The sequence below is a fragment of the Pezoporus flaviventris genome, unplaced genomic scaffold, assembly GCF_033815535.1.
Source record: "Pezoporus flaviventris isolate CSIRO_AGI_PZ_B2104156 unplaced genomic scaffold, CSIRO_AGI_Pfla_v1 ptg000030l, whole genome shotgun sequence".
NCBI classification, from domain to species: Eukaryota; Metazoa; Chordata; class Aves; order Psittaciformes; family Psittacidae; genus Pezoporus; species Pezoporus flaviventris.
This window is the reverse complement of record NW_026892578.1, coordinates 5518329-5590417: the sequence shown is the minus strand read 5'-3', so window position 1 is coordinate 5590417 and position 72089 is coordinate 5518329. Positions and strand designations below refer to the sequence as shown.

Genomic DNA, 72089 nt, shown 5'->3' with positions numbered 1-72089 from the left:
TATTTACTCTCCTGCCTCCCAATGGGATGTTAACAATAAAAAATAGCGAGGGCTTCTACATTTGTTTTTACTTTACATAAACGAATTAAGCAGTCTCTACTAGACTCGTTTAGACCCACAATAATGTAAACTGAAGCAACACAAAAGAGACCCCATATCCATGTTTACAGAGTTGAAATCCTACAGTTTTTGAAGGGAGAAGTTTAGAGAAGGTGCCTAGCTCATCTTTACTCTTGACTGTGAGCAAACCTGGATAGGCCTCTCTGTTCATAAGGGAAACGTGTGACACTAACAGCTTGGTTGTTTGCTTTTGTATTTTTTTCAAGTGAGTTCAAAGGGACTCACTTGATTGTATCCCTTCCCCCTCCCCCACCCTTCATCTTTCATAACCATTGTTTAATGAATTTTTATTAGAAAAGTATGGCTGCACTTATGAAAAAAGAAAATCTGTCTTTGAAACCAGGAGGAGAGTGTGTTTTCCCTGGCATTAGCCTGTTAGTTTTTAATATCAGGTTTGCACTGGAGTTGACTCCTGGTGCATTTTGGAACCATAAGCCAACAAAGTGAAGCTAATGGGAAAGGAAATAATACAGGAGAAGAGAGCCCCTTTTGAAGTGTGGGCAGGAAATCTGCACAACTCCCTCTCCTCCTCCTCCTTCTCCCTCTTTCTTCCCCTTCCCCCCCCATGCCATACAGTGTCCCCCTCTCCTCATAAAGAGTGACTTTTGCTCATTTCTTTGCTTACAGCATGGGATCAAGGGAAAACACCAGCTTAATTTCAGCTTCTCAATTAGCAATTCTGGGAAAACCATTCCCTTTTTTAAAAAAGACAAACAAATCAGTAAACATAAGGAATTAATAAACTGAGGATTCAACTCTGCAGTTTTGGACAAGGTAAAAGATGCTGCCTTCCACCAAGCTTTCCACTGCAATATGCCTCCCATAAAGCTTTTGAGAACCAGCAGCATGCACAGTACTTCTCAGCTCAGTGAAGATACTGGAGCATGTCATAGTATGTCTTAGAGACCTACTTGCACCCCATCGTGTCAAAATCATGTCTGTGATGAAAAGCATTGCCAGATTACAGTCATAGGTTTGCTCCCAGGTGTTTACTGTAGCTCATTCTCTGCTGGCACTCCTCATGAAGCTCAGTTTGAAGTCTGGAGTAATGCTGGTTGTCCCTTCTTTTCTCTTAGCTATAGCTTCAGTGTTCCCTGGAGAAACAAATGGTCAGTAGAAAGGCCTCTAATTGAGGATTTGGAGGTTTGCCTACTTTGCCTGCTCAGTTGCCTGATTTGTGACACTTGGGTAATCTATCTCATATTCTCAACTGTTCAATAGAAATTGGGCTTTAAAATACCTTTGTGATTTTGTTTGTAACACTGCATTAGAAAGCCATAATCACACTTTCCTATCATACAGTAGTACGTAGGGGTAAAACATGGTGGAAAAATGCAGATACTGCAGCACTGGGAATTATCAAAGTATCAAGAGACTTTAAAAAGAGATGTAACAGAAAGTGGAACAGATTGCATATTTAAAAAGTAGAATACAAGAATTACTGAATTTCTTGAGTCCACTATCCTTCAGCTCAAAAGCTATTACAGTGTAAAATGATATCACAAGAACCCGGAAATGGCTAAGAAGGGAACAGAAAATGCTAGAAATAGAACATATGTCAATAATCAGAATTAATATTCTGCCACAGTGTTACAAAATAGCATACTAGAACCTGTTTTCATCATACTAGGACCTTTTTTCATGAATCAACAAATCATCAGTCCATCACCTTGTTCTAACACAAACCAGTATGTCTTTGAGAATATTATCTAGGACTGAGTCACTTGTAAGTTTTCTTGGATGTCACAGCAAAAGCATGGTTGAGACACCACACAGTCAGTTATTCCATTTGAGATGATTATATGCAGGAAATACACTATAAACACAATGTATTTGTGTGTCACAGTATGCTTGAAGCAACTCTCCTGCAATTCCCAGAGGTATCTGGACTTCTAGCTGTTATAAGCACAGAAGAAACTAATGTGATCGGAAAACAGAGGGTAACTTCATTCAAATTGTAAATGTCTTTCTCAAAACCAGTTCTTTCATAGCACTAACATTATGGACTTGTTTATTAAGCTAGGTAAACACCTTTCTTTCCAGGATGAGAGTGAGCATGAGGAGATAACCCCCTGCTATTTCTTATTTGCTGGTTTAGCTCATGACAAGGGAAGGTCAATAGAACAGTGCATGGCAGACTTGCTGAAATATTCCTCTATCCCTTGTGAGAAGCTTGGCAAATTATTAATACCGTGATCTAGTTGTGCACTTCTCACCAATGACTGCACATGCCTACACTCTACAGCAATAACAGAAAAGTAAGTAACAGCCCATCCAGAAAGTGGGCTGGATATACAAAATGCCACACACTTCAACTTGCCATGTGCTTTTACAATCCTTCACAGAAAATGTTGGAGGCAGGTCTGTGTAGACACTGAGTGCTACCACAGGAGATGGAGACCTTTGGCAGGGAGGACGTTCAGTCCCAGACACAGGAAGGGAGCTGTCCCTGCTTTTCTTGACCACATTTATGAAGGTAAGCTGTGCTTTCACACCTTCTGTAGGAGCTTGTGTGAATAGTGCAGTTATTGCTGGGTCCAAGGCTGCAACAGTATTATGTTCTTGTTAAGACTGGTATCATAACCCTACAGAATATAAAGCCTGTCTGAATATGTTACGAAACATTAAAGACCATGTGCCACCATTCAAGGAAGCACAGGGGCTTGGTTCTGAAGGACCTGCTAGGAAGGAAATGGGAATGTGTACCCATGAGGACAGAGGAACAGTGCTCAGTGGCAGGAGGCATTTACCCTCATGAAGGGTGTTGAGAGGACAATTGCACTCACTACATAGATATGGCTCTCACAGGCTCAGGGAAACAAGCTGGATCAGCTTTATTTCCTGGCCATGTCACAGCCTCCCCGTGTTACAGAGCAACCTGAATTTAGGTTATATGATTTTTCTCTGTTTACTTTCTCTTTAGTAGAAGGGAAGTAATAATTCTTCCACCTCCTGATGCACAGCCACTCATGATTCTGTGGCAGGTGGAGACCTGAAAGTTCCTCAGCTAACGCTCTTCAAGTGGTTGATGTAAAGTTAAATATAGGACCAAGATGGGGTCAACCTGCCTCAGAAGGCTGCTTCTCCACCTTTCAAAGAAGGCTGATGAAAGAAATGGATCAAGAAAATTATATCAAATCAGAGTGGGCCTGACAGTTACCTCAGTTGAAACAAGGCCAATCTCTCAGAATAACAGTCCAAAAAACAGTTTATTAAAAAGCAGTGAGATAAACCCCACTTGCAGGAGCAAGGGGAATTGTTCCACATTTTTGGCTCCAGGAGGCTGGAGGAACCCTCACCTGATGTCATTTTAAAGTGCTCTGCAAATATACTAAATAAGAAAGGGGTTTCTGCACAAAATGAAAACTTATACAATCCCTTAAAAAAGCCAAACCTTAAACATGTGAAAGTTTATGAAAAATTAGATGATGTGAAAAGCACTTTAAATCAAAGCAGCAGGTAAAGCTGGAAATAAAGTTATCTTCAGTTAAAATCTGTATGTACCATATTGACGGTAATGCTTCATTTCCTGTAGACTGTAAGTAAATCAAAGCCTACTTTGGGTTTCCATATCTATCTAAGATCTCTTCTCCAAGAATGTATTATTTTGGCATTTCCCACATTGGAATTACCTCTGGTCCAAATTTGGGTAATAGAGTATGATAACATATTAACAAGTAATAAACATGAAATTTTTATCCATTTTAAAATGTATTAGCGAGAAAGAAAACAAACACATAAAAAAGCCAGCATTTCAAAAGTAATCAGCAATAGAACAGAGAAAACAAAATACTTAGGTCACAAGAGAAGACTGAAAGGAAAGGAAAGTACAGCTAATTGGTGGCACTTTTGCAGAGAAAGAATGTAAGAAAAACTGCACACCTATACAGGAAAAGTAAAACAGATGTGTGAAGTGTCTGACTGAGCTATTGTTTTAATTTTGTAATCTAAAATAGCTGACTTGATTTCATTTTAACAAGGGATTAGTTTAGCAGGCAGTTTGGATTAGCAGCAACATATATAAATAAACATGCTACTCTTAAAACTTAAATACTCGGCTTACAAGATGCAAGACAACAAGAATCAGGAAAATGCTAGTCTTGAACAAACTATCTTGATTATAGAGCCAAAACACATGCCTGTTGCACAGAGATGCGGAATTAGCAAGAGCCCTCACACTGAATAATGTAATACAAGAAATATTTGTGATTATGATTTCACTGAGAAGCAACTCAAGCCCTGCTCTATGCCCTAATTGCAGAGGATTTAAAAGTATTTTACACCTATGCTCTGTTAAGAAAAAGAAGGGTAAGTTCATACTCATTCATGTGAGAAGGGACTTGACACAAGTTAGAAATCATGGGTCTGGTATTTTGTAAAAAATAAGATGCATGTTGCTTTGGCCATACAATGAAAAAAACCTCTGTCTAACTGAAGAAAGCTCTTTTCTAACACGCTTTTCACACAACAGCAGAGATCAGGGTCAACAGATCTGGGGGAGGTGTCTGGGCTGGTAACCAGAAAGAGGATGAGACTGGGAGAGAACTAGTCTTCCTCCCCTGTAGGCAGACAGTTCTCTTTCAGTAAGCAGTCTCAGAGCCTGCACTAACTTTTAAATCATAAACATTCACAGACATTTGGGGTTTTATATAGGATCTTGTATAGTCCCTTCCAGCACCGCCAAGCCAGATGTGATTCTAATGTCATGGTGTTTTCTGTAGCAGTTATTTTGCTACCATCTGTTAGAGGTCAATACTAATAAAAGTCCTATATTTTTTAGTCCCCTTAAGTCAATAAAGGTTTAAGCCTGCTACTGATTTCAGTGCACTTTGTCTTGTCATCAGGGTGAAGACCTGAGCTTGAATATACAGAATCACAGAGACCACTCTCCTACAGGAGATGGGCAGGTTGCTCCCATGAGTAGCAACTACTTCAACTGTTACAGGATTGTTCAGTTCAGTCCTAAATTCCTGCATCTATAAGGATGACAACAGTCTTCCTTGGAAAAGAGTATAGCAAGGAGGAAAGGGACGTGCTGTTCTCCACATACGTAATGAAGAGGCTGAACCCAGCAAGCTCTAATTACAGCCGTAGAAGTTTAAGCTAGATGTTGAAATCTGTTCTAATCCCAAAGATGCAGAAACGTTGTGAAGACTTCATAAGTGGAGGTCTGTAAAATGAGTTAGACATACATCTGTAGGCAATGGCTTAGGAAGGCAGAGCCTGGGCTATATCTGAGGTTCCTTTTGGTTTTCATGGAGTAACAGTCATCTAATCAAGTACTGACAAACACATTGGCTACTCACCTTCAGCTGTATGTCAGGCAGAGCCTAATGTGCATTAAATCCAGAGTTTACAAGAGCTCCAGTTCAAACCGAGAATCCTTAGCAAGGAGTTACTTCTGTCTGGAAACATGGCCACAAAGGAGAATTTCTGAAAGAAGTATCTTGCAGGTGCAGGAAAGCAGACTACTGAAGAAGCCAGAGAATGACAGACGAGGGATGTGTATCTTCTAGTGAGATAACTTGCAGGTAAATATACAAGGTAGCAAAGAAGAAAACAAACATAATGATAAAACAGGAGCAACACTTTGGGTGTGCATCTCTGGTGAAGAAGATAAAAAACAGTGACACCAAAAAGACAGTAAAAAAACATAGAAAGACAGACTAGTGGTAGGTAGGAACATACAAAGGTCATTTTTGAAAAGTCAGATGGGAGTAATGCCTCTGACACACTTTTTCATCTGCATCCATCACCAGTCATGAGAGCTGTGTCCTTCCCCAACACAGAGCACTGGTGCATGGAGCCCCATAATATTCTCATGGGGCTGGTGCAGAGAGAATATAAAGCAGGGCAACAAGGTCTGGCCTCAGAAGTTTGGAAGAAGAAGAAAGTTATCTCTACATCAGCCAAAACCAGAGCACCATCTCATTTTATGCTGAATAAAAGGCAGCATTTGAATCCTCTTGCCTCAAGGAGAACTGACCTAGTGGAGAGAACAAAGTACAGAGAAATGTGTTAAGAGCAGAGTTATTTCACGGCAAACATAAGCTCAGGCAATGGTTGAGCCTCCCAGATGCTCACAGGAGGTTGAGATGTTAATTAATTTGGGAGCATCCTGCTCAGTACAGGAACTGATAAAAAAGGCAATGCTCCATAAGAGGATGGTGTATGTCCCAGAAGAGGGGAAACCAGCTGGTGCTGCACCATATAGAAGACCCTCTCCCCTCTTTTGGGAATGCAGAAAGGTTCACCAGAGAAGCACCTGCTTCTGACAAGAGAGATCATTGTCCACACACCAGTTCAGCCTCCAAAGGAAAGAGCCTACAGAGTGATTACAAGGAAGAGCTGAAAGTGGATTGAGTTTTGAAGCCAGGATGCAGCCCATGGGAAGGACTTATGCTGGAGAAGTTCATGGATGATTGACTCTGTGGGAAGGACCCCATGCTGGAGCTGGGAGAGAGTAATCCCCTGAGGAGGAAGGAGCAGCAGAGACAATGTGTGATGAACACACTACAACCCCCATTCCCTGTCCCTCTGTGTCTCTTACGGGGAGGGGAAGGGGGAGATGTTTTAAGATTTGGTTTTATTTCTCATTACACAACTCTGATTTGACTGGCAATAAATTAAATTAATTTCCCCAAGTCAGGTCTGGTTTGCCCATGATGGTGGCTGCTGAGTGATCTCTTCCTGTCCTTATCTCAACCTACAAGTCTTTCATTATATTTTCTCTCCCTGTGCAACTGAGGAGGACAATGATAGAGTGACTTTGGTGGGCATCTGGTGGCCAGCCAGGGTCAGTCCACCACAGACAACCATATTTTGTTATTTGGATAAAATAACAGGAAGTTACTCTTTGTAGAATGAAATATCTATGAACCTAGGATAATAATGCAATGCAGAAAAATGTGGGCATGAGATGCTAATAAGACGTGAGATGATACTGAAAACTGTTGAACTGCTAAAGTATTAGTGGTCAATTACTAATGATTAACCACAGTCCTTAAACAGTCCCAGCCTTGGCAATTACATGACAAAGACCCTTCTTTCCTCAGAGCTATGATGGGGAGGTGCTGGTCAGGTCAACTGGCTCTCCTTGCAGCTACTTAGCTCTCCGCAATCACCACCAAAGTGAGAAAAACCCATCTGTGACATTGCATTCACTCAAACTCAGGTATCTCAATGGAATGCCTTGAGTCCATGTGGGTTGAAAGTGTCATAAGAACATTTTTTCAGAGCTCTCAGGTTACTCATTTGTCATGTGTAAGGTTATCCTTGGACAAAGACAGTGTTTTGGTCCCAGTGTTTTCCAAAATCACTGTTTCATTAGAAACATGGGGAAGAACATTAGTTCATGGAAGGTTGCACTTTTGAATCTTTTTTTCCTGTAGTGACAAACCAGTTTTCACCCCAAGAAGGGGGCAAGGTCTGCCTGTTTGTTAGAGCAAGGAGGAGCAGAAGACCTGTCAGTAACTTATGTCTGCCTGTGTGGTTCTTTGAGATATGTAGTTTACCCAGCCCAAGAGGACAAAGGAGGAGCACACAGGCTGGAGAAGGTGAGGGATCAAAGTGAGAACCTGGCAAATGAACACTTGGGGAATCAAAACCTGAAGCAGATCCTGCGTGATTAAGACCTTTGCTTCCGTAAGAGGACTTTGTGAGCACATCCAGAACAAGCTTCCTTCGAATCCTTGGTCCACCCCAAAATCTCACCAACTAGGCACTTATGCAAGCATGGCTGCCCTTCCACTCACATACCATGTGTGTTGGAAGGGCATCCTTCAGGGGATAGGAAGATAGGCCTTTTCACAGTCTAGGAACCTTCACAATCACATTCACATGTATTTCCCAGTGTGATGAGAGTGCTGCTGAGGGTATGGCCTGTGACTCATTCCTGACCTTTTTTTCTGTGGCACAGTCTTAAGTGGCGCAATGTAAAAGTGTCAAATAAAAGAACAGAGCAGGGAGTGAGGCAATATTTGCATGTTCTGCCTGTCCATCTCCAGCCTTGCCAGCACCTGCATAGCAGAGGAAAAGCAAGTTTTGACTACTCCAGTACGTTTTGCCTGACTAAAGACTGAGAGATATGTCCTAACGCTTAATTAAAATGCAATATCAATTTGATTTGAACCACCACGTTTGATACCAAACTCAGCAACTTTATGTTGTAAACTTGAGTGGAGATAAAAAATTAATGTGTTAAATAATTTAGGCATCAGAGTCTCATGACCATAATACAAACATATTGATGTTGGCAAGAAAACATTTATTATTAATTTTACATAAGAGTTACAAAGTTCCAGGTGCATTTCCTAATTCATGCCAAACTTCGTAGATGTTCATGGTAATTAGAATTTATTTATGTGCATCAATTTACATTTATGCTGAGAAAAACAATAATTATACAGAAGAAGGAGGATTTTTCTAAGTTTTCTATATATATTTGGCTTTAACACGCACTCCTGATAGAGTTTTCTGTGCTGCTGCAGTAAATGAGTAGGCGTTTGCAAGAATTTAAAGGGTATTAGCTAACGATTTTTGGAATTGTCATAGCAATGCCCCAGATTTCCTATAAAATCCTGAATGGATACTGACTAAAATGTTATTTTCTTCTGTGTTTGTCTTTCTTACCTAGAATGATGACCCCCATCTGCAGAATATATATAAGTGTGTATAGATATATATACTTACTGTAAGTACTCATTCACGTGTGTGATGTAGATATACATACATTCAAGAGGTTATATATGCATGTAGGATGAACAGAAATGTGTCAAACATCAAATCTGCAAGAAAGAATTTGCATATTTTTGTTGCTATTAATAATCACTTGGCGAAGGGTTGTTCTTGCGGTTTCTTCACAGTATGCAACTTTGAGCTGATTCTCATTTTCTGAATACTGCAACTTTAAATGAAGAAATCCTTTTGCCTACTCTCATTTAAATTCAAATACAGATATTACAAGTAAGTCACTGTGTTTGCTCTCTTCATGACCTGGGCCCAAATTTCCAAACAAAGATTTTTGTGCCAAAATTTTAGACCCCTAAATTTGGAGAGAAAAACATCATCATTATATTTGTTTTTCCTATTCAGCATTTTCCTGTTCTGAAATAACAGCCATGGAGGCAGAACAGACTGGCCAGTGCTGAGCTCTAGCTCTGGCAGCTGCACAACACTGAGCAAAAGGGCTCAGAGAAGAGAGTAAGGCAGTTCTTAGGTGGCATCAAGCTGCTGGGACTGGCTCCAGCAACAGGAGCAGGCTGAGACTGCAAGGAGCCACAGCTGGACCTCCTTGAGCTTGGGTACTGCCTGAATAGTGCTGCCTTGCCACCATCACTGAGGCTGCTGTAAACTCCAGTGGGAACCTCGGATGGAAGGGGTGGAAGAGAGAGAGGTTTAACTGGAGCTGATCTCCTCAGCCCTGACCACAGCACAGCTCAGACAGCCCAGGAGAGCCTTCTATCCATATAATGCAGCTTGCGTATAATAAAACATAACTCACACATTTTTAGATTATCAGCTGCAGTATTAAAACAGGCACCTTGCTAAGAAAATAAATACAAAAAAAACATAACTAGAGAGAGGAGATGGCACAATCATAGATCAACTGAAAGCAAAATCAGAACTATTCCTTCTTTTTCTTCTTCTTTTTTTTTAAATTAATGTAATTAAAGACTTCCTCAGCATGGACACAAATGGAGATTTTAATGTGAACTTAAAAAAAAAAAAAAATGGAAAGATTTAATATACCTCCAAAAAAGAAAAAGAAAAAAAGTCAGTTAAAAGATTTCCTGGGAAAAAAAAAAAAAAGATCCACAAATGGCTGGTGAAACTCCATAAAGCAGCTGGAACTTGTTAATAGTCACACTCTCTTGTGACCTGAGATGTAGGAGCCTAACCATGATTTTTTTACAGATATCCTTTAAAACCAGTGCTGGCTGATATCAGGGTGGCCTGCTGGACAAAAGCTTTCTGAAGACACAGTGGCACCTCAAGGATATCTACTCTCCTGACATTTAGGCTTCAGGAAAAAAACCCTTTTTCTTAAAGAGAAAAGAAAAAAAAGAAACACTTAATCAGTAGCAGCAACTCAGGATTAAAAACCAACAGCATTTTTTTCCCTCTGCTCTGCACATATGGTTCCTTTGAGAGACCAGAGTTAATGAATAATAATAGTAATTTCTTCCCTAGCCATTGCTAACTTTGATACCATGCGAAAAAGATTAAATGCAAGAGAGCAGTTTTCTGCAGAGACGTGCCCAACAAACCTTCTGGATCTAAACAGCCAGAATTTTGCTGGGAATTGATAAACAGTCTAAACACCTCTGTCTTAATCACAGCCCCGAGGCAGACCCCCAGCAGAAAATACACTCAGGGTTATGCTTCCAGGCACTGAAATCGAAATCTACATTCAGATTTTGGTCACATCTTACCAGGAAAAACTGAATGTTGCATTAAACCAAGGGTTCCTCTAAATGCTGTTAACACTCATAATTCAGAGCGGTGCAGAAATAGAGGCCATGCTTCCCTGCAGGATTTTGCCCCAGTGCGTGAAGGATGGAGACCTTATTGTTGACCATCCAGTGACCTGTGTAGTTTTCTTTTACAGCTCTCCACTTCCTTCCTTGCTCAGGAAGAATATAGCACGTTCCATTCCAAACAAGCTGACCAGCATGCGAGTGCAACATGAGCTGGCTTCAGACAGGGTCCTAGCATCTTTCTTGTCATAGCTTCACACAATTACCAGGACTTACTGTATGCGTTGGAAAACATCACCAGCCCCATGAAACCTCCTGGACTAAAGCACATCCACCTTCGGGTGCAGGTAGGGTGGGTGCAAAACTGTTTGCAGTGGCCAGTACACCAGCCCCTATGGTGATGCCAGCGCAAGGCTTGCAGACACTGTTCCTAGGCTGGAGAATCTTTGTTGAGAAGCATCATAGGGTGGCCTTTGGCAAATTTTCACTAAAGCAAATTCAGGAGTGGGACCTCATTTTCAAAAAACCCCAAAACATATCAAAATTTGGGAGTGAAAAAAATTAAAGATTTGCTGCCTGAGCCATTACCTACTTGCTGGAGGTAAGGTCAGATTCTCATCATCCGCCTTCAATGCGCAGCAGGATCAACACACTGTGGTAGCCAGGACACTAGAATAACCAAGTCTTTTTGTCCCCTTAACTGTGGTAGGGAAAGCTGTTTTATTTCCCTGTGCTCCCTTATTAAAGAGATCTAGTAGGAGGGGTAGTCGCTTTAACCATTTCTCCTCCCACACTTTTTTCTGTCTTCCTCTGGATTTGTACAAGGCCCAGTAAGTATTAGAGCCTAAGCACAGCTGTAATAATAGAGCCCTTGGGAAAGGTGGCACTTCCATGGCTGCAGGTGTTGAAATACTCACCCTGAGATCTCTGTCTCATTAGCTGTGCTCGCTAACCTCCTTATTTTTGGAAAGGTTATTACAACACTGTGCCTGTGTGAAAAAGTCAGGCTCTGATTTGGATGCAGATCAGCCTCCCAGAAGCACCACCACACTTGGCATAGCCCAGCTGTCAGTCTTAGCAAAAAGGCCAAGAACTGGAAAGGGATGAAGACCGACTCTACTGGGTCCGGCAAAAGGTCATTCAAGGTCAAATCAGGGTTGTAATATGGGGAAGCTCACTCTGCTGGAGTTCATCCCATGCCCATTCTTCAAGGAAAACTACAGCCTTCTGGGCCATCACTTTCCTTCACAACCACTAAATTCAGACAAACATTTTTTAAAAAAACAATCTCAGAAAAAGTTATACTAACAAACTCTAAATAGGCAAAGGTGTTAAATTATGTGTGGCCTCATTCTTGTGCTCTCCTGACAAACAAAATGTGGCCAAACAAGAATTACAAGCTATGAAGCTGTTAAACTTTCCTTGGACTCTTTATTCCATATTCCTTATGAAGGAGCTGATAGACTGGATATGTCTGCACACTGTATGCTACAAGACATGAGGAAAAGGGAGAAGAGTGATTCTCTTCTCTCTACATGCACACACACACAAACATACGTGTACACACATTGCCATTGAAATGAATGCTCCCATTCATAGGAAACACAAGTTCTGCTGGTTTATTAGGCTTGGAACCAAGTCACACCATCTTAACCTGCCAGAGTTAAGTTGTGCATACCAGAAAAATGTCTCACCTGCAGTACCTGTCAGCCTATTTCATATTAACGTAAGCCTTATGATTTCTACTCTCCATGAACCAAATCCTGAAGGCCTTTCACAGCCCTGAAAATGGGCAGGAGGAGATTTTCTGCCTCATATTGCAGTCACTAGAACTCACCACCTCCTTAGGAGGCAGGCAGTGTTTCCCGCAGGAATGACTGCTGGCGGGAGGAGGGACATTCCTTGAGGTTCCCCTTTCAGAGATTTCTCAGAATCCCTCTCTCTGGGTGGGTTGGCATCTCCTCTGCCAGCAGGAGCAAATGGCCTATCTCCCACAGGGTCTTTAGCCAATCAATCATAGGTGGAGGGCAAGTTGCCTCTTGGCTGCCTTCTGGCCCTCAGTAGCTCTTCCCTCTGTGGTCTTCAGTGCTACTCAGCAGCAGAGGTGCTGGGAATAATCCTCTGTCTGCATCCAGGTGTCTGTGCACTGCAACAAGAGCCTCACAGTGCCCTACCAAGCTGCTCAGCCTTTGAAGGCACAGCCCCAAGTACCGCATGTTCCATTCCAAGGCAGAATTTAACGACAGCTATAATTAAAACAGTTATTAATGCAAACACATGAAGTCACAATAATAACTAAACTGTCCAACAGTGTATGAGGTGGTGTCTTGCTTCCTCTGGAAGACCAGACGTGCTCCTGTCAGAAGACAGGACAGCTGCTTCTTGTGGCTAGTACATAACCTGGAGACCTATTGTCTAAACACTTTGGGTTTGTTTCCTGTCTCACACACTGATTTTCACCCATCTAGTGAATAGAAGCTCACTGGGAATAGCACAGTAGGTTGATCCTGGCTGGACACCAGGTGTCCACCAAAGCTGCTCTATCACTGCCCTACTCAACTGCACAGGGGAGAGAAAATATAACAAAAGGCTCATGGGTTGAGATAAGGACAGGGAGAGATCACTCATCAGTCACTGCCGTGGGCAAAACAGACTGGGCTTGGGGAAATTATTTCAATTTATTACCAATCAAATCAGGGTAGAGTAATGAAAAATAAAACCAAATTTTAAAAACACTTTACCTCCACCCTTCCCTTCTTCCTGGTCTTAACCTTACTTACAAGTTCTCTGCCTCCTCCCCCTAAGAAACACAGAGGGATGGGGAATGGTGGTTGCGGTCAATTCATCACACGTTGTCTCTGCTGCTCCTTCCCCCTCAGGGGAGTACTCCTCCCATTCTCCCTCTGCTCCACCATGGGTCCCTTCCACAGGGTGCAGTCCCTCAGGAACAGACTGCTCCAGTGTGGGTCTCTTCCATGGGGTGCAGTTCCTCAGGAGCAGACTGCTCCAGCATGGGTCCCTGCAGGGTCACAAGTCCTGCCAGGAAACCTGCTCCAGCATGGGCTCCTCTCTGCACAGGGCCACAGGTCCTGCCAGAAGCCTGCTCCAGTGTGGGCTTTCTATAGGGTCACAGTTTCCTATATCTCCCAACAAAATTATCTCAGAGGAGTCAGAATAATAGTAAGTACGTAGTTCACAGAGTTCTGTTTTGAACTTTTTTTCTCTAATCAATGTAAATAATCTATGTATGCTTTGCTCCAACCGTGGGGTTTTTTTTCTGTACCATCAATACAATACTTTCCTACACCTTGATCTTTATTTCTGGCATACACAGCAAAACTTAAGCGACTCTTCGATATTACTGTTCATTTAAGGTCAAAATAACTCTACCCTTTCCCTTAGAATTTATTTCCTCAAAGAACCCCTATCAACTTCCATGGCTACTTTTCACATACTTTTTAATAACAACTTAGGAGTCATGATTCTTGAAACAGGATTTCATGCACTAGTAGCACTTCCCTTTACACTGATAATAGTGATGAGAAATTTTCTGGGGTTTGCCACTATCATTTTAATCTTAATTACTTTGTGTAGACCCTTATCCTAAGTAGTCAATTTGAAACTCATGGTCCTTAGCTCACCTCAGAACACAAAGTATATTTTTATTAGTGTAACATGCTAAAGCTGAACTTTGCCACCTCTGTCAAATGCTTTAAAGACTGTGTCTGCATCTCCAAATCTCTTCCAGGTTCAGATTCAATTTACAAATCCTCCATTTGTAGTTGAAAAAAAAGTAAGCTGTGAATCCTCTGGAGTGTTCACAAGGCCATTTTCAGTAACAGCAATAAGCGGTTTGCAGTCGATTTCAGCTAATAAAATAGTAATAGCTAAGGCCTCCCACAACTAAAACATGAAGTCTTTTATAACCAAGGCAAAGCCACCTTCTCTATCTGAGCTTATTAACTCTCATTTCCTGTTAGCATCTACTATGCATAAACTACTGGTCTATAAGCTGTGACCACTCTCCTGAAAGAAGATTGCATCAAAACCCTTCTTAGAAGCACCTTTGGACAATATAGTTTTGCACATACCATCCTCTCAAATTAATTCTTTTTACTTCTTAGACTTTTTTATTAAGGTCAGGCAATGTCATTGTATAGGAGCATTCTCTGTTTATTTATTCAGGCAGCAGTATAAGGTACGATTGTCCTAATGCAATCCATCATTCCAAGAAATCTACTATTTCTTTGTCAACTGCAGTGGTTTCACTGTTACCTATATGTCTTGTCAAATAAGCTTCTCTCTCAGGTGTGTTATTTATGTTACAGAAAATTTACATTTTGCTCGTGGCACACTAACCTGGCAGTTCTGATTGTGTTCCAGGGTGCTCAGAGATTCTAGACATTCTCTTCTGACATTTCAGTTTCTTTTACCATTTTCCCAGATTAAAATATCATCTATGGTGACCCAATTCCTTCCCTACTATCAAATTTTTTTTTGTATTTCATGATGATACAAATAGAGTGCTGTGCACAACCTAAATGGAAGTCTGAAGAAACAGGCTTTACTCAGTAAAATATGGAAAGCACACAAAGCGTGCTGTGTTTTCCCAAAGACATTCCCCTGAACCCTGCTGATACATCTAGCATATAAAAATATCTTGTATTAAACAGCTTCCCTGAAAATTATCCCCCAACAACTACTGTGACTGGATTTTGTGATTTGGGTTGGTTTTTTTTTTATTTCTTTATTCAATTCTTCAGGTCTAAGCACTCACAAAACATTCTGTCCCTCTTTTCTTCCCTAGAGATGGAAAAAGACTGTACCCACACATTCTTCTCCTACACGTTTTATGATTATTGGGGTTGTAAAATCACCCACCTCCTCTTTTAGCCTCTTCCTTAAGAGGAATGGAATTTGAATAACAAGAGGGACTGCAAGGATGCTGACTTTCTCCACTGAAGTGTGTTCTGCTCAGAAACAACTTGTTCCTTAGCTGGTGTCCTCTAACGCTTCCTCAGGTATATTGTCCTCCTGTCCTCTCCCGTGAGCACATCATCCTGGTGAGAACAAAGGCTCAACATATTATTTATTCCATAATGGATGGTCTTCTCCATAAAGTTAATACAGACTGTATCTGTCTACTTTATTTACCCTCATGTTACCTTTAGTTGCTATTAGCTTACCCCTGTAAGCCTCCCCTGACTCTCCATTATCTGCTTCTTGTCAGGAGGATAACATTATTTCAATCAACACACCATCATGTGCGCCAATATCCAATTTAAAATGAATAAATGTCTTACTTGCTTTCAGGGTGATAGTCCATTCATCTTCTGATGAATTGCTCTTATGAAGAATCCCCCAGAGCAAATGGTGCTGTCATTGATCTCCTGTATGCTGCTTCTTACAAACTATTTCACAGTGATGTAATCTATTGCATACCTTTTTCCAGTTTATGGCTTGCGTTATTTTCCACACCATCTGCAGGTCCAGATGCTGCTCTTGTAGGACTCCAATTATAACTTCCTCAAGCATCTTTCTTTGTACTATTTTGGGTTATCAGCTAAGTCCCCACTTTCTTTCTGGACTGAGAAACTGGTTATTTTAATAAACTCGAACTACTTTGTGAGGAGTAAATTCTTGATGTTCCAATTATTTGTTCCAGATCCCAGTCACAACCTCTTCTGTAAATAGGGTCTTGATCCATATAAATTGCAAAGTTTTCTCTTCAGCCACAGAGACTTTGACTGTTATGGATTTCACCTTGTTAATATACTTTCCTTAAAAAAAAAAAACTAAAAAAAAAAAAAATACCCTTCTATTTCAGTATTTCGGAGCAAAATACTCCTGAACATTTTCACAGTTAATTTTGACTGCCTAAGTAACTGGAAACCAAAGAAACCTGTCAGGACTTCAGTACCACCTATTTGCAGACAGAGCTATTATTTTCTGTTTTCCCTTTTGAAAGCAGATAAAGAGTATGGGGTCATTCACATCTTCTACTGTTATCTTCCTCACATCCAGAGTTTTCCCTGCAGAGAAACTTTTCATTGCTTCATTCTTCCACTCGAGACAATTTCTTCCTTCTTTTTTATTCCTAGCATGATCGGTTACCTCCTCTTGTACACAAATTAGTTAATTTGTGTACAAGAAATTGACCTAGTATTTTGCCCATTTCCCATCACTGTGTATCTATGCCAGCTCTGCGGCCCTTAACCAGACCGATCGTCCAGGATCCTTAACCTGTAAGGGCTGCAGACCCAATCCCACACCCCGTGGCTTGCTAGCACAATGGTTCACAAGTGCCATGCTGATAAGGATGACACCTTGAAGGAGTTTTTAAAGCAGCAGAGGTTGCTTTGCTGTCTGGAGGAATTATAGAGCCTGAAGCCATATTAACTGTTAAACAGATTTCTCTCTCAGATACTAAGGTTTCTGATAGTCACTGAATCTGTCTTCTGTCCAAAGCCCACAGAATAAATATCCTGAATGCAGAAGCACTCCTTGAAGGTCAGTTTTCCTACAGTGGAAGATACTTCTCTTGTTTCTAATCCCCAGAAGAACTAGGACTAGGGCAATTCCTCTCATCATTTTCTAGGTGTCTAAGCCACATAGCACAAGTTCAGTAAATCTAGCAGTTGTTGGAAGGACTGGACTTGTTAAACATGCAGGGCACAGATGGCCTGCACACATCCAGTAAATCTGTTGTTCTCAAGATGCACAGGTCTTAGCAGATCTGGTCCAAGATCAGTGGTACAGTAATAAATAAAAAAAGCAAAGAAACTCACACCTTCAGTATAAAAGAGAAGCAGGCAAATACCATAACAGATACATCAAGGTGGGAAAATATTTTCCTCTGCTTGTCCTTGGCTACATCTTTATTATACCCTCCATGGAAATCCCAGGCTTGCTGCTTCTAAGACTCTCTCATCCATGCTCAGTATGACAGATCTCTGAATATGATGAGCAAGGCTTAAACTACACTCTAGGCCCAAGCGCATTGTCAAATGTCTGAAAATCCATTATAAATAAAGGCAGTCTTTGAATTCCATGTGGTTAGAATTGCCAGAAGACAGAAGGGCATCATCTGGAAAACCTAACAAAACACAGCCTTAAGCAGAGCCAGAAGAAAGGGGGGGGTGGGGGGATAAATAAAAAATTACTGAAAGTTACATCTGCTTTTTTTTTTTTATGCTGAAAGGCAGAGAATGTGTTGTTCACCTCAGTGATATGCCAGGTGATAATAAAAGATCTTCTATATGAACGTCATGCATAGGCACATCTGAAAATTCATGAAAAACCTGAAGCTGCTGCAAGAGCTGACCCAGTGAGTAATGTTGCAAGCTGTTGTTTCTTTGTCTCCCGACCACATAAACAAAGTTGTCTCTGTAGATAAACATACATCATCAGGCCATGAGCTCCTGCCAGGAGGTAGGACGTAATATCAGATTTTGTTAAGGCATTTAGCAAGCCAAAGCTGAATCTGAGGTTAGACCAGGATAGTAACACCTTTATGGAAAGACCCAATGAATTAATATCATCGTAATAATTCCTTCCAGGTTCTCAGAAAACCATGTTTTGGCTAAAATCCTTACAGTGCAGCAACAACATGCTATAGGACAGTGCAAAAATTTATAGAAAAGTTTTCATCTTCTATTTTCACAATTCATGGCTTTTAAAATAACTGCTACTACAGTTTTGGTCTCCCCACTGTGTAAATTCAGTGGGATTTACACATAAATTCTGGTCTATACTCTGTTTATGGAATATTCAAATCTTTCAGGGAAATAAACTATCCTCTGACATAGCCAAACTTTCCTTCTCCAAATTCCATGTTCTCATAATCTCTGCAGAGCTACAGATTCCAAGAGAAGTGCTGCTATTACAGACCAATGTGAGGCCAACCTTCACTCAGACTCAGGGCTCTGGAAGCACTTTTCTTAATCCAAAACAAGAAGCCAGATTAAATTTTTCCTCCCAACCCTGAGCAAATCCATCACTTTAAACCCTCACAGCTTAAAAATATTAACGGATTTTTTCCCTTTTGATTTTGGCAAGATTCTCCTGAGTCAGTGAGAAAGCTTATTGCTTCAAGTTGGACCTGCGTAGGTCATTGTGTCCTTAACAAAACCAAAAGAGAGTGGTTTTACTGACATCATTCAAGGTACATAGTGGTTACAACAGCTGAAGATATAACTGTATATTTAGCACCATTTCAATCATAAAAACTTGCTCACAATCTTATTTCTTTTTTTTAACTCGAAAAGTTTACTGGCTGCTCACACGTGCGCAATTGCAAAATGACTGAACAAATCTTCCAAATGTCAGTTTTCTTTTCAAAATATATTTGTCATGAAACTGAGATGACACACAATTTTTACTGCCAATGGACTATTTTAAAGAAAATGTGACTGAGTGAAAACAGGATTACTGCAGAGATTTTCTAATCTACTAGAAGCAGCTCAAATACAAGAATAATTTGTGTTCCTTTCTTGATTATTAGGAAAGCTTCCAAAGAGTTTGGAGCTAAACTCTAGAGACACCAAAAATCAAGTTTATAGTTTTCCAAAAATGAAGTTTATAGTTTTGTCAATTGCTTTGACTCTGAAAATTTTCTCAGAGTTTGGCTTTAAAAGAATTTTTGAAAGACTAGACTTCGAACTATGTGGTATGGGAAGCCCTGTGAAAGGAAAGGGAGTCCTTAGATTACTACCATTCTTCTTACTAACTTTAGAGGAGAACGGAAGTTCAGCAATTTAGAAATAATGACACTGTTATCATTTAATCCTTCTGTTTCCATAATGCAATATCCTCAACAACATGATCTGGGGTCCATTCTTCTAAAAATACCTAAAAGTTACAAATTATTCCTGACTGTCAAAGTTGGTAATTGTAATATATAGAGAACACTGACTAGGGAAAAGTCCTGTGATCAAACTCACATAGAGAGATAAGTACCTGCACAGCTCATTGAACAACCCTCCCTCAGATGAGCCTGAATTCCTGGGGCTGGTTATGATCAATACCAAGTACTTTCCCTACCCTAGCTGGTGTTCTTAAAGAAAACTGGATACTGTGTCTCCCTATAGCTTTCACTCAAGAAAGTATTTAAAGAATTGAGGGTTCCTAAGAAATTTCTAATTAAATACACTAGATTAAGAGGTCTACAGCATTACCGCTTCATTTGGACACCCATCAACATTTTGTAATCCTAAACACATTACCTTGATCAGCAATGTGAAATGTGAATGAACTAGAGCATTGACAAGGTTGAGCACCAAGAGAGAGGGTAAAGCAGAGAGAGAAAGAGAAGGGATGGTGAGAAAAAAAGCTTGCTGAAAAGAGATTTGAAAGCAGAAATAGAATTACACTTCCTAATGTTGGCAAATAAGATAAATGAATATCAGCATTGCAAGTTTTATTATCTTTAAGGCTTGGAAAGAAGAATTTCTATCAGGAGGGAAAAGCTGTCCCGTTCTCAGATCAGGTTACCTTAAAATTCAAAATGTACGACATAACAAGGAAAGATAATCAGCCTTCCAGTACTGAAACAATACCTGAAAAAATAGTATTAGGTCTCTGTTCTGCTCTCAGTGTTGGGATTTTTTTTTCTGAACATCACAGTAGACGTGTTAGCTCCAGGAAGAGATTAGCAGTCTTAATGAGGCTAGGCCATAGACCATGCCATGTGCTGGAATGAGAGAGGCATATGGCAGACCTGAGGACCACAGGTGGACTTTTGCCTCCATTGGCTAAATTGTCTCTCCTTGAGTCACATCACATTCATAACCCAGTTAGTAAAGAGACAAAATCCAGCCCTAAAGCAGGATGCAAGGTAACAAGTTGTGTTAGTGAACATGTTGGTGTTCTGCAGCTGGCAATCTGACCTAGAAAAAGAGATTTCAGAAGCAGACAGTCTCCAATTCACAACTGCTTCAGAAAGTTCCAGCTAAGCCCCAGGTTTATGAAAGGGATACCCAGCTCACCAACCTTGCTAGACAATTCATTCAACTTTGCTCCCTCCTTATTCATGGCAAGTGAACAGGGAATGGTCCTCAAGCAACAGGATTCTCATAAGCATTAGCCATTTTTCTGATCATGGTAGTCTACCCTCACTCACCTACTTTCCTGGACCCCTGCGAGGCATGTACGGTTTTCCTTGAGGCATATACAGGGTTTACCAGAGCCTTAGCAGCCCAACAATTCTGGGAAGCATCAGCCGATTACTCTCGTGTAGTAAAAAAAAATATTACCAAGAGGTGCCACCCCAAGTGCTCCTGTACAGTGGATTCCATTATGATGGAAGACAAGATGCAGCCTGAGGTCTCATCTGCCAGTAGAAGAAGATACTCGGCTCATCTGATCAGAAGAGAAAAGCAGTATTGGTTTATGACATATGGAAAAAACTAAAGGCAGGAAAAGTATGATTTAATGAAAAGTGATTTCATGAGTGCCCACTACAGATGCACTCAGCTGCATCACATAAATCGTAAGGAAAGGCTCTGGATTTTTGTGCTTTATTTCGTTTTAGGTTTTTTTCTCAGCCTGCTGGATCTATCAGTGCAGGTTTTTGCTGCCTTAGAGATTTAAATTTATGCTTAATTTGGGGGGGGGGTCTTTCTTATAGGAATTGAATTCCTATAAATGTATAAAATAACTTTTCTTTCTAGTACCAGTGTCCTCTTGTGTCTATCAGGAGTATGACAGATGCTTCATTGCTGGCCTTATCAGCTTCAGGAGGTGGAATTTTCACCTTCAGAGGGTTACATCTATTTCTGATTTAAGGCATCTCTGTTACAGAAAACAGTGCAGTCCGACATTTATGCCATTTTGAGGAACCAAATCATATTTCAGCTGCATATATGCTGATCTGTTGACCTTGAGGTATTATTTCCAAAAGTCAGTGTTTTGTGTATGACCTTCAGACATATGCTTTTCACTGTAGGAGACTGATGCGAGGAGTATGACAATCAGCCATTGTTTTGTCAGTGTCCTACCATCACAGCTGTCCCCCTGTACAGCATGAGAGCATCATCAATCATACCCACAGTGGGCATACTGTAAGAGTTAGTCACAACCACTACCTCAGATAGTCACAGTTTTTGAAAACCCCACAAATTGCTTTACAGCTCATACATTTCCATATTGTCTGGCAGCATGCTTAGTGACCCAAAGAGATTAAGGATTTGATGTGGTCTCTCAGGATACTATTTTATCTCTCTCTCTATTGGTTTCCTCACATGTAAAATGTGTTGTATTTCCTACTGAAGGATATTGCTGTGATTAGTTTAAATGTTTGTGAAACATTTTGAAGTTGAAAGGTTTGGAGTAGTAGTTTCGGACTCAAGCTTAAGCAGATGTGAGAGCATGGAGAAGTTATGTTGTAGCTCCAAGCAGCAACTAAGTATCACTACAGCAGGAAGGAGAGGCACAGACATACAGTGAGAAAACAGGTCCCTGAACATAGGTTCAAGTAACAGCTAGAAATATATTTTTATGACATTTGGAATCACTTTGGTGCATTGACTGCAAATATTCATGCTTTTTAAAAGAGACTTTTTCCAAAAGCATTTATTAATATAAACATCCAAATAAGAACAAATTATTATCAGTATTAACAAGATAAGCTATTTGTTTTACTTATTAAAGTATCTATGCTGTTGGAAAACATCAGATACAAAATAAGAAGGAATACCACTCAATTTGTTAGATTAATCTTATACTATATGTCATAGTCAATGTGACCAAATTCCAGGAATTAGTCATGGCTCAGGAATTAGCGACTCTGGAGAGGAATTTTGTTCAAAATATAGATACCTAAACTTAGGTGTTAACAATGTAGATGCCTACAAAAGAATAAGGTGTCAGTCTACTCAATGGGAAGATCCATGGTTCAGTCAGCTGCCATTTCAGACACTCTAGTATACCCTTCAGGCTGCCAGTTTCCTTTCCAGAAGGCCCCTCATACATATTACATCAAAACAGCTGTCTTCACTTTGAGATCTCGGGCAACATAGAACATGTCCCCTTTGTAAATGAGTCAGTTCCTAAGCATCTGCTCTACACTCCACTGACTGAATTAACTAGACCTCCATCCCCTGTAGTAGGAGTTTTGGGCACTGAACTAGTTCTATCCCACTCCAAGCTGTATAACCAGTCCCTGGGGATGAAGTATGCTATTGTTTACATAAATCTGCATTCCCAAACTGTGGTCATTTGACCTTTGTTAAAAAACTAATGGAATATTCATACCATCACAGTTCTTGTGAGCTACAAGCCATCCCATTCACTTTAAAAGTTTTTTAATCAATTGCTCTGAAGAACCCTTTTGATGTCCTTAGAGGAACTGTGTGACATAGGGAAAGTGACACAGTAGGCAGTGCTGGGAACTGCTCAACAGTGTCTTCCTCTAGAAGAAGCATAGACCTTATTTTTGGACTCAGAATTTGCTTGTTAGGTGGCTAATGCTACCTGAAATGCATTGTAGCTGAGATGAGCAGAACTTCACCACCAGCACAAATGGGAAAGGAAGGGTGAGACAAGAAGTGATGAGGGAAATCAATGGGAATTACTAATGATTTCTATCCAAACTTGTGCTCACCAGAGGTAAGTGGTCATACTATTTAGGACAGCAGGAAAATCTGGAGGAAAACAGGTGGAAAAAAAAGACCACAGAGGCTTGCTGTGCAAGAAGGAGATGAGGTGATGATTTTTTTCTCCTCAGATAACTTTTTCTAGATTTATGAACACCAAGAAGAAATAAGACACTGAAGTACTATTCCAGCCTCAATGAAAGTATAATTCTTACAACAAGTGTAACCCACTCACTCCTCTAGGAAAAGGCCATATTTTGCAGCTGGCTCTCAGACAATGTCAAAGGATGTGAAAAATCACATGAAGCCAGACAGATTCTGACTGAGTACCTGCCTGAGAAAGCCCTAGAATGAGAGCTACTCAAGGAAGTGATATAGAATAAAAAGCATTTGTTAAATTTGCCTGAGATGTCATATTATGAATAATTACAATGTCCTGGGTTCAGCAGTAGCAGTCATTTTTCTCCTTCTTGGTAGCTGGTGCAGTGCTGTGTTTTGACTTTTGGCTCAGGAACAGAGCTGATAACAATGATATTTTGGTTTGGCCAAGGACTTTGTGAGCCTCATGCTCTGCCAGGGAGGAGGGGAAGCCGGGAGGAAGCAGAGACAGGACACCTGACCCAAACTGACCAAAGAGGTATTCCATACTACAGCATGTCATGCCGGGGATGTAACTGGGAGTTACTCGGAAGGGCTGGGAGACTGCGGGTTTGGAGGAAGTATCGGTCAGAGTTTGGTCGGGCTGGGGTGGCGAGCTATCGATTGGCTGGTGATGAGGTGATGTATTCTCTTCCCTTGTTATTTCCTTTATCATTGTTATCATTGGTGGTAGCAGCAGTGATTTGTGTTATACCTTAGTTACTAAACTGTTCTTTTCTCAACCCATGGGAGTTGCATTCTTTTTGATTCTCCTCTCTGTCCCTCCAGGAGTAGGGGGAGGGAAAGAAGGGGGAGAGTGAGTGAACGAGTTACCTGACTGGGTTTAAAACACGACATACAATAACAAAGAAAGATCATCTTTTTGCTTCAATCTCATCTGCTTGGGGGAGGATTTGTTAGCTCAAACACTAGACCTAGGATAGGTCCCACGCTATCACACATTTTAGTAGGATGTTAGAAATCTCCAAGAGCAACAGCATTGCATGGGAGCTGCTGATAGCTCCTCAAATGCATAGATTATTCTATTTTTGATGATATGCATATGTCAATCTCAGAGCAAAATTGAGCCCTTAGGGCAAAATTCTCCTCTCAGATCCACACATCAATGGGAGTTTCCTTCATGCAGGAAGAACAGACTATTGGAGTTGAGAGCTGCTGTGTAGGTCAGGATGGAAAATTTTGTCTGTAGTGTTTATTTTTGAAATAGTAAATTTAAAATATAAATGCAATTTTCTGTCATAACAAAACATTTGAACAAAATCTAAATCTGCCCTACCAGCATCACAGACAGACATACCATGTTCACAAATATAAACAAATATTTAGCTCAGGGGTTTTGCAGTGAAAGAGGAGGCAAAATTATGTCTTCAGAAAAACAGAATATATTAAATTCTTCCTCTACAATGGTGAATCCCTTCAGATGAAAACACTGTTTATTATAGCAGACTCACTAGGGACAAGGTGCTTGAAGAATCAGTTTTGTGCAATCCTTCATGAGGTGAGAAATCACATTCCTAGTGCCTTCAGGCCTTTACAGACTGTCTGGGCACACATGTAAAGAAGAATATCCTCATTCCACCACACTCATCATAAAGCATGTCCAGCATATAAAATGGAATTCCATTTTACAGAGAGGATGACAAACAGGAAGGATGATGAATCTAGAGAAGCCACTCAGGAGCTCTAGTACAACTTTCACAGACCTGCACAAGCCAATTTTGTATACAAATTTGAGGTTAAACCTAATAAAATGTACATGTACAAAGAAAGTAGCCAGTCAAGGATTTAGCTTTGGAATTGCTGCCAAAGTCTCTATTTGACCCAGATCTGTGCTCACTTTACTTTTCTTTGCATGCTTCTTTAATGACAAAATTAACCCCTTCATGGTGAAATGGTACAGAACCTATACCTCCTTTTAATCTGCAGTTCTCCCTAATTGCTAATTTGAAAATTAGCAGTTACTGAAATAATGTTTTGTCGTGGTTTAAACCCAGTCAGGCAACTCGTTCACTCACTCCCCCCCTTCTTTCCCTCCCCCTACTCCTGGAGGGACAGAGAGGAGAATCAAAAAGAATGCAACTCCCATGGGTTGAGAAAAGAACAGTTTAGTAACTAAGGTATAACACAAATCACTACTGCTACCACCAATGATAATAATGATAAAGGAAATAACAAGGGAAGAGAATACATCACCTCACCACCAGCCAACCGATAACTCGCCACCCCAGCCCGACCAAACTCTGACCGATACTTCCTCCAATCCCGCAGTCTCCCAGCCCTTCTGGGTAACTCCCAGTTACATCCCCGGCATGACGTGCTGTGGTATGGAATACCTCTTTGGTCAGTTTGGGTCAGGTGTCCTGTCTCTGCTTCCTCCCGGCTTCCCCTCCTCCCTGGCAGAGCATGAGGCTCACAAAGTCCTTGGCCAAACCAAAACATCATTGTTATCAGCTCTGCTCCTGAGCCAAAAGTCAAAACACAGCACTGCACCAGCTACCAAGGAGAAAAATGAATGCTACTGCTGAACCCAGGACATGTTTAAAAGAGTAAATTGATGTGTATATCCTATACTGATCCTCTGGATAGGTATGAATTTCACCTGAAGATTCCAGGCTGCTGATGTCAGGTTTTAATGCTGGTGGTCCGATTTAGCATTTTCTTTCTCTTTTGCTTCTGCTATTTAGCTTCTTTCAACATCTTCTTTCTCGAAAACTTCTGTAGTCATCAGTCATTATTGAGATCATTAGCACGCAGCCTGGGCTCTTTATAACTACTATAGGCAAAGACATAAAGTGCTCTCTCATGTTTCTTACTGCAGTTTCAGAAGCAGCTGATATTGCAAGAGGATGAAGGGATTTACAGTTTCAGATAGATATGGTACAAGCAAAGCAGCAGCCAAGGACAATACTTAAGATTTTGGAAAGATGGCACTATTTTGAATTATTAACAAGAAACAATCTAAATTAGAAACTCCACTAATGTGCCTGTAGGAACCACATATCCCTAACACAAATGCTTATGAATTAGGTAAGCATTTAAGTACTAGTTAAATAAATATTCAGCTATAAACCATTCTGCCTGTGGACATGTAGTTAGAGATATTTGTTATCCTGCTAGAGACACTATGAATATAAAATGGTAACAAGGACAGCTATAAAAAGTTTGAATCCTATTTCCACTTGAGAAACTTCAAACTTTGTTTTTGTTAGTGGCTCTCTAGGAAATATTTCTCAGGCAGCTTTTTAACTATAACCTGAGAAAAGTATTTAATTGCATGAAAAATCACTGTTGAGTATCAAAATTAACTTAATGCTCATTAGTTCGACTATGGCAGTATTTCTTAACTTGACTTGTAAAATTTGTGCAATTAATTATTGAAAAGCCATTATTGAAATAACTTCTTTTCTAACATGGCTGCTTATGTGTCCAAAGATGAAATACAGCATGTATCTGTTGCCATAGCTACAGTTAGTTTCTGAGATAAACTTATTTATTCCTATGCTCACATGCAAAAGGCAAATGCCACCATTTCCAGTCATATGTATTATAGGTACAACAGCCCACTTAAATAACAATCTTATTAATGATAAAAACCTAACTTACCTCAAAACGCGGACATTTCAGTGACACAAGAGATGGTAGTTCGCAAAGTTTATAAACACAATATGGCATGTACATATACAATCTTTAAACAATTGACCTTTCTGGGACTCCTGTCAGTGTATAAAACAAGAGGAGGAGGAGTTTCACTAACAAGATGTAGGGGACAAGGAAAGCTTCAAGTAAAAGGCAAGTTCCCCAAAGTGTGTTTGTTATACCTGTTAGGCTGTAGTCCTGTGATCTCTGGAGGCTTGAAAAAGAACCTTCCAGGGCTGGGTGGAATTTTATATTATGAACTGGGAAGTCTCTTTTAACCTTGTCCGCCTGCAGCACAGAGAGTTTGTGTCATTTTCAAATGTCTCAGATATGATTTCCAAAAGTAACATTCAGTTCAAGGAACTTAGGAGACTGTCCCTGTGGGTCAGCCTTGCCATACCCATGCTAAGGTTGTCTCATGCAACAGTCCTGAAGAAAACAGGCTGTTGCAAAGAAAACATACTTCCGGCAGTAAGGGGGAAACTAAATTTCCAGAGGTTGCTTCTCTGTCAACCACTACATGCTCAAAGCAGGTGGGTAAAGGCCAAAATAAAATGACACCCAAGAAGAGAAGCCACAAATGCACATACAAGTGAGCAGAAAAAGCATCATACAAGTTTCATCCAAGTCCACTTCTGACTATGGTCAGGGAGAAAACAGAGGTATCAACAAATGCAACTCACACCAAAAACCAAAACACCAAATGCAACTCACACCAAAAAGAGGATGTAATCAGCAGTTATCTTGCACCTTCAACAGAATCACACTGAAGTATGCAAGCACTACTCAGCCTTCATGGTGTTGTAAAAAATGTGTGGATATTCTAAACATTTGCTTTCCTTTTTAAGAAGAACCTTTCCTCAAAGCATCAACCCAGAGCAAAAGCAGGCCATATCAATCCCCAAAAGCCTACATATACAGATGTGACTCACAGCATACTTTAAGGGACAAACAACTGGAATTATCTTGGACCACTTCAGAAAGCAGATCATGAAGGAAATATTTTTACAACAGCCTCCACTGTACACTAGAAGGTTTTCAGAGTAATTGTTCTTTACTGACCAATAGAAACATCAAGAGAGATGTGGTTTTATGTAGATAAGTCTGGAGCCACTCAAGGCTTTCAATACTGAAACCAACTTGTTCATTATCACCAGAAAACACACAAGCAGTCACTGTTAAGCACAGAATGGTGGCTACCAGCAAGATACTCCAACTTCTGAGTCAAGGTAAGACATAGCTCTATTTGCAATACATTATGATATTCTACAATAGTTTACAGATCCTTGCTAGCATTGCTTTTCCTTCATGTAAGCATAAAGATCTAAGATCAAGAAGATATGACTTGCTAGGTCCTATAAACTTCACAGGTTACAATCCACATGACAGGCTGAGACTAGATTGGTTTGTGACCTAGCTCTGTTGTGGTGCATGATAACAGTACGGCTGTTACTCTTTCAAAATTCAGTGTTGGTCTATCAGTGAGGTACTTCTATTGTCATTTTTCAAAAATCTGTGAACACTTATGAAATCTGGGTTTAGCCTATTAATAGAAAGACCACTACAGATTACAGTTACCAAGCAAGACTGGATGTGGAACAAGCATCCAGATAAAAAGAATAAAGGAACTCCAAGCAGCTAAGAAAGTGGATAAATTAAAGCAGTTGAAACAATCTGAGAGAAGCTATCACTCACCAAGGAAAGCTATGCCTTTCTGCAACAGCAAAAGTCATTTGGTCCAAGGTAAAGTGAATGAGGCTCAGAAAGAGACATTCACAGTAATAGCACTGAGAACCTGATTTTCTCAGTTCCCGAGACATATATGGTTTTGATAAAAGGCTAGAACTTGAATATTTAAGATAAAGGAGATAAGCGATTTGAACTCAGCAGCATCTTCTCACTTATTTTCTGCCTTTTTTTTTTTTCCGTCAAAATTACTCCAAGCTTCACAGTATCATCTAGTGTATCATTTATTCAGGAAGAGTATTCATGGCAAAAAAATCTTTCTTCTGCTTCTCCATGAACAAAACACTGAACTTGAAGAAAAGGTATTGAACACCATTCAAGGCCTAGACATGCTTTATTTCCAAATGGAACATTTCCAAATGCTCCATATCCAATCCATTAGCAACAAGGATGAAGGGTTCCTAGAGCACAACATCCTGGTTCAAACCCTGGCTCCCATGACAACCCCAAGCGGGACTTTCCAAAGCCATGGGCACCTATTTATATTAGAAATTTATCTCTGCCTACCACTGGTCAACAAAAGCTATGTGTCCCTGTAAGAGTGCAAGTCTCAAACACTAAAGAAAAAATACATGAGGCCCAGAAATAAAAGGCCCAGGAAATCAGACTCTGTCCTAATTCTACCACACTGAGAAGCAGTTCAGAATTTTATCAACACTACAGCTTTCCCTTTATAGCAAAGTTAGTAACTACAGGAGGAGCAGTAGCAATCTCTCTATATTAATAATGGCTGGCACCACCTGCAAAATTTTTGTCATGACCAATAGGCCTACAGCCCTGATACACAGAAAATTCCGTTCATCCGCAAGTATTCACATACATGTTCGTAGACGGCAAAAATTATATAAACTAAATTAAATTAGTCCTTGAAGAAAGACCTCATTCGTCATCCAGTGATAAAACTTTCATCTCACCCTTTAATGATAGGTTAGAGCTTGTGCATGTCCTAATGAAACTCCTTCAGATGTGGCCAGCTTCTGCATCTTCCAGCTGTTTCCCTTGGTTTGAGGCAGCTTAGATTCTGCTTGCAGCCTTGAGCTTTCTACAGTCTGAACAGTTATATATCCAGCAACACCAGCACCGGATCAAAAGTGATGATGGAGAACACAGTATATGGGGTGCAATAGGATACATCTGGATAGGATGAAAACAAAAGGGGACTGGGACTGTTTTTCCCAATTCAAAATATCATTTGGCCTAAGATGAAGGCACAGACTGTTGGCTGCAGTTAATACCTGCGAGCGTTCCTCTACTATTAAGACTCACACTGCACTGAAAGGTTATGTGAGCTGCAAGCCTACTTCTTACTGATCCCTAATAAGAAGAGCCCCTTAAACTCTTTTCCCTCAACATCCCTAATATCAGAGGGCTTCAATGCCCATAAAATTGAGTTTTGTTGTTTGGTTGGGTTTTTTTTCACACAAGACCCCAACTTTATTCAGTGCACAGTGTTCAGTAAATAAAGCAGCTGCTCAATATTTCACTTTATCCTCATGCTTTATTTACTGCACATCCTCTGAACATTGCATTGAATACAGAGTTACTTGTTGCCTCATGGGTTTTGTGCTGATGCATGCAAATCTAGTGTATCAGTGTACTATAAAGATTAATGAATTTATGGTCATAGTCCCTCTGTGTACACACTAGGAGAGTGACATTCCTATGTACACATTAGGAGAGTGTCATTAAACCCATTTTATAGATTGAAGCAGAAAGACACAATGACCTGCTGAATGTAAGACTGTAAGTCAATGGCATATTGCATGAATCTACATCACTGTGTAATGTGATCTGCTTCCTCCAAGTCCCAAACCTACATAGCTTGTGTCAATTAAACTTGTGACAATCAACAGTGAGCATTCTGTACATCAACTCCTGGTCTTCTGACTTTAACCCCCAGAAAACAGAAAGCACACAGTTGGTGATATCCTGGATATGCCTTACCTCCTTCAATGTATCATCTTGAAAGTCAGTAGCAGGCCACATTTGCTTCTCCTACATGATCATTTACTGCGCTAATGATGAAGCCATGTTTTCCCCTCATTGCCTACATACAGACACCTACCGGTATCTCATGCAGGTGAGGAATATTCTTAGAAAATGGCTTCATTCTCTTCACAGTCCAAATTTGCTCCTCGAGCATGGTTTACCTCACGCAGCAACTTAAACAGAGGTCCTGTGTTAAGAATGTAAGTGATAATGTGAGATGGAATCATATGAGATTGCTTCATTAAAAACCCTAAGGTTATGTATGTGGCAATTTAAATTCTGTCATTTTTTGAGGGATTTGTTTATTAGTGTTTAAATGTATATGTACATCTATATCGCTCTTCTAAAGAAGTCTTTTTGCAACCAGGAAGAGAGGAAAATTGGAAACTTCATGAAATCTAGGAACTTTGTGGTGCACAGCTGATATACTTAGGAAATATTCAAATGCTATTGCATTAAGCCCCACCTAGGGAAAACACTAAGATAATTCTTTTTCCCAGGAATCTGTAGAAAACCAATTTGTGCTTTAGTTGACTATAATATCAGAAAACACAGTAGGGAAACCAGTTAGAACAGAAATCATAGCAGAAATGTCATTTGTCTCCTATGCTATCAAAGTGTATTCAGCTACAGTCAACCCAATCCAAGAGGTCCATGTCTAGCACGTTCTGCAAAGTATATCTCCAGGACCAAGAGCTCTACCTTTTCAGCTACTCCATCTATTCAGGCAAAGGAAGTCAGGGAAACCCAGACTGTAAAGTTCTTTGTGAATCTACTAGTCACTGAGTCATTGTGTAAACAGAAATTTCCCCCCTCTGAAGAAAACAAAGTAATGGAACTGCTGTCATTTAGGCAGTGAAGGACACAAGAAGGAAGAACATGGAAGATACCTGCCATGGAATTGGACATGTCTGTCTACTGAGAAGGTGGCTGCATTTGGGCTAGTCTGGTTCTAAGACAAACCTTAATATACTCACTAGAGATGTATCTGCTAAAAGTGTCTCCTTACTTCCACTGACAAGTTGTGATGTAGACTTCTGATTGGAAACATCTGAAGATGAAACAGATGCCTGGTTTTCGTAACTCAGTCAGGCTAAGAGCAAGCCACCCAGCCACAGAGACCTGTCAGGTGCCAGGCACACACAGAAGTAGAACATGAGGTTCATGGAGAAATTTAATGTGTGGAACTAGGGGACCTGCAGCCCTCAGGCTTCAGTAGAGTTTGAGAAGTGGCCAAGGGCCCTGTGTTAAGGTTTTGGAAATAAGTGCTTAAATTCCTCTGAAGTCTAACTTTAGAGTGAGGCATTAAGACCCTTTTTTGGATACAGCTTTCTGACCCTGTAGTTTTATAGCCCTTTGGTAGCAATTATAAACCTGCAATTAAACGTAAGAGTAGGATCACTACCCTTAATCATATTGGTAATGAAGTCTGAGTATTTGATTTGAGGAAATGAAATGATATACAATTCCTTTTGTTCTGTTGTCCAATCTCTAGTCATTTGCATGCGGTCCTTGAACACAAATCTGTCTTTCTGTGGTGGCTTCTGCAGGCTTGAGTATACAGATCTCTGTCCAACTTTAACTGAACTTTTGGATATGCAAGCAACATAGAACTGAACCACACATTACTGGTAAAATTTCCACAGTTCACAGGTATTCACACCAGCAGATACTCAGTTCTGTTTCCTGTGTAGCACCTTATGATTTTCTTTTCACATGTTTGCAGCTCAAAAAATAGCAGTCTAAGAGAGAAGCTACTCAGGAAAGAAATAAAAAATTTACTGACAATTCATGAGGAAGGTATTATTGTGTTTATTCTTATCCAATTCAATTCAGATCCTACAGAGAGAACTAGAGACAGTTCTGCAGCCAAAAATGCTGATGGCAATAGGGTCAAAGTGTAATTTTGAAGGAATTAAAAATAAATTTTCAAGCAAAAAAAGAATAAAAATATACCCAAAGACAAAAGAGAGTAAACCTCCCTCAGAGCTGTTAATGATTTCAAAAATCAAGAGAACAAGTAGCCATTGGAAAAACATGTTAATTAACAAAAATGAAGAGGGGAAAAAACCCTCTTCCAAACAACCAAATTGCCAAAAGAACTTATCTCTCTTTTCAACATCTGAACTGAATATGAATAGACAAAAAATCAGTGTCAAAACATAATTATTTAAAGATTGCTATTAGATGGTCTTCTGGTGAAACTAAGCTTTCAGCACACACTTTATATTTTTTCTGATTGCTCTTACAGTACAGGACACTGACAACCATTCATTGCCCACATATCTTTAAGAGACAGAAAGGAAGGATTAATTTTCTTATAATAGCCTGTCTCTTACATAGCTTATGACAGGAAAAACAGGATGTCAGTTTGTGGTGTTGGTTTAGAGAGAAACAGTAACCCTGATGTGGGAATATTCTACCAAATGCTTTCCAGTTATGTTCCAGGTCAGAGCTCCAATAGATGTAAATACTTGCAGAAAATGCAAGGGCAGAAAAGCTACAAACAGGTTTTGAGTTCAGCTTAGACAGCTTAGACAGCCAGCTGCAGATGAGAAAGAAAAAAAGACATGCTGGGAGGACTTGGGGTAAGAGCTGGGATATGGAACTACCCATTTTGTAATGCTAATGAAGTTTGAATGCTACATACATGTTGGACAAACTGGCTTTCAAACAAGACAAGCCTAACCTAACAGCTGTGATGAGTTCAGAAGTTTAGGACCTGCTGCACAGACTGTAAACTAGCAGAAAGACTTCCACCAGCCCAGTTTGCTTTGGTGCTATCGATGAAACAACACAGTGCACGGGAACATGAGGACTCCCTGGTATCCTTTTCAACATCAGAATGCTGGATTACAACTAGAAAGAATAAAACTATAGGAGACAATTACATCTAATGTACCAACAAACAGGGACGTTGGAAAAACTCCTTAATCACCTGGAAATAAAAGCCTGATCTAGTGCCTCTCCTATTGATTTGAACAGACAACAGATTGGGGCCATCAAGTACAATTCCTAGAATGGTCCGCTATGAGGACTCCTTTATTTCTCCTGACATGACAAAAAAAATATCAATCCTTTAAAAATATAACAGGATACCAAACAAACAATATATATATATATGTATACATATATATATATACTGATAGGATGTAAAAGTAGCTTCTGATTAATAAGAAGCTATACCTTGTTTTGTAAAACTTACACAGAAACCAAAGACAGATCTGTAAGTGGCATGGCTTCAGAGTAAGATGTGCTGCATTCATTCCGTGCAAGGAGAAAGCATATAAGGTGCTTAAAAAAGAAAAAGCATTAAATACAGAAGAAAAAGCTCTATTTTAACGGGGGGGGGGGGGGAAATGACTTGTTATCAATAGTCCCTTTGGTAGTAGTTATTGGGGCTATCCGTTAACACATGATTACAAATATTTATAAGTTTATTCATATCTCACTTTTACAAGATGTAAATTCATATCATGTAATTCAACATAGTACACTCTGAAACTGGAACTCAGCATGTCTAGTGAATTCATGTAGGAGCATGCTGGCATAACTGAAACCTAAAGAAAAAGTTATTTGCTTGTTTTTCTCTTCCACAATATCAAAGGGGTACAAACTTTTGAGCTGAGTTGATTTTGGAGATTTTTTTTTTTTCATTTTAGTAATCCCTGAAATGTCTGGAAATTCAGGTGTACATAACCAAAATAATGCAATGGTACTGCAAATCATACTGGCTGCTCATAGGTTTACAAAAGCAACAAGTTTTAAAAAAATAAAAATAAATGCAAAGCATTGTCAAATTTACACTCAACATAATTAAAATACACTTTTAGAAATTTTCAAACAAAAAAATAAATAAAACATCCACATACATTAATACAAAGAAACAGAGATATTTGCCTGTCTTTGATGTAATTAATACATACCATAAGCCTAGATTCATGAAAACGTTGCTTTTAAATAAATATCTTCAGCTTCAAAATCTGATATTTTCTACATTTAACTGATTTTAGTTAAATATCAAATTTCAACATAAGGTGTATGAACTGCATCAAGTTTCAACTATTTATCAGAAATCAAACAGTTTCTAGGCTGATTTACTAAAATTAGGAACCAACTTTTAGCATCAAATCTGTCTAACAGACAAACAAAATTTGAGGGGTATCCGGTATCACATCCCCTTTTGAAGAATGCCTCAAACACCAAAGCCTATGGCCTTCCACCAACCTGACTAGAAAGGCCAACAAAAATAACCAGCATATTAGCCTCTGGGTTACATTGATGGGATCCATGTTGCACCTTTTCAAGATATGATTAAGAGATGCAGTTTCACAAAAAGCATGGGTCATAAAGCAGAAGGCTCTACTCTTAAGGAGAGGAGATCACACTCTGTAGCACACTGCATTTTAGGGTTGTTATTTTTTATATACATTTTCAAGCAGTATCAGACCTTCTCTGGCCCTACCACATCTTACTGCAACCAGTAGACAATAGCAAGCTCTTGCCATATTAGCCACAGCTGTTTGGAAACTTGTTAGCCGTGGGAATTCTGTCACACTGGGGAAAGAAAACAAAATAGTGGGGTCAGTAGGCTGCTTACAGATGAGGAGTGGGGCACTTTGACCATCCTTTCTAACCAGGAACACAAAAAATTTGCAACCATAGTGGTTGCATGCACTTTAGAGGGTTGTAGAGAATGAGCAATGACAAGGACACCAGTTGGATCACTAGATATTAGATATAAAACTAAACACATTTCTAAGACAGATGTGTAATCTTTTTCCTATACTTTGAAAATTTTCCTCAAAATGAAGAGGGGAAAAGCCTGCCACCTCCAAAGCAATAACGTCTTCAAAACCTAAAATTTTCTGTTTAAAAAAAAAGAGAAACAATTTATTTTTGCCTAGCACATTAAAAAGAGCAGAAAACATGTGTGGGTTTTGTCAGAAAAAAAAGAAAAAAAAAATCATAATCTGGGTTTGCCTTAGGGATCTGATTTCCATAGGTCTATATGTCTATTGTCTTTGAGGCAACAATGCATCAATGGTATGTCAATTCAAGACCGTGTGTTATTCTTATTTTACAGGTAAACACATGACTAAAAGATATAGCAGATAGAGCATGCAAAGAATTGACATCAGCACATGTGGGCTGTGTGATAAATTTATAATAGAGGAAGTTGGAAACCAGGGTTTTCCAGCAATTTGTGCATGCTGTTGGGAACTCAGATTTTTGGTTCTAGTCTTAGCACTGCTGCAGCTCAGCCCCACTGCGCCATAAAGCAAATTCCCAGTGACATATGGGTCAGAGGACTGGGCAGTAACTTTGTGTTCTGTGGAAGTAACTCACAGACACATTCTGCCACTCTGAAACACATTTAATGCTCCCTTTAAGACTTTTGCTGAAACCAGGTATGGAGCTTAAATTTATTGGAGCAGGGCCTCTCCTCCAATTTTGAAAGGTGTCTAGCACCGCAAGTTCATGTCAGATTATGATCTGGGGTATGCTACTACATTACAAAACCAAAAGTAATAATACTCAGTTTTGACAATGGGTCATAGAACCTGGCCCATAATTTATATGCCTTAGTTTCTACAAAAATGGGGATAATAATTCTTATCTACTTCATAATGGGTGAGGGTTAAATAATAAACATTTATAATACAGTGCTTTGCAAATAAACATTATATGCTAAGTATTATGCTATTAACCAAAATGCCACTACATCTATATGACCTTACTAAGCAAAAAAAAAAAAAATTCCAGTACAATTTTTTTTCACGTTTCCAAGTCAATAAAAATGAGCCGTGGAATCAGCTTGCTATTTTGATACAAATGGATGAAGTACTTCAGCTTATTTGACAGTTCAAAAAAAATTAGAGACTATTTTTCCACTATAAAGGGGCCCATGTCATGCATAAAGCCTTTTTTTTTTTTTTTATGGACTTGTTTATAAACAGCATTATTCAATTGTCATTCATTCAAGTTATTTTTCAAATACCAAACCATACTTTTGAGGAAGATTCTTTAGCAATCCACATACACTAACTGAAGGCCTCCTCCAAGGGAATTTTTCCCAGTGGCCACTGCTCTGGTGATCTTGGAAATCTCACACTTCTCAAATGAAAGATTGCATCAGGCTGTATGATGGTGTACAAAAAAAAAAAAAAAAGAGTTTTGTCATGCCTGAGAATCTAACACAATTACAATACTTTTAAGATTTAATAAGTATCTTAGGACCTTGACTACCTTATCTTCAACCTCCAACTCCCTCAAGAAAAATAATGAAGTAAATGCAAACAAAACAAAACAAAAAAAAAAAGACCACACATTAACAGAAACGCAGCAGATGCTTTGGTCCAGATTCTCAACTTGAATGGGTCCCTGGTGCTCCACACGGTGAATGGAGCCACAGGGACTTACACTTAGGGACACATACAGTTCATGGTAGCCCAGGTAGGACTCCTCGTTTCTTTCAAGAGATGTTAAGGATGACAAGGAGGCCACCTGAGTGCATCATCCAAAACAAGGCAAAGCTTTTATACCACCACTGATGCAATTAGCCCATTGAGAAATAAGCAAAGCAGAACCAGTTTCAGCTACAACCCTTGCACAGTGCACTGTTTCCTTTCATGCTAAATGGAATGCAAGAGCATCATGAAGTGACTTGGTAGATTCACAGCAACACCCTGCCCCTTTCCCCAGGCTGATCTATGGTCCTTCTCTCAAAATAGGCTAAACTGACAAACCTTGCCACCTTCTTCCCTTCTGCAGTAGAGGGCAAGATGGTCCTTGAGACATCCATTGAAAGCAATCAGAAGAAACTGTAAGAATTTTTCATTCTGAAAAGATGTATGTTACACTACCAGCCTTGTTTCATGTTAGCAGGGAACTGTGTTTAAGTTACCACTGGCTTTTGAATACAAGAAAGAAACTGTACGTAGCAAAATATCTGAGAGAAACCTACAAGCACTTTTGCTGTGTTGGTACCTAGTAAAACAGCAAAGGTGGAAAAGTTATTCCTTCCAATTTGAGGCAGATGCATACTGTACGTGCATCCTGTAACACAACTGTAAGATCGGTAGCACTTCACAGCCTCCCTTAGAAGACGTCTAAGAAAATTCAGATCCTAAACCCACAGCTCCAACAAGCTCATTCTGTGGAATTGTTTGAAGGTAAAAATTACTCCTTTGTGAAAGTCCAGCACAGGACTGGGAAAAAAAAAAAAAAAAAATCACATAAGCCTCTCTTAAATTCTCAAAAGACGGTTTGAAAGGATAACAATTACATCAGAGGTACAGGTAACAAGCACTCTCCACTCAGGCAACAGTTTTATGCCTCCAGTCCTCAACAATGTGTATCGAATTCTCCTTTGATGGCTGTCAGTATCCAGTACAACAGGTTACTTGCTACAGCCTAAAGCATCTCTGTAGTAATGTTTATTATTTTTCAGATCCATATGTTACAAGTGCTGGAGCCACTCCAAATGTTTCTTATTTTAGCCAGAAATTCATACATCACCATGAATAATGTTTTACTTTCTAGGTAGTATTTTGTCTCAATGAGAAATTGTTAATTGCCTGAGATCTTTGTCTGTATTCCTCAGCAATGAGTAATGCTACCTTAATGTTTTGGCCGTGCTTTTAAAACGTACTGGGCTTTCACAGAGAGGTAGAAAAGGCAGGTAACATTTATCAGCTCTAGCAAATCCAAAATATAAATACTCCTCACATAATAAATAAAAGGGAAATGGCACAACTTTGACATTCCAGAAGTTATGCTTGCTGGAAAATAATAAAACTTGAAGGAGAAATAACAAAAGAAGACAAGTGTCTAAAATTTTTCTACAGCATGGATTTTTGTCCTACAGTAATATTTGGATTTGATAAATATCAGCAAAAGCCAAAACTAGTAATGGATTGCTAAATGAGACATAAAAAGCAGGCTTAACAGCAGTATTATTGAGAGGATAACCTTCCATCAGCACAGGCCTTGGTAACAAAAGCAACAAGTAGCTATCCTTGTTAGATGTAGACAAGACCAATATTTGCACTTCCTTCTTCCCACCAAAAATTAAGACAGAAAACATATAATGAACTAATTTGAAGTGAATACCATGAAAAGTAAAACATGGGGGGTCAGTAAACCCAGACACTTTGGTAATGTAATTTAAAGGATTTCCCTACTCCCCATGTTTTCTGGATTTATGGTAGTTACTTTGCTTAAGCATTAGCTTAAGACTTGGGGTCTAAACCACAGGCAAAAATTAAAATGCCCAAATATTGAACTTGTCCACCTCTACAAAACACTTTTGCAGGTTGTTTCTTTAGTTTTGGTTTGGATTCTTTGACTTAAACTAATTGTGAAAGTGTCATGCAGACTCTTCAGTTTACTTCCCAAAAATATGGCACATTTAACTCGACTAGAAATCATGGCATCTACCTCTTCCCATATGCGATACATGTAACTTTATCCATTCATAGAAGACTTGGGCCGTCGTTTTGGCAAGGAGCTGCAAAGCACCAGTCTGAGCATAAAGGACTTAATTCATGGTTCTTGCAGAATTGGTTTTTAACAGAATAAGTACGGCTATTTATTTTTTTTAATCTATAATATTTACAGTATTGCACTTTACTGCACTTAATTGCATTTCACTAAAATTAACGCTGCATCAGTATTATGCCTTAAAACCATATGTCCGTCTTTGTTGTATAAGTCATTCTTTCTACGTCCTGTAAAAACAGAGAGATTTTGATCGAAAGATCCAGACATTTTGGAAAAGAAAAAAATGAAAATAACTTGACCTGTTTCTATGGCACAACGCAGCTCATCGAGTTCAGATGATTCTGGCAAAACAGGTGCATTTCTTATTGTTCCCATCTTTCAAGTGACCACTAATAATTAGCAAATTCTTTTCCTCCTTTCAAAGGACATGGCCATTTGAGACGCACATTTTTTTTTGTTATTGCTGCTTTTCCTTTTTTTTTTTTTAAAGGAAAGAAAAGAAAAACGTAAAACCAAAAAAAAAAACCTGCCTTGCCTCAGATCTGAAATTCCACATTTAAATTCAAACCAGTTCTGCTGCAGCAGCTCCTCAGTGATGGAAGAGATTCATGGCAGTGAAATAATACTGTTGGCAACAAAGAAATGTCATCTTTAATGGAGACCAGCCCCAAGGATTTATTATTTATTATTATTACTATTTGTTGGTTTGGTTTTTTTTTCTGTTGTTTAGCTTAGTTCTAATATATTTCTGATCTTCAAAACGTGTTTCGTTTGACACATGCACAAGGTAGTAGCAAAACTGACAGCAGCAGGTGACGTTTATGCTGGAGCGATCACTTTTGCCAGGGTCAAAAGGAATTCCAAAGTGTCCCCAGTGTTCACAGATTAACATAATTTAGATATCGTTTTCTTTCCTTTTGGGGGGTTTGTGGTTTGTTTTTGCAGTATTTTTCCCTTTTGGGGTGATTTTTTAACTCTCTTTTCTCTCTCTTTTCTCTCCTCACACCTACTTTATCCTCGGCGGAGTCTCTGACTCGTGGGTGCGAGTCCCCAACCGCGCCGCCACACGCGCGCGCGCGCTGAGCGTCAACGGCCGCCGGGGCCTCCCTTCTTCGCCCGGTTCGCCCCGGGCCGACAAGTCCCCGTTGGGGCTGGGGAGCGGGAAGAGGGCGAGGAAAGCGGGGGAAGGGTGCGGGGGGAAAGGTGTGAGATGAGGGGTGGCTGCCGCCGAGCGCTCGCAGACCTTGGGAAAGGGGAAAGGAATAAAAACAAACAAAATAATAACAAGAAGGTGGCAGGGCGGCCCGGGGAGGAGGAAGAGGAGGATGAGCGGGGTCAGACCGGAGGTCCGTACGGGTCACACACACGCCCGCCCGCCCCGGGGTGAGGTGGGGATATGGTGTGGTATGGCGTAGGGGGGGTCTGGTGTGAAGCGTGTCAGAGCCCCAGGGCCTCGGCGTGCTTCCGGGCCTTCAGCCGCAGGTCAGCGATGCTGGAGTTCTTGCTGTTGCTCTTGGCGGCGGCGGCCACCACGGCAGCGGCGGAAGCGGACTCCGCCAGCGAGGCGATGGGCAGCCCGAACGGCGGCGGCGGGAACATCAGGTAGGGAGCGTGGGCCGCCAGATGCGGGTGCAGGTGCGGGTGCGCGTGGGCCACGCCCTCCAGCTGCAGCTGGGCCTGGACCTGCGTGGGGAGGGGGGGAGGAAGGGGGACGGGGAGTGGCGGCAGAGACACGGCGTCAACATCGGGCAGCACCGACACACACACGCCGTGCCACGGCCCTCCCCGGAGCCACCGGTCGGTGCAGACCCCCGCAAACCTCTGAACGCGGGGCGCGGAGACGCACCTAATCCTGCGTGCGTGTGCAAAGTAAAATAAACTTAACATATATATGTTAAATACGGCCCAACGCACTGCCGCCAACAAGTGCTAAATAGCTAAGGTTTTTTTATATATATATTTATTTATATATATATATGCTAAATAGCCAATATATATAATACCTAATTTATATATCTATAAAAGCGAAATAGCTAATATATATGTATATAAATATATATGTATATAAATATATTAATATTTTTTTTTCAGGGATGTTTGTTTATACTTTGCTAAAAACTCTTTGGCCACGGGTCCCCTGTACAGCGGGGTGGTGTTTGCTTTAGAGCTTGCTCGACCTACACGAACACGTGGGGTTGACTGAGAGATTTCAGCTCCGGGCAGGTTCAGGAAGGAGTTGTGGGGGGAAAGGGGGGGGGGGGGGGGGAATTTATTTATGTATTTAATTATTTTGGTCCAAATATGTCTTAAAAAAAAATCAATACAATTAATCTGTCAGCTCCACGTGTCTTTGAAACCGAGAAGGTGGTGGAGGGTCCCTTTGGGCTGGGAAAATCGATTCCTCGATTAATTGACAAAAAAAAAAAAAGAAGAAGAAGAAGAGGGAGGGATACAAGCGATGGCTGGAAGCGGGACAGAATTTCACCCCCTCGTCCGGTTTTTCCCAGGCGGCCTCCCTCAGGGGGGCCCGGGCCCCGTAGCGGCGCCGCTGCCGTCGGGAGAGGCTTCGGCAGCCCGCAGGAGAAGGAGGGGGAGAGCGGCAACGCAAGGGTCTGCACGGTTTATTCTCTTCGCCCCTCGAGTGGGAGACTTTCCTCCCACACCCTGCTCTGGCGCCGAAGCCCACCCTGGACGGTTCAGGACCAGGCCAGTCCGTCCCCACGGGGTCCCCCGGTGCTCCCCTACCCCGGGAGGCCAGCTGGGCTCTGACACGAGGGCGGGAGGCCCCAAGGCTGAGTGCCAGCCCACGGCAGGCGGCAGAGGGAGAGGAGGGCTTAGCACCGGCGGCGCCTCCCAGGGCCGTGCCCCCCCTCCCCCGCTCGTCCCGGTCGCCGGGCCTGAGGGACGCTGAGCTCCCGACAGGCGGGCGGGCGAGCGCTCCTTCACGAAGCTTTATAGCCCGAGTTTAATACGTGCCAACTTGTATATAAATGGCACTTGTAAACGTGTCCGGCTTCCTCCCGTGCAAAGGATAGAGGGTCGGAGCTTGCCGGGGGAAAGAAAATAAACCCGGAGCTCACTACCTGTTGGAAAGGCATCCTTAGGGCTCCCATATTCACGTAGGGGGCCACTCTGCAGGCGTCTAGATGGCTGGCGGTTCCCAAGATCACACCTGCGGAGAGAGACGGGGACGGATGAGTGGCGAAGGCGCCCGCGGCTCCTTGGCCATCCCCTCCCTGCGGCCCGCTGCCCCGACCCACCTTTGTGCATCTGGTTTTCCTGCTTTCGACACTTTGCTCTCCTATTCTGGAACCAGACCTGTGAAAAGAAAACGCAAACAAAAACAAAACGACAGAAATATATGGAGGCAGGCTAGGCAGCTGCTGAGAGAGGGCTCTCTCAGGGGGAGAGGAAGAGGCGGCGAGGGGCTCCCCACAACTTTGCTGAGGTCTCTCTTCGGAGCTCAGCCCAGAGGGATGTACCCATCTATGTGCTGCGGTGGGGCTGTCTTTTTTTTCGGGGGAGGGGGGAAGGGTCCTGTTCTCTATTGCGGTTTCTCAGCAGGAGTTGAACCTAGGAAGTGAGGATTGCCCTCGCACCCGGGGCACAGGGAGCCGGTCGCTTCGCACCGAGACCTCTGTGCCCCCTTTTCCCTCCCGGGCGGCCAGTGGAAGTCCTTGTTTGTGCCACCCGCCCGGAGCGAGGGGCCTCCCCCACAAACACCCAAAATAATCCCACCCGCAGGCTGAGTGGGACCCTCGGTCCCTTTCCAGTGACACCTCGGACATCCCGGGTACAGACCGCCGGGGGCCAGGTCGAGCTCCGGGTCTGGTCCTAAGGGACCGGACCGTCTGCCCTCCCCCAAGCTGGACTTGGACATGAATGGTGAAGCTCTCCGAGAAGATGCTAGATACCGAATTTGAGCAGAAAGGTCTAAATCATTCCTCGCTTCCCAAACGTTAAAAGAAAGCAAACTCCTCTTCTGCAGCATCCTGTACAGACAAGAGCACCATCTTTGCAGGCTGGGAGTAAAGAAGCGCTTATTAGCGGGAACTGCCTGCAATCCAACAATCCTTATCCTGCCCCAGCTCCAGCCGTTCCTACTGCAACAAGCATAAAGCAGACCGCTGCGCCTCGGCTGCCTCTTTTCCAAGGGTATTCCAGACCCTTCTTACTCGTCCCCTTCCGACGTGCTCGGTTTCGCGGCTCTCCCCAAACGATTGTCAGAGGCACTGACCAAAATGTTTTTCGGGCCCTTATCCTTACACCAAAATCTACCGAATATGGACAAACATTGACTTTCACCGCTGATAAAATCTTGTAGCTGAGCAAACACCTACAACCTTTGATGTTGTTGCACTTGCCAAGAGCTCATACGGTTAATTAATACTAACTGCACTTCCTATATCAAATTTTCCCTTCAAGCTTTCTTCAGTTGCCTTAATGATGGTCATTTACAACGGAGTAATTAGTGCAAAGAAAGGCTTCCAAAGGCATTAATTACCTCGGGTACATCAGTGATTTTCTTAAGTAGGAATTGGCCTTCTCGGGTTTGGAGCACCATTTTGCTTGCCTGGGGTGGCTAGGGAAGAGAGCGAAGCCGACAGACCGACAAATAGACCAGTCCCGGTCCCGTTCCCTGCCGGCTTGCGACCAGCGCATCACCGCTGTCGCCTCTCTGCCCTGAAACACCCAGCTCGGCACAGCCTATTTTTCCCTACGAGCAATATCCCAGTATTAACAACATAGAGCTCTTCTCCTTTTAACTGGGCCGTTAGGGATTTATATATATATATTTTAAAATATTGGCAGGCAAAATATCATCTAGCTTCAGAGACAATAGTACTTTTTTTTTTTTTTTTTTTTGATTGCAAAAGCTTGCAGGAAATCTCCTTGTGTGTTTTCCCCACGCCTCCCCCCCCCCCGCCAAAGTAGTGTAAATTGTCAGAAGGAATTTAAGCAGCCTTTAAACAACTTCTCTTGCAAATCAGAACATCTTTCAAATAGAAATTATATTTAAATCTGGGAAACGAAGTGCCCTTTCCCTTTAGCTATGAAAAAATAAGATTATGAGGAATAAAAGTGATGAATTAGCCACTGCGTTAAGCGATAATAAATCAGTCTTGGTGTGATTCACGATCAATTCCAATTAGTCATGAATATGCTAAGTAAAGCACAGTACACTGTTTTAGACAGTTATTTCTTCATTAAGGATCACTCAGTGATTTCTTTCACAAATGCTCTAATCTGATTTCCTTTTGATTTCCATTAGAGACAGTGAATAATGACATTTAATTTAGCCCTGCACCATAAACCCAAAGATATTTGTTGTAATTGAATTACTGCCTGCTCCTCACTATGGTCTCATAACTTTCAATTATAACCCTGACAGCTGGGTGATATGAGTTTCCAGTACAACACCAAAAATAAAAGGTTAATAAGGACTAGCTACCATAGGAGCTTCAATTTATTTACAGCAAATTTCCACACTAAATTGAAACTATATCCTTTAACAGCAAGGGACAAGCGGTTCAAATAGGAATTAGAGAACAATTCTGAAAGTATTAAAAAAAAACAACTTTCCCTTTTCCTCACTTCTTTTCTCTGCTTCCATGTATTGATGGGTATCAAACTCTCTGCTTATTTGCCAATTAATTATCCATTTTCCCTTTTCCCCTTTTTTTCCCTTTTTTTTTTTCTTGGTGTGCTGTTTTAAGATCTGCAAGCACTTGAAGCACCAATTTTCCTGTAACTATGAACATCCTGTTAAGGTGCTGCTCAGTAATAAAGTACTTGAAAGAAAGAGTGCAGAATTCAATTACAAGTAATTTATTTTTATAGAAACAGTACATCAAGGCCTTGGAAAGATATTACAGAGCCCAAGTAAGAAGATCTGGGAAGATGACATAAGAGTTGATGTCCCCTTCAGCAAAAGTTTAATCTTTTCATTAATTTATATGCTGTGGTTAGATCAATCTTCCAGGAGCAAGTAGGACCAGCAGCACACTGAACCCCTGCAATATCCCCCGCAAGCCACTCTTCCTAAGGCATGTGCTCGGCACCATCCCTAGCCCTGCTCACTTTATACTGAAAAAGGCAAGAACTGAAGGGAGAAAAGAGCCTTTAAAATAAAAATAAATAAACCAAAACAAGAAGGAAAACAACCTAGCTACTCTATTTATTTCAGGAAATGCCTCCAGGAGGCAGCTGTTTGAAGAGAGGTAGTGCTTTACTCCGGCAAGGGCTGCCGAGGAGCGAGCCCTGCCTGCCTACTCCTCCTGGGGGGGATCATGCTTTGGGGGGAGGGGGGGGGGGAGGGGGAACAACACACAAGCCAGCCTCTCTCCCCACGGTAGCTCGGGGCTGGGTTTCTCCTCTCACTGTGCCCTGGCGATGAAGGTGAGCACGGAGACCTCCTCCACCTGTGCACACATACCCACACAAGCACATGCATAGATACTACACACCTGCATGTGCACCTCTATCTCGGGGGTGTGAAGGCGGTTTGTTCAGTGGAAGGGTTGTCTTGGTGGCTTTTTCTTCTTGGAGTTTGGTTTGGTTTAGGGTCTGTTAGGCCAAACACAGGGTTATAACCCAAGGCCGGATTTCCTTCAGGTTTCTCCTGCTCTGGGCCTGCTCAGAGAGCCACAGGTTGATCTTATTAATTGCATTTATATATTTTTTTATATATATACATATATCTCTTTGGGAAGGCATTCCCTAGATGGCTTAAGGGAGGAAGGGACTGGTATTTTTCCCCTACATCAAACTAAAAATGTAATCTTAAAATAATCAATGTGGAGACACCCAAACAGACCCCATCTAATGGCCCCAGAACTGCAGCAACCCGGACCATTCTTTCAAGGTTTCCAAGGCTAATTGGTGTTTAGCTGTATCTGAAGCAGACAGGGAGGGCCGAGGGGAGACACCAGCAGATGGGGTGCCATGCATTCGTATGCCTGTGTGCGAATCAGAGAGGGCACCTTTCCCCCTGCTCTGGCTAATCCCGTCCTTCTGCACCCAAACAGTCTAGTCTTATTCACAGCGATTGTTTCCTGGGAGCTTTTTTTTTTTTTTTTCTCAACGGCCCCAGGAAAGAAAGAGAGGGAAGAAAGTGAGGATTAAGGGGGAGTTAATGGCACGTTTGCAAGGCAAAGTATAATAATTGTAAAAAAATAGCTAGTTGCTCAGTTATTAGAGGCTTGTCAACGCTATCACCACCCCACCATCACCACCCCAAAATATATTAGGAAAAAAAAAAAAAGAAATTAAACCGCCTTCCTAGGAAACGGAAGGCACGGACAGATATTTCCAGAGCAGAATTACTCTTTGGCAGGACAGGTACGGCGGAGTTGCAAACAGCTTCCCCCATCACACGTGTCGTCTCTGCCTTCACCTCCCCGCTCTGGATGAAGCGGGGCACTGTGCTAGGATCCGCTGGCAGTTAGGAAGTGAGATGAGGACGTTTCCAGGAACAGAGCCTTTCTCTTACCTGAACCCTAGCTTCAGACAGTCCCAGCCTCTGGCTTAGTTCCTCCCTCATGAAGGCATCCGGATAGTGAGTCTCATCAAAAAGTCTTTCCAACTCATTCAGCTGCTCTAGTGTGAAATTGGTTCTGCTCCTCCTTTGTTTGAGCTTGGTCTGTCCATCTTCGTCTTCTGATTTTACATCTTCCCTCTTCTCTTTGCACTCGTAGATCCCTACCGGGAGGGGGAAGGAAAAAACGACACTGAGCTTCCCCTCTCATCTCTCTGAAGTTTCTCTCCACAGCACACGGGGGGCCGCTCCCTCCCTTCTCTCCTTCCCCAAACTCAACCCAACCTGTGGAAGCGGGACGGGGGATCCCCGGGCCTGGCTAGGCTCGGCAGGCCGGAGGGGCGAGCTGGGCCCGGGGGTACCGGGCGGGGCTGAGCCCCGCTGTCAGGTCCGCGAGGGGCAGGGGCACCTCGGCTGCCGGCCGAAGAGAGAGAGGAAGGGAGGGAAGGAAGGAGCAGCTCTGCCTTGCCTGGCTGATGTCCCATCAGCAAAACTATATATATCGATATAATTAATTGTATTTTCCTTACAGGGCGAGGAGATAGCCGTGCCGCCGGCTGGCACGGGCAGCTCGGGGAAGCGGCTAGTAGGAAAACCTCCGGTTCCCTGGTACTTCCAGGCCGTGGGAAAAGAAGAGGGACAGGGCGTTCTCCGTCGCCGTTTTCTCTCAAAGTAATATAGAGAGGGTTATGCAAGAAGCTCCCCACCACTGTCATAGTGAAGGCACGGTGAAAATATTTGCCTCGTAAAAGAAACTTTCCATGGGCATGAGACAGAGACCGTCAGTCCTTCTCCCTCTTATCATTGCTTCTTCCCTCAAATACTTGCCGGCAGGTCGAAACCCACGGGGCTACGGGCCTGGACGGGCAGGCGGGGGAGAGCCAGCTCAAGGACCACGGGTGACTCCCAGCCCCTCCAAAACAGCAGATTCCACTCCCCATCCCAGCTCTCATGGAGCCCAAGAAGGCTCGGAGCGAGCTCCTCCTGGGCAGAGGGAAGGAGGGCTGGGGAGGCAAGGGAGAAAAAGTTGCTTCTTTTTTTTTTTTTTCTTGGAAGGGGATTTATTTTGCTTTGGCAAATTACCTTTCTTCCTTACTTCCCCCACACGCACTCTTTGCCTCAATTCCAGGCGGCCTAATTCACCGGCCCTCTTTTAAATCCGGCTAACGAAAGAGGGTCGGTGCTGGAGCAAGCGGCACCTCTGGAGCTTGAACCGGTTCCTCGGGATCCCCTGCACATCCCGGGGAGCGCATCCAGCGCGGGCACCGGCGGAGTCCGGGGACCAGCCTGCTCCGGCTGCCACCTTTGTCCTGCTTCACATTCTGGGCCGTGTGGGGCTGAGGGGAAGGGGGCGGAAGCCACATCTGCAGATAATTCCGAGTTAAATCCTTTTTCCGTCACCAAATACACGTGTTATATGTATGTATATATGTGTGTATACATACACACGACTGTGCGCATGCACATACATATTAACCTATGTACTTGGGGGCATCCCAAAACCCAAATGACTAACTGCAGACGTCCGGAACCGCATCAGTGCTTAAGTAAGTCGGGGACCCAAGCCGAAGAGCTCGTTTTCACTTCCCAAAAGAAAACTGTCCCTGGCCGTATAACCGTTCCTCCCGGCTGGATATCGGCTGCAGAAAACTTTGGTAAAGGTCTAGCCTCCAGAGCGGGGTGTTCGCCGCTTGGGTTTAACGGCGTTTTGTTCACATTTCTCTGGGAAGAGGAACCCCTATGAAAAGACGAGGGTTCTCACCCAGAAAATGCCTAGGGAAAACAAGGCGCGTTCAAAAGCTCTGTCTCCTTTCGGAGATCCGAGGCTACAGCATGTCCGCGATAGGCATGAAATATTAACTAGCACATCGGTGTGACTGAAATCACACGCCGGAATCAGTTGGAATTAGACTGAAACCTGGCATGAATTTAAACTGTCACAAGCATCTCAGTTCCTTCCAACTCCTCCCTTCCATCCCCACCCCCAGCCCCTCTCCATAGATTAGATGAGCTAAATATACAACCAGAATTTCGATACACAGGGAAAAGGGAGAGTAGCAAAGATGGGTGGCTTTTCTTTCGTTGGCGTTATATTTTTTAATATACTTTTATTTTCCTGCTTTTTTTTAATTATTATTTTTTAAACCACCTCCTGTGCGAATGATGATTCCTCTAAACTGAACCCTCTCGTTTCGTAATCTCAACTAGAGAAGAAAAATCAGCCGCGCTGAGCGGTGCTGGTTTGCGCAGAAGTATGGATACCCGAATATGGGATTATGACCCGTCCTTCTGTTTGGGGAGGGTGGATGGAAGAGAGGAGGATATTAAATAAGCGTTTGGGCTGTAAATTAAATTGCCTTTCCCCCAATGTTATATTAAACAAGATCAAACAGTAGGAAACAGCTGAAAGACTGGTTGTTGTTCCCTAACCTATTAACCGGTTTTTATTACCCCGTGCTAGCCAGTAGCTCCCCAGGCAGGTCCGCCTGTCTAACTTGCCTAGAAACACTTTCTCAACTTTCTAATCCCCCCGCCCTTTTTATTCTCTCCTTCCCCTGCGAGCCTATGCGGGATTTTTAGCTGGCTTGGTTTAAAAATTGTGGGTTTTTTTAATTTAATTTCTTTGCTCTAAAGGAAGGAATGGCATTTTAGCTCTAGGGACCCGGGCAGGCCAGAGAGATGCGGTGCTGCCCGGGCCCAGGTGAGAAGGGCAGGAGGGGACCGAGGGACCAGGCTACAGGGCCGGCCGGTACCTCTCCCCGCGAGGATGTTCTGTCTCACCGGGCCCGGGCAGCTCCTTCCTCTGACTAGGACAAGCTGACCAAAACAAGACAAAATGTCCAGGGAGAGTCCTTTCCACATCCAGCTTTCTCCCAGAAGAAGCAGCAGCAGCATCCTGACGGCCCGGAAACAGGAAGAGCAGGTCTCTTATGGCATTAAAACTGCCCGGACAAGGTTTCTTCGTACAAAAATACACAGGCAGACAAAAATGTCTGACGTCTTGCGCTGCCCCCTTCCCCGGGGCGAGCGAATGCCTAACGCACGGGATCGATTTCGGATGTGAACTGGGGCCGGCCCGAGGAGAAAGGGGGATGGGGAGGGGGGGGGAAAGGACAGAAGTTGCGAGTTATTTTTCACGGCTATGTTCGTGTTATGGTGCAGGCATCTGTGTTTCTTAGCCTATGTTCCCGCCGCTGCGGGAGGGAGGCGGCCAGAGGAGGGAGGCATGATGCGGGAGGCGAGCCCGCTCCCCCCGCAGGGACCGGGACCGGGGCTGGTGTCGGCTCAGTCCTGCTGCGGAGAACCGGGGGCGGCCGAGGAGGGGGCCGGGGCTGCCGGTGAGGGTCGCGGGGCCGAGGGAACCCTGCCCCGCTCTTACCTTCCGCCGTCCTGCCTGTGCTGAACTCCTTCAGTTTGTCCTTGTCGCTCTCTACGTGGTCTTTGAAAAGATGCACCGGGCAATGGTTGCTGCTCTCGGTCATGTCCTGCAGGTTAGAGTCAGAGTTTCCAAGCTCCCTAGAGCGAGCCAACCCACTCTCCAAAACTTCCCTGTAAGTGATCGTCTCCTTCTTGTTGCTGCTGCCACTGCCGCTGCTGCTCTCTTTGCTTTTCTGGTCAAAAGATTTGGATACAAAAGCCGTAAGTTCTTCCATGGCTGCCCGGTGATCTTATCCACAGAGATCCACTTGTTTGCAGTCGGAGATGTGGCCGTCCTCCGCACGCTGTTTTTGCACGTAGAGGATGGGCTGTATAGGGTTAGATCACTCCTGCTGTTATTTATGCCTTTCAATTTGAGATCACACTATTTATACATGGCTACCTCAGCCCAGCCCCCAGCTCTCCCTGTCTCCAGCAATTACTGACTGCTCCATAGTTGCAGGCGGACTCCGAGCAGCTATCTCCCCCACCTCAGTCCAGCAATTGGCTTTCTTTTCATTTCATCACTCTTTGGCATCTTTGCACCTTGATTTAGGGAAGTAAAGAAGCAACGGCGAAAAAGAGGGGGAGAGAGAGAGAGGGGAGTGAGAGAGAGAGAGGAATAAAAGGGAGGGATGGGGGAAGAGGAAAACATGAAAATAGGTATCTGCATTCTGTAAGCGCGTTGCAGAAATGAAAGTCGAGGAAGACTTAATTGATTATAAGGACATCCTGTGCGTGGCAACACTGAGGGTAAAAACGGACCCACAGCTAATCACATAACTATGCTCCTGCAATTAAATGTATCGCTGTCAAGAGGAAAAGAAAATGAGTGTACAATAAAGAAAAGGTAATGAATAAAAAGCCGGAGATGTGCATTTGTTGTAGTCATTGGGAATTCAACCCGGTTTGCTATTTGGCTAATTTCGCTTAATTCAATGATCAAAAAAATCGGCGAACCGAAAATGCTGTTTTAAAAGTGTTGCCTGTTGTGGCGGGTGGGGGTGCGTGGGAGTGGGGGAACATGTGCAGTTAAACAAGTTATGGGGTGTCTCGGAGCTCGGTGTCGGTGTGTTCGGAGGATTTGGAGGGGGTTGCTTGCCTGGGGTGAGGGAAGAGGGGATCCATGGCTAGGGGGGCTCTCTAGATACGCGTAAATGTTGTAGGTTCTGTTTTCTTGTTTAATGTTATTATGTTGTCTGAAGGTACTGCTGGGGAAAATTAAAACCTAAAACGTTTCTTTGGCGGTAGAGCTGTCCTGCCGCGTGCAGCAGAGGGATGACTTGTTAACACGAGAGTTTGTGCGCGACAAATAGAGCATTAAATCCACCTTTTTCTTTTTTTTTCTTTTTTTTTTTTCTTTTCTCTCTCCTCCCTAGCAAAACTTATCCTGCCGGGTTTAGGATAGGAATGGCAATAATTTCCCCACCTTGTTCTTGGTACGCTGCCGTTATTTTTGTTGTGCTCTAGTAATGATTATTAATCCCGTGCGCCGGAATAGCTGCCTGAAATTCAGCCCCGGATAACAGCGGCGGCATTTCCAGTGCCACCGCGCGCCACCTCATCCTCCCGCAGAACCGACTTCCCACCTATTTAGTTATTTCTGCGTCCTCTCATCGAGCTTTAACGAGGAGGGTTATTTGGTATTTGGTGGAATTTTTTCTTCTGGTTGTTTGGCTTTTTGCGTCCTTCCCGTTCCCTCTCCCACCTCGAGCTGGGGATAACCAGAGCCCATCAACATCACGCCACCCTCTGCTCTGAGTCGCAACCTCGTCGGAGCAAGGGGCCATTGTTTCTGTTCCGGGGGAGTGTGGGACTGCTCCGAAAATTAGCAGAACATTAAAACACTAAAAATACGTTTAATTAATCCAAAGGTGCCCGCAGCACCCGTGTTAACACCTCCACAGGAGGAAGGGTGGTGGTGGTGTGTGTGTGTGTAAATAATAATAGGGGAAGCAATTAATAAAGGGCTTAAAAAAAAAGGGGGGGGGGGAATCAATCTTCCCCTGTGCAAATTTAAAATGATTATCTAGGGGACAAGGATTGATCATTTGATCTCGGCACTGCGGATATCTCTGACATTTATTATATTGTTGTGTCTCGGTGTCATCCTTCCTCCAGAGTTCATTTAACAAATGAGGGAGCCGAGGAAGCCTTACAACTTAACAAACAGGTCTTGTCATCGCAAACGCCAATCAAATCCCAGGCTCTAATGTATATCACACGGCACCACATAAATAATAAAGGCAAACGATAGACGTGGTAGTAACGTATGGCTGAGGGAGGATCCCGCCACGACACGCTGCTTGTGCCTCTCTCATGCAGCCCCCGCGTGTAAAGGGCTCGCGTGGATTGTCGCACACGCTGGTGGCGAAGGGTTCACGGGCACACGCAGGCACAGGGACACGGAGAGGCTCTGGGGAGCTGAGCAGTCGCCAACGGGGAAACTTTCGCCAGCCTTCGGCGCCGCCGTCTGCCCCCCACCCCCGTCCTACCTCCCTAAGCAAACACGGGTGGATAGACATTTCATAGCTCTGCTTCCCTCCCCCTCCCGCAGTCCCGCGGTGGCAGGGTGCTCTTCAGCACGGTGAACTGACACCCCCTCCTCCGGACACCCGACTTCTCTCCCCCTCGCCCCCAGCGCGCTCCCATCTCCGCGGCTCCCCCTACGACTGCAGCACACGTGTGTGGGGGTCCGCCCTTCTGCTCCCCAACACAGGGGCAAATCCAGCCCCCCTAAAACAGAGAGGGAAAAACCCCGTTGCCCTCATCCCTCCCCATCTCTCTCCGCTTCCCGGCAGCTAGGAAGCGCTCGATGGAAAAGCCGGTCCCCCGTTCCCCCCTTGCTCCCTCAGCCCGCGGGGCGCAGCTCGGGCTGGGGCAGCCACTGGGCGCGCAAGTAGCGCGGCAACCCGTGGTCCACTGCCACTCCTCGCCCCTGACGGCAGCGGGGAGGCCGCCGGGGGGGAGCCCGGCAGACGAGGGGAACTTGCCGAAAGCGAAAAGCGAAACAAAGCACCGGAAAGGGAAAAGGGGGAGAGAGGGAGGAAAGAGGGAAATAATGATAAAATTTAAAAAAAAAAAAGGAGAAAAAAAAAAAAGCAGCAGCAGGTCATAGTCGCAACCTTCCCCGGGATCCGGCCGCCTCCCCACGACGCTGACCCCCGCGGGGACTGACGGCGGAAGGCGCGGACAGCCCCTCGGGCGCGCACGGCCCCACTGCGCGATCCGTGCAGCTTTGCGAGGGATGAGGAGCCCGGCCTGTCCCGGCGGGGCGGCGGGGAGTGGGTCTGGCCCCCACTTCTGTCCACGGCCTTGCTGACACCTAGGGCACGAGGTGCGGGTGTAGGCTAAAGTGGGGGGCACTTATGACCTCTCTGCAAACTTTGGCTGCGAGTTCAGAGGGGAATTAGGCTTATTGCTGCTCCTGATAACGGGCTGGGGAGGAGGGACGGATGGAGGGAGGGAAGGAGGCAGGGAGGGAGAGAGGGAGGGAGGGAAGGAGCTGCCGTCCAAACCCCATTCCCTTGCAGGCACGGAGCTCCTGGGACCTTGTCGCAAAACTGAGAAGTCACCAGCGCCTCTCAGAGCTGCCTTCGGATCAGTTTCTCACCCCGGGTACCCCCCGGCTTCAGCTCGGCACCCTGGGTACCCCTTTGCGGCAGCATAAGCCACCTCGCTCTCCTTGCTCCCCAACTCCCCCCAGTCCCTCCTAGGACTGTCCACCAGCTTCTTGTTGAGGGCTCCCCTGGCAGAGTAGCCTGCGGGGCACCTGCAGGACATCAGGACCTCAAATCTTTCTCTCCCTCCCTCCTTTCCCACCGCCCCTGGGCACCTGACCGGAGTCCTCCGCCTTGCTGGGCCTCCTAACTTGACAAACAGGGGTCCTGCTCATTCCACTCCCCTCTCTTTCCCTTATCCTCACTTGCCCCACCGCAAAGCAGAGCCCGCCCCGGGCCGCCTCCTTCCCGGCTGCCTCGGGCATCGGTGTCCGGCCCCGGGTGCTGCCCACCCGGTGAGACGGGAATGCGAGGGGACCTTTAGGAGCCGGGAATCTAGCTCTGGCAGGGAAAAGCCCCCGACCCGGTGTCGCAGAGGAGGGCTTATTTAAAGCGGTACCGACACACGTGTTAGTTTTTACTCCTTTTTCAAAGGAACCTCTTGACCACCGCGGTTTTTCTCCGAGTTAGACGAGAGGGATGATTATGAATGAGTTTGAGCGTCTCATTAGCTTTAAGCATTTCCAAGGCGAAGTATGGGATTTCATATTTATAAGAGGAATTTACATTTGTATACTTGCTCATGGTGTGACGTAGGGCGAGACCTATTTCCCCTCTCGCTTCCCCCCCCCCGGATTCAGCTTATTTTGGTCGAAAAGGGGCAAATAAACAAACAGGAAAAATCACGGGTTTAAACCACGCTTTAATAAGCGCTGACCAGAAGAACTAGATTTTGTTGAGTAGATAACTGAGTCCCCTCTCCCCCTTTCCCTCCCTTCCTCCCTCCCTCCTTCTCTCTCGTGATTAATTCAGAGACTGTAATCATGGACATTGTACATCAAACCTTTCTGCTCACGCTACAGACTCCTGCAGATTTTTATTGGTTTACATGAAAGCGGGTAAACATATTTCAGAGGGTGCTCTTTCAATCTGGCTCCATTTCCACAGCATATAATTCCAAGAACAATTTGTTTTAATAATAAGAATGGATGCAGTGTTAATGGTTTTCAATTTGTGTTAAAAAAAAAAAAAAAAAAAAGAAAACAAACTCTAACATTAAATATTTATAAACATCGATCGAGGGTTTCAGGATTTTACAGACATCTTAACACATTTCATAGATGGGATTTTTTTCTTTTTTTTAATTTAGAAACCTGCGTCGTATTCTCTTTTATGCTGTTTATTGATTTAAGTAACATCCGTGTCTCAAGTGAGAGACTAATAGATTTTCATTAAAATAGGCTCTCTTAATCCTGATTGTGAATGGATACGATTGATCCATCTAGCACACTGCACATCTATAATATTAATAAAGGACATTATCATGGCAGGACTTGCTTTTCCGTCATCAGGGCACTTTTGCACCCCTCCCTCCCCACCCCCCTCTCTCCCCCCCCCCCCCCCGCAACCTTAAAGATTTATTTGGGAGCCGTAAAACGGCCCACAGGAGGGAAACGCTTCGGGAAGAATACATTTTCATATTAGATTTTTATTTTTGGTCGCTTCAGTGGAAATACTTATTTAAAAAAAGAAAATCTACAAGCCGCTGTGGCGACATATGGGGAAAATTACAACGGTTTCGCCGCAAATCTGATCTTAAAACATTTATGTTGAGCTTTATTTTTAGAAAAACATTTTTTAAAGGGGAGGAAAACAATCTTGTCTGAAAAGTTAAAAGAAGAACATTCGAAAGACTCGAGTTTAAACCAACAACAGCCTCCTTCCCAGGCTGGGGCTGCTGGGCGAGCATCGTACCTGCTGAGTAGGTTCCGAAGCTGCCGGGACAGGAGCCGCGGCAGTAATTAATGGAGTGTGACAGAAATGCTAAGGGCTTAATTGTCTTTATTCCGACTTGTAGCAACGCAACCGAAGGGATCCATTAATTCAGTACAAAACCACACAAACGTACTCCTCTCCGCTGCACGGAAGCACATGCAAACACACTCATGCTCATCGTTTCTTCTCTATTACAATTATCATTATTTTTCTTTTAAAAGCTGCATCTTTCCAGCTCCATGAATTACTCATCTGTTCGTTACAGGCAGCCCAGACTCGCTCAAATCCTCACTCACCTACTTTTACTTCTGGAAAATTAAACATTCACGTGGTGAATCGCAATAAGCAATCGCCTGTGTGTATAATTAATTACCATGTACTGGGCGAGCACAACGGGCGAGTAGTCCCCTTCATTTCAGTCGCCCTCTCTAGCTCGAGCAGGACTGGGAGAGTCTATCCGAAAAAACGAGGAGAAAAAAGGGGGAAAAGAAAAAGTTTCGAGCTGTAAAGTTTATACTGCTTTTCGCTACACAAAATACACACAGAGAGAATTGTTTGCCTCCTCCAGTAATCTGCGAGGGACGCTGCGATTTTAAACTCTGTAATAATGATTAATAAGTCAAAAGGGCATATTTTTCTTTTATGGTATGCAGCGCTCAAGGGAATATTCCGTGTATGTCTTTAAAATGAAGTAGGAATATTTACACACATGCACAGAGTTAGCAACAGCACCAAAGAAAGAAAAAAACCAACAACCCACGAATATTTCAGTGAACTATTACATTTTTTCAATTATTTCCCAATGAGTATTTCAATGAACTGTTACATTTTCCCAATTCACAGGGAAGATTTATGGGATTATTAAGATTTCTAGTGGAAATATTATACAGTGGAAGTTTATCGTCTCTCAGGGATTGTACACCATTTGATATCAATTTCCAGATGTTATGATCTTTTTTTCCAGAAAATAATTGAGTATATTAACTTCTTTCCTACAGAAGACTATTTGGGGGTTATTTATTTATTATGTTAAGGGCACAACTTTGTCATGTGTCCCCCCTTTTCCCTTAGCAGAATGAAATTGTTGAAACATTTGAGTAAACTTAAATCAGATAATAGTTCAATACTCAGGGGAAGGGATAATTCATTTGCCAGTTGATTACAGGCAGAAGCCCGCGTATTTACCTGTATTTTAAATAGGAACAAGGGACAGCCGGAGAACAGCCTCCCGCCCTTTTAGCTGGCCGCAGCCGTGGGCGAGGAGGTCAGTGGCTCTCGAGGGGTACAGGAGCCCCCCCCCCCAGTGTGCCGGGAGGAGCTGATGGGTGCCGAGGGTCCCCGCTGAGCCGGGGGCTCCGCCGCGACTGCACAGTTAAAACAAGTTGGAAACGACACGCGTGTTTTTAGAGGGTCTTTTCGAGGTGGTGCTCTCCTCGTCCGGCTCAGGCCCCCCAGACCCCGCACACGCCTTGGACACTCGCACACAGGCGGATCCGTGCACACCGGCGTGAGTGCACAGACTCACCGACGCAGGCACTCACATACACAGTAGCCCTGTGATCCCCCCAGTAGCCGATCTGGCTGGGATCAGCAGCGGGATGCACCTCCAAACTCTTCCTCACTGTACGCCCCATCCTTCCCAGGGCTCCGCAGGCCCCGCTGCCTCCATGCCGGACAGGGCGGGATACCCCATCCCCGCGGCTGCACCGGCTCCCAGCCTGCCGGGCAGCGGTTATGTTAATGGCCCCAGTCCCCACTAGTGCAGGCTGTGGGTGAAGTGAGATGAGCCGACCGGTCCCTTCTGCTTAACTTTGCCCTGACGCCCTGGAGGACGAATCGGTGGGTGCTGCAGCTGCGGCTCCCTCGGGGAAAAGTCTGTCCCCCGCGACTCCCCACAGCCGTGGCCTTCGACAGGCAAAGCCCCCACTGCTCCCTCCCAGCGGCCATCGTAAGGGATGGGGTCGGCTGGAGCTAGATTTCACCCCAAAAATGGATTAAGTGCTGCGGCAGGCTTCAGCGCCCCTGCACGGCGAGCTGCGGAGCGAGGGGCTAACATTTCACAGGTTACCTGGCCTCGGGTTTATCGGGGTAGTTAAAAGGGAAGAAAGAGGTGGGGGAGAAGGGTAGAGAAAGAAAATCAACTTTAAGAGACCCTGGGTTTCAATAACAGCCTTTGATATTTTGACAGTAAAATGGAAAACACTTAACAGGAGTCAAGTTTTGATGTCTGAGGCTGGCAGCGTCCCCTAAAATTATATTGTCTTGCCTGCTGCTTCAAATTGGACCCAGGACCTTTTAACGTTTCTCCAGGTCTTTATCTGCAGCCTTTCTGATTGCAAAACCATAATTGTATCGTTTTACACCAGCCAACTAAGCAAGTGCCAGTGGAATAAAATCCACAAAGTGCACACACATACCAGCTCTCCGGCTAAAGCAGTCTGTTCTTTGCAAGTTGTAAAGGCCTGCAAATTAAATACCAATTACTGGAAGCAATAAAATGTTTTTTATTGCACGAGATCTACTTAAACCAGAAAAGAATAGTCGTTTTATTTTCGGGAGGGGAAGGTGGGGGTTCAGCTTGAGAAGACATATATTGGCAGAGAAAGATTATATACAGCCGCTGGACAGGGCCACAATGGAGACATTCTACAACCAGCAGCAGGCAGGGCTTCCCCCTGAGTTCTGCAGAGGGGGGTTATGCAGAGGTGCTTATGATAGGGATTATTGTAGGTGAGACTTGGGGAGGTGGGAAGCCCGGGAACAGTAGCTCTAGGTGGAAGCAAGTGAGTGGTGTGACCAAGTTACATGACAGCAGCCTGAGGTGGCTTGAAGCCCCCTGCCAAATGAGGCTCTAAGGGGCAAGAATAACATGAGGGAAAGAGGGGGTCTGCAAGGTAGTACAAGAAGCACCTTGCCCTCTCCTCCTTCCCCTGCCCTCTCTTCCTTCCCCTCTTTGGAGAAAAAGGGGTTACTGTTTTTCTACCCTGTGAGCATCTGCCTGAAAAGGCTCCTAATTCCCTTCTATATTCCATGGCGCCCTTGGCAGGGTAGCTTCCGGGAGGCAGCATGGGGGGGGGGGGGGGGGGGGGTGCCACCAGCAGGCACCGCTGGAGCACCAGCCCTACAGCAAGGCTGCTGTCCCCCCATAATCATTACCAGCTTCCTACAGAGCGAAACTACATCAGCAAACTCACTGGTGGGAGGATGCTCACCCACATGAGACACCCTCAGCTTTGCCTGAGCTCCACTGCCCTTCATTGCAACACAGCCCTGTGACTAGCACAGGAAAAGAAGAGTGGAAGTAGCCAGAAAGCCATGCTCTGCCAGAGGAAAACCAGTGGGATAAGTGATACTACAGACTTCATTTCATTCAGCCCTTGAATAGGGCATCAAAACGTCTCCCAGATACATGCATCCCACTCCTAATTTCCCTGGTGTTTCATTACTCCCGGAACATCCCGTCCTTGTGGTTTTCCCTTACATTGTGCCTGTGCTTCACCCTTGGCTTCACTTTAACACTGAAAACTGCCTGTGGATAGGATAGGACACAGCCCTGGGGAGCACCTACCACACACAGTGGAGGGTCACGACACTTATGCTGATGGGGGCTTGCATTATGCCTCTGTAAATAGGGTTTGAAAGAGCAGGGTTTATTTTTTCTAATAACATAGACAGTTTGAGGATTGCAAGCTTGTTTCTTAACATGACCCCATTCTAAGTGAACTAAATTCTTTGACTCACCAGAGCATATTATACAGAGCCAGGCTGAGGCAACAAAGAGATCTTCCAAGCTAATTACCCGCAAGCGCACAGGCTTTCTGTAGATGAATTGGATTTAGAAATGCTTGAAGACTAGACTTGACTAGACTTAGAAACACAGGGAAAGCTGAAACTCTGCCATGTGTTTTACTGCTGTTTCAAGGGTTCCCTGCGCTTGCCATGTGAAATCTCTGACTTTTGAAACAACCGATTTAAACCACCCTGCTGCTGCTTGTGCTGAGAGGAAAGCGGTGGGCTCAGGGCTGCATGTTGCACACAGCCCTTGCCAGGCTTAGGTGAGCCATCACCCCCAAAGCCTATGTGATGCAGAAGGATCTGGTATGGTGCTGGCATCCAAGGAACCCTCGTAAGCGACAGTCCTCGGACATCTGTGAAGTCACAGGGCCAACCTCCCAGCCCCAGTGGGGCTGCTGCACCAGTGAGAGGGTGATGCTGGTGGGGCTGCTGGCACCAGGAGCAGCCAAGTGGAATATTTTACTTCCTCTCCCCCAGCTGAAGTGGCTCTGGGGCTTATTTTCCCATCTGATAATATTCTTTTTTCTCAGTTGTACTTTCTCCCCACCTCTGTGAGGGCAAGAAGTTCCCTGCCAGTGATTTGCCCAGCATTTGCCCGCGAGGGCTCAGCTGCTCAGCAGTAAAGGTGCTACCATCATAAATAGTTGGGTCTCCTGATATCAGCCCCAAGGAAATTGAGGCACAGGGCTGACATCTGCAGCTCCCTCTGCTGCACTGGGTCTTCATTTAATGCTGAGTGAGGAAAAGCTGTGGGAAAGAAAAGGTTTAATGACATAGTAATGTTGCTCCTTTTGGGGCAGGGGGCAGGAGTCGCTGTCAGAATGAAGACTGTTTATTCATTTATTTTTCCTTAAAGAGGGGAATTCTGTCCTTGATGTTGCCAGATAAGCAGGGCCTTGGTTGCTGCACACCCAAATCACACCATGAGCTCCCGTTTAACCCCCTCGCTGCAAGCTCCCGTTTAACCCCCTCGCTGCATGTCCATGAGTGCAAACATTCACCCAGTGATGAAGCTGTGGAGGTTTCTGGTTTTGCTTAAAAATTGGCCACCTGCAGCCTCCCCTTAGTTCCTCTGTGTATGCATGAGCAGCTGTGGAGAGCTGCAAGGCTAGCCAACAGACCTTGTAGCTCCCACAGATGTCAATTAGTTTCTCTCGGGCTTCCTTTGGATACACTGGGGTCTTGAGACCTCCATGTGCTGACTTATTTGCAAAGCATGAGTTATTCACTAACTCCGTGTTATTAATTAGAAGATTATCAGCTCTCCGTGGTTCGCCTGCCTGCTGCAGGGAGGTTCCAACTAAACCCTCATATGGACCGTGCTGGAGCACTGTGTCAATTGATTGCTATGGTGGAACACTCCTGCTTTCCGCATTAAAGAGGAACTGGAGGGATTTGAAAGACTTTGGGGATCCTGAGTGCCTTTCCAGCCTTGGGTAACCCAGAAAGCAGCCTGTGCAGCTGCACTGCTGTGGGTTGGTGGGGGCTGGCCAGCCAGTCATGGAGGCAAGCCCAGGGATAGGGGCCAGGGGTCTAGGGAAAACATGCAAAGAACCTATGTTGGGCTGTGAGGGGGGCAAAAACCCTGCATAAACCCATCTGGCAACTAGAAAAAGACAAGGAGCTGGGTGCTAAAAGTGCAAGGAGGGAGGGAACAGTTAAGTACATCGCCTCAAGACACCACAGCTTTTTAAACTAGTTAAATTGACTGTGCTCCTCTGGGAATCTGTTTTAGAGGAGGCAAAATTGAATGCATCTTTAATTTGCCTAATTCTCTTCATCCTATATATTTTTGGATCCTCCCTGCACTAATGAATCCTTGCTGCGTTCACAGGGAGTGAAACTTGTTAGTATTATCAGAGGTCACTGTGGCCTTTCTCCGAGCCATCACTGTCCTTCCCATGACTCGATCAAGCATTCGGGAGGGTCATGCCAGGGAAGGAGAAGGGTCAGCTCAAACCCCCCTGAAGTTTAACTGCTTGCCTTTTAAAGAAGGCACACTTTGATCTAAGGTGTGGCATCAACCACAATATATAGTTTTATATATATAAGCTTTTGTACAGAGAAAAGGGAAGCAGAGGTCAGCTCTGAAGTAACATGAAAGTCTTGATGCAGGAAAAAAAACACCACCAGTGAAAGAGAGAAGAGTTTGGGTACAAAAGAGAGTTTGGTGATGATGCTGCTGAAGGCCTCAAATATCTGGGGTTTATGATCTGTGGCTTAGCCCGGGATTTCCCATGTGCTGTTGAGTGAGTCACTTTTTAATCTTTCTCTGCCTCAGTTTTCCACCTGCAAGATAGGAATTAAACAGAATACTTTGTCTTCTCTTCATTTGTTAGCCTTATCTATGCAGCTTATAAGGTTTAGGGCATTGCCTCTACCTTTGTTGTGTCTACTGCTCGGTGGTTTCTTGTTCCTTGGGATCTGTAAGCATTTTCCGTAGCACAGATAATAAATTTCAAAGGTTCTCTCATTTTTATGGGATTTTTTTCTTTTCTTTTCTTTCTTTCTTTTTTTTTTTTTTTTGCTTTGGGCCATATAGCTCATCACATCTTGCTCTCATGAGCCAAATGCTCATGAAATATCTTCACAACATCTCTGTGGGGTCTCTGCCTTTTACTGAACAAAATCTTCCGAGATTACAAGGAAGTAATAACTAATAATCACTGCTGACCATCAGACTGACCCATCAGATCTGTTCTGTTTAAGCAATGAGTCTGGGCCACCAGTGACCGGAAGATAACTGCTCTTCTTAGCACTGAAACACTCAACATCAGAGGGGTTCTAAAAGGGATGATTCATGGAAAGAGAGGACCCATGCAGGATGCTTGCATGATGAACATGCACAAATCCTTTAGCAGGGTGCCCGGGAAGAGCAGAGCCCTTTTAAAAGTGGCCATTTATGCGTCTCCGTTCCCTCTCTTGTTTGAGGCAATGTGTCCAAATTTAAAACTATGGTGTGTGTTGTCAATTCCTGTTTGCTTTAATAAGTTGTTAACTACTGTGCTCTTCAAAAAGTCATGTCCCATGTATCTCATAAATCACTGAACGGTGAGGCACCTCAAATTAGAGAGTGCATTCGAGAGGGTCGGTTTAGGTAATTACAAATTATTTCTTTCCCGTGACAGCAAAAGAGGGATATGATCAGATTAAATCTGGCAGACCTAGCTGGAACAGTTTAAGAAGTTACCATCGCCAGCTGTTTATTGCTGTTCCTCTGCCAGAGGTTACTTCCCTCTCCCACCCACAGAAAGAGTGGAGTGAGAGTAGACCTTGGTCACTGAAAAGCAAGGGCCTGCACTTTAACTCAGACTTCTTTTCACTTTGTGTGCATACATAGCGTAGCATGCAGGGAGTAAGCATCAAGGACTACTATATACATAGTTTGAACAGTCAAATGCTTACATAAACATTTGGGACTAATTTCTCCTGCCAGTAAAACGCATTGGACTGTTCTGAATAATCTTCCTTATTTAAATTTTGATGTAATAGCTCATGTGATTGTTTTTCCAGAAGCACACAGATGCAACTGATTTTAAAAATAACTTACTAGCAACAACCACAAAACATGGTTGTGTTTTTTTGTCCCTTACTTTCTAAGATTTTTTAAACTTTTTTTTGTTTTCTCTTTGTTGTTTTGCTTTCCCAGGGCAAATACTCAGGCTCTGTGGATGCAGACTTCATGCTGCTTGAGGGAGGAGATATAAAAATGATACTGTCCTTCAGAGAATTATAATGTGAATGAGAGAGAAGAAAACTCCCTTTGTGGTCTATTTGTGAATCACCAGGCAACCTTCCTATGCCTCAAGATCCTTCATGTTCAGATACATCATCCTTATATAATAGATAGATGGGATGAAATGTCAAATACAAATTGCTCATGCTTCAAATTTCTATGACTTCTGAAGTGATTTTAAAATAAAACAGGCCCACTGGGAGAAAAATTGAATGAGCATATTTGCTAATCCTAAATTGTAGTTTAAGAAAGATTTTTGGCAGGGGTGGTTGAACAGGCATTTCTTAATATTGCTTTGGTTTTTTGGTTTTGCTTTTTTTTTATTAGGCAATTGTTCGGTAACAAGGCTCAACAGTAAACCCTATTTTTCTGTCTCTGAGTTAGATGTGTGATGCAAACCAGGTGACTTCATGTGGTTCTTCTGCTGGCTGAGTGGCACAGAAGATGTCAGAGTTAGGTCTGCTACTAGAAGCCATTTTTAACGTAACGAATGACAAAGAAATGACTTTCCAAAATGATCATAAAAAAATCTGAAATTTGTTTGCCAAGCAAAACTATTTATAGAACATTAGTAATGCTTTCTCAGTTTTTACTTTTACTTAGCAATCTTTTCTCAGTTTTTACTTTTACAAGTAATAAATAATACACACTCCTTAGTCTACACCTACACTTAGTATTAAACAAAGTGTGTTCTACAGAGGAAAAAAATAAACATTCACTAGGAATTACATGACATCTACAGCTGTAAATGCATATGGGTCAACTGCAGAGCTGACCCCATTTACAGCTTGACTAGGTGATCTGCTGAGGTCCTTTTCTATCTGAATTATCCTATGATCCTAAAAATCATAGCTCACAATTAACCATGCTTCTGATGCACATGCAGACCGTAAGGCCTCAATGTCAAATTTGAAAGCCTCCAGTGACACCACCAGTGCCAGAACAGAGCAACAGAGTAGACTTCATCTCTGAGTGAGATGCTTGTGGTAGAACTGCCTGACATTTGTCAATGGGAAATGAATTTAGATGCATCACCACACTCAAAATACTTAGTAATTACCTGTCTTCTTTGCTAGATGTTTTCAAGTGTCTGTCCTTGGGAATAAATTTTCAGGTGGGTCCACATGCCAGCCTCCCCATTTATGTTTAGGAGTCCAAACTCAGAACCTGGGTAGACATCCATGCTTGCTAAGTGTTCCACCACACTTAAGTTTTTCATTTGTAAGGGTAGTGTCGCTGCTTCACTGTCACATCTAGGTGTAGGAGCAAGTCCCTCAGAGAGTCTATTCAAAGCATTTAATTCAGGGTCTTTTTTTCTGAATGTCTCCCTAATAGAGAATACCTTCATACACAAAGACGGTAGCTATTAGCATCCTAAGGTCAGGACTTAAATTAGATATCTACTATAGCCCATATAAACAGCTTCTCTTCACCCTCTTCACTCATAATCTCTTTCCTCTTCTCCTCCTTGCTCCCACAGAAGAGGATACTGCAGCCAGTCCATACCAGCCACAGCTGTGTGTCCACACCAGCCTTTTGGCTCAGACTGGGAGTGTGTGCATCACATAAATCTGATGAATGTCAGGTACCATGGGAAGCTGTGCACCAGAAGCTGACTTGATGCATATCAGTCAGTCATGGGAGTTCATTCCCCAGGACCTGACTAGATACAGACCAAAGTAATCCCCTAGGGTACAGATGACATGGGTATTGGGTTCCCAGAACCATTTTACTCTAGAGATAAGCTCCTGCTGGGATGGGCTACTTGATGTAGACATAGCCAGGATACACTCCCCTTTTGTGCTAATACAGCTCTCTCTTAATGTGTCCCTGGCAGCAGACAGAGTTGAGATGGTTCTCCCCAATTTCTGTGCAAAGTACTGAATAGTGGATTTGTTACCCCCCCCCCCCCCGAAAACTGTGGGAAAATCTTTGTTTCTTCAGAAATCATGCTTTCCACAACTGTACTTCCCACAGTATAAAACTTGCTCTCCACTGTATGAAGTACGCAAGTGATGCCAGCCAGAAACAAAGTTTCCTTATCTCAAAGCAAGGTGTAGTGTAATTCTAAAGAACTTAAAATTGAGAAACTAAAGCCTGTGGAGAGATATCAGACATGAGAACAGCTGAGAGAGAAACATTCTAACAATAAATTAATGATACATGGCCTTTGCCAACGTAATAACCAAACAAAAGCGTCAATTTCACTAATAATTGCTTTCTTTGATACTATCAACATGGCGGGACTGTGTAGAAGAGTGAATAAATGGCAGTGCAAGGAGATCTTCTAGGTCAAACATACCCAGAGATATTCCACTGATGCCAAATACTTGTTATATTCAGGTCTACTTTTGCGCAGAGAGAAGAGACCACTAAGGACATGCAGCCTGACTGGTAACATGTGAAAATAAGCCAACAGATTTGTCAGCCTTTTTTGTGATAGAGCTGCAAACCGCAACCAAAAGCATTCAGTAGTTCAGGCAGGTGCAAAGGAGCAAGCAGATGGACTGGAGTAGATGCACTAAGTATCAGACAACTGCTACTAGCACAATCAAGCAGAGATTTGAGTGAGAGTGATGCAAAGCCCCAGAACTCCACTAAAAAGATTAAAGAAGGAACAGATCTCCAGAGAACTGTAGAAATCCTTCATGGGGACCACCAAGGTTTCCTGCAGTTATCTATCATCCAGAATGTGTAGAAATCTGTGACAGAAATATTAAAATCAGTCTGGAGAATGAAGAAGATGACTGAGTGTTGGAGCACCAGATGAAATAAAAGGTAGAAGGTGTATATGGTTTTGGCACCTAGACTAGCAGGTCATCAAAGTAATGCCAAAGCTGTGTGCAGATTCTCAGCTCCGGAAAACAAGAGAGAGCAGAAAAAAGGGGTCTCCAGAAGACTGGATCCGCAAAGAACCCAAAAGGAGAGAATAAATCCTGATGATGCCACACACGGGATACAAAGGCAGAAGAGAGGAAAGAGGGTATTTGCTGACAACTCCTAGAAGTAGGTACATCTGTAACCAAGAACATGACCACCAGTCTATAATCCCAAGAGAGGTAAAAAGGAATCACCAGGCTGCACCTCTTGTCCTGCCTGTCAGGGAACTGGGAATCTGGGAATGCCAGCCAGTCTGTTAAGACCAAAAACTTGGAGCTTGGGAGTATGCAGATATGAGAGCATGAGCCAGACAGGCCAGTTCTGCTGTAAAATAAATTCACCCTCCTTTCCTATAAGGACTCATGCTCGAGCTCTGCTACATTGCTGCTGGAAGGCTGCAACAGTATACTACTTTAACTAATGGAGAGGGAGACAAATAGACAAATTTGGCATAGGCATTTTAATGGGAATTTTATTCAGGTTCCTGCATCCTACAGAAAGAACTGACTAAAGTATGGAAGCAAACAGCTATGGCGAAAGCCAAACCCAAATAATGCATTTCTTCACCCTAGCCAACAATATACTGCAAAATTAGAAGGCTGATTAATGAAGATGACATTACAAAAGGCAGCCCCTACAACTCCTATATAATTCAAAGGGTAAGTTGAGATACAGTTGTTGATGGCTTAAATGCCAACTGACACGGAGCGTGCTAAAGCGATAGTGGAAAGGAGCATTTATAAATGATGAAAACAAACCATTTCAACAGAGTAGCTCTTCACCACAGTGGAAAATGCAGAACTGTGACTAGCTAGTGAAACACCAGTATTAACGCCAACAGGAAAAGACTTAGTTCAGTAGCTGAAGAGGATTCAGACCATCAACCTGGGTTCAGGCAGCCAGAGCCTCCAGGGCCAGGAGAATCCCAAGCATCAATTCAAGAGTCATGCTTAACTTTAAGATACGATGAGTCTTACCCTTCTATGCAATACCATGGACTCAAAAGTTCGTGCCTGCCATCTTTGTAATTTATGAGGAATGGCTATAACACAATTTTATTCTGATAACCATGTGCTTGGTTGTGGCCCATGCTGTACTGACAATAACATCCCACAGTTCAAAACCAAACACTGTCAGTTTTTGTAATAAATATAAACGTACTTAGTGTCTTCTACTGAATCAAAGAGGACCCACTCATGTTCATATCAGTCTCCATACTCCTAACTGCTTCCACATTATTCATATCCAGATTACTATCTGTAGATAGGCCTATAATAAAATTATTGCATTTGTATACCTTTACTTTTAAGTGTCTCTGAATGTGAAGAACACAAAGATACCTTGCACAGTATGGATTAATAGCTTCTAATTTGAAGATATCAAGCTAGGTGGTGAATTTATCTTGTGTTTTCAAATAACAGCTGCTTTACTATCTACGGGGCTTTATCTGCCAACTCCCTTGTTACTGTCAGGTATCACTGGAAGAATATCAGCTTTACTTATGCCTTCTTTTTCTACAGCGACGGTTTACAACAAGGAAGATATTAAGGTGCATGGCTCATTTAATCAGCAATTTTGCAAGTGTTTTATTTATGTCAACAAAGAACAAATTGTTTTTACCGTCTCATATCCAGAATGCAGTATACAGCATAAATTATTCAAATGAAAGCAACATAAATCTTTGTACAGCAAAGGCAAAGGCACAGAATTCATTGCTGTGTGTTACAGCTTTGGACAGGACAATGACCTCTAATCAGAACTCCTCAATACAGTCCTTACATTTAAGATGCCAACTTGCCACTAAGGGCCTGATTATCTATAAATTTATGGGAACTTGCAATAACTGGTGTTTGCCTCCTGATAATGTTTTCTGACACATATCAGTAGATTCAGCTGATCTGTGTTAGAGATTATTGTACAGAATCTGCAGTTTATATGGGCAATGAGTAGACAGAAGGTCCATTTGAGACCTTTAGCTATAGAGAAGCACATAAGGAAAACTGTTTCCATAGAAACATGCCCCACAGCTGTAGTTAGTATAGGAAAAATAGTTTTATGATTATTTCAATGAAGTTCTGCCTTTTGTTTTCAATGCAAGATGTATACAATAGGTTGTTACATAGCGTGATCTCAGTGTAGCTAAGGTCTTACATGTGAAATTCACCCCTAAGTGAAGAACCCCACATTTCTCTTTTGTGTTCCTAAGAGTTTTATTAGATCGTGTCTGCAGCAGAATGATTTTTACATAAAACTGTACTGCATATCAAGATTTATTCTCTGTACAATAAATGCTTACTTTTCACTAACTCACAGAATTCTACATACACTTCTCAGAGAGTCTAGATAAAAAGCAAAGGACCAGATAAGCTTCCAGCAAATCCAGGGCAAGGATGTCCAATAATTCCAGGAGGAGATGAGTCAGGCCAAAGGAGAACTATAGGAAAACAGAGGGTGGGCATGAATAATTTTCTAACAGTTTGGCAACATCTTCTTTCCATTCAGGTCATTTCCAATTTAGATGGAAAATTTCTAACCGCTCCCCTGGAAATGACAAGGTTGGTACTTCTCCAAACTAGCTAATCCAAGACATTTTTAGGAGAGCTTTTGGTACTGTTTCTTTGCTTTGCTGCAAAAGCAACAGGCAGACTCTGTCTCGAGGTCCTAGAGAACACAGATCCACACTTCCAGATGAGATTTTTCTCCCTCAAGTTTAAAAAGTGTTAACAAGGCTGCAAATTTCCCCTTCCTGCCTGGCACGAGCATGGACTTTATTAGCTGCTTCCATGTACATGTGCAATGCACAGAGTAATATGATGCTTGGATTTTTTCTTAATGAGTTTGAAATTAGTATAGCAGAATCGCACCATGTCAGACTATGGGCTGGGAGATGCATGACTAGGGGCTGGGTTTTGTGCACAAGTAAGTGAACAAGCCCAACAAACAAGTATTCACCACTGAATGTGCTGAAATCTGTTGCCACGTCAGCTAAGGCACAGGTTTTGTGTGTTTATGATAATAAGAGTGGACATTTTGTTTGCTCTGTCATTTCCACACTGGATTTATATCACATCCTCCTGGACAAATTTTGCTTGTGGACTTCATACCCATGCAACACCAATGCAAGTTGAACAGATATCTGTCTCAGTGTCTCTGAAAGGTACATTTTCCAGAAAACCACAATTTTTACCATGAAGGAAGACAGTCAGATAAAAGGTATTAATACAATAACATGTAATAGCTCACAGGGAAGGAGGAAAGTGCTCCCACATACTGTTTAACAGAGCTGTGCACCAGGGGCTCCATCTGCCTGCCAGTGGTCTTGGTATGATACTAAGTTTTAAAGTTATGTGCTTAAGTCGGTGCTGAAAAGTAGGTTGTCAATGCACACAAATGACTCAGCCCTGCTTCAGAAGTGATGTCCTACAATCCACCAACTCAATAAGAGTTAAGTTTGTAAATCCCAGGCGACTGATGCAGAAACTGATTTTGGTGGAACCTGCAGCATGGCTGCAGATCTAGGCAAGTAGCTTCAAAATCTATCTTCTTGAAAGGTAAAAAGAGGGAAGAGGTCCTCATATTTGCTAATTCTACAAAATCCCACAATAGCTCTATAGAAAAAGTAAAAAAAAAAAAAATTGGGTGTGATCTTGTGCACTGTTTTAGCAATGACATAGTAAGACTATACCAGTGCGAACTGGCTTGGCTGCAGAGGATTTAAAATAATACTCCAATAAAAAATATCTTAATAATACACACTTCAGTAAGATGTAACCAAATAATTCACATATACCAGACAAATAAACACTCCCACATGCCTCCAAAGCACCTCCAGGGAAACATTTCTTTCCAAAACAGGGGTCACTAGCTTAGTCATTTTCTTTTCAAGTTTGCAATATGACCCATTTTGGCTTTCCAACAATTACAGCAAGGTTTCAAGAAGATTTTACTCATAGCATTTAATTTGTTAATGGGATTTTCATGCACCCTTCCAAAGAAGTATCAAGAAAGCTGGCCTCATTGTTCATGATGGCCAGACAAGGGGAAGAATAATTGTGTCATACAAAATCTATCCATGTTCTCCCCACAGAGACATAATTACACGTTCAAAACCTAGAGAGGTGGAAGAGCCAGCTCAGATTCCACCTAAGTCTGAAGGATTAATCTCTACGTCAATTCTAATGGTACAAAAGCTCTGAGTGTAATTTCCTCTTCTGCCTTGCGGTATACCAGATTGCAGAAGATTGTATGTATTACTTTAAGGTTCTCCAGAGAAAATTTCCCCAGACTTCCCTACAAGGACTTTCAACCACAATACAGCATTTACTTACAAAGGAAGGGCATTGGAAGAAACAGAAACAGAGCACTTAGGGGTTATAGGAAGCAAGTTTCAGAGCTGGCAGAGGTGATAAAAGAGGGAGAAAATTCATGATGGTATCTGAAGATGATGAGGAAATCTTGGCTTGATGAAAGGAAATGGCTCAGTGGAGCTCAGAGTTTACTCCAACAGGGAAAATTGTGCTGCAAGGGAGAGCCATCAATAAAAACTAGGAGCCTGAGATGTATTAGCAAGCTGAATTGCCACGTTTCTGTACAAACTTGAGTGTTACGAGCCAATACTGATAGATGCATGAAAGAAGGGAGCTGCAGTGAAAAGGAGCAATGTAAACAATTCTTGCTGCTGGCAGAATCACCAAATACAAAAATTCTGATAAAAGATAAAAACAGAAACAGTTTGGATTTGGGAGACTCAGTGCAGGCAGGGTATGAGCTTGTCCTCACTGTAAGCTGACCAGACTGAAGGAGCTGTGAAAGACCCAGCCTGCTCAGAAGCCTCAGCCATTGCTCTGGGCATGGCTGAAACTTGTCTTCAATGCAGAGAAGCCAGATTCACAGCTGCTTCAGCCTAAATAGCTGCTCTGTCACAACAGAGATACCTTTGGCTGCTCATTTTGGGGTGGGGGCTTATGGAGAGGGTATTTGCTTTCTTTGTATTCAGGAAAAACATGAAGTGACTTTCCCCCTCCTCCATATTTTACAGAAGAAAAAGAAAAGAAGATGGAGCTTTGTAAATTGAATAAAAAAGCAATGAGTATTTCTAAAGCTTCTGAAATTAGTTCAAGCACTTAGGCAAAGCTAACACAACTGGAGGCTTTTTAGAAAGCCACAGTAAAAGGGGACTTTACCCCCATCAAACACACGTGACAGTCCCCCACCATGGGGAGAGATGGGAAATGGCCAACGCGTTTTGTGGTTCTTCCATCCAGCCTTCTCCTTGCTTTCTATTTTGACTGTATAGGGGGGGGTCCATTTTAACATGCTGGTTTTATTGTTTTACTTTGGTTTTTATTTGCAGTGCTACCCAGTGCCTGACTGGGGAAGAAGGAGAGAGACTCGAGAAAGGCAAATCCGTTTTGTATCAATAACAAAACATTGCATTTCTAAAGGAAGGAAAACAACTGCTTTTTAAAAACAAGGTTGCGCTTGTTTGTCTGTTGGCTCCTATGGAATGGTTATCAAACTAAAGGAGTCCTGGTGATCATGTTTTGCCAGCACAGGCAGAACAAAGGATTATTAAAAATAATATAAACTGACGACATATGTTACCAGCATTAAAATTGATGCACATTCCTGCATAGCTTAGGGGAAACCAGGAGCTGGATTTTATCTTTGACAAAGTCAGAAAATAAAAGCAAACTGTTTCAATCTTACTACCTCTAACAGGGAGGTATTTCTTTCTGTCTGCTTGGGGAGGAATTTTTGAGGGAAGCAAGTTTTACTTTGGACAAAACTTTCTTTTTCCTTTTTCAATTCTTTTCCCTCAGGTAGAGCCAGATTAACACAGGTACTTCTGCAAATATTTCCCCACAAAAAGGTTATTAACCAAAGTCGGGAGCAACCAGACAACTGACAAAAAGTAGCAGAATGAAATCCACCACTTTCAGTCCAAGAAACACATTTTCAGAAGATATTTCATTTTATATCAGGTATAGAAACCTTTTCATG

At 43.0% G+C, this 72089-nt stretch overlaps 1 protein-coding gene and 1 long non-coding RNA gene across 3 annotated transcripts; both read right to left on the bottom strand.

Annotated features, from left to right (window-relative positions):
- Positions 1 to 20521: 20521 nt before the first annotated feature.
- On the bottom strand, positions 20522 to 40208 carry LOC133272557 (uncharacterized). The gene is made up of 3 exons (XR_009744467.1): positions 36765 to 40208; positions 30798 to 30908; positions 20522 to 20957 (listed from the first exon to the last, which is right to left on the bottom strand). It is a non-coding gene; the product is annotated as an uncharacterized LOC133272557 (long non-coding RNA).
- A 112-nt stretch (positions 40209 to 40320) lies between these two features.
- On the bottom strand, positions 40321 to 50693 carry SHOX (SHOX homeobox). Of its 2 annotated transcripts, XM_061459798.1 has the most exons (5): positions 50143 to 50689; positions 46719 to 46927; positions 42487 to 42544; positions 42310 to 42398; positions 40321 to 40909 (listed from the first exon to the last, which is right to left on the bottom strand). In XM_061459798.1, the coding sequence occupies exons 1-5, from the start codon at positions 50414 to 50416 to the stop codon at positions 40664 to 40666; spliced, it is 876 nt and encodes a 291-aa protein (XP_061315782.1). In that variant the 5' UTR covers positions 50417 to 50689; the 3' UTR covers positions 40321 to 40663. The 2 variants fall into 2 exon arrangements, with proteins under 2 accessions (XP_061315782.1, XP_061315781.1); XM_061459797.1 differs by having other exon boundaries at positions 40710 to 40909; positions 42310 to 42544; positions 50143 to 50693.
- Positions 50694 to 72089: the final 21396 nt, after the last annotated feature.

Bases quoted from the DNA above. Each gene is read 5' to 3' on its own strand.
- SHOX (XM_061459797.1), bottom strand. From the start codon at position 50,416: ATGGAAGAACTTACGGCTTTTGTATCCAAATCTTTTGACCAGAAAAGC. The intron at 42,545-46,718 runs GTAAGAGAAAGG...TTCTTTTCACAG, and splicing joins TGTCTGAAGCTAGGGTTCAG to GTCTGGTTCCAGAATAGGAG. The intron at 40,910-42,309 runs GTAGTGAGCTCC...CTCCCCACGCAG, and splicing joins TAAGGATGCCTTTCCAACAG to GTCCAGGCCCAGCTGCAGCT.